The sequence below is a fragment of the Emys orbicularis genome, chromosome 17, assembly GCF_028017835.1.
Source record: "Emys orbicularis isolate rEmyOrb1 chromosome 17, rEmyOrb1.hap1, whole genome shotgun sequence".
In the NCBI taxonomy this organism is placed as follows: Eukaryota; Metazoa; Chordata; order Testudines; family Emydidae; genus Emys; species Emys orbicularis.
The window spans coordinates 2,090,226-2,159,436 of record NC_088699.1 but is presented as its reverse complement, the minus strand read 5'-3'; the positions used below and the strand labels follow the sequence as shown (position 1 = coordinate 2,159,436).

At 56.3% G+C, this 69,211-nt stretch overlaps 2 protein-coding genes across 2 annotated transcripts; one reads left to right on the top strand and one right to left on the bottom strand.

Moving 5' to 3' along the window:
* Positions 1-17,026: 17,026 nt before the first annotated feature.
* Positions 17,027-58,910, bottom strand: SUPT6H (SPT6 homolog, histone chaperone and transcription elongation factor). The gene is made up of 37 exons (XM_065418207.1): positions 58,828-58,910; positions 49,622-49,765; positions 48,355-48,513; positions 48,069-48,139; positions 47,461-47,656; positions 46,666-46,750; positions 45,534-45,807; positions 44,172-44,273; positions 43,466-43,582; positions 42,815-42,904; positions 42,118-42,260; positions 41,380-41,531; positions 40,377-40,475; positions 38,409-38,538; positions 38,167-38,317; positions 37,067-37,221; positions 35,889-36,084; positions 34,993-35,132; positions 34,791-34,908; positions 33,854-33,930; positions 32,902-33,037; positions 32,239-32,376; positions 31,744-31,911; positions 31,029-31,156; positions 29,620-29,827; positions 29,343-29,490; positions 28,889-29,031; positions 27,490-27,630; positions 26,004-26,199; positions 25,624-25,862; positions 24,319-24,432; positions 23,487-23,611; positions 22,855-22,967; positions 21,015-21,092; positions 20,735-20,901; positions 19,624-19,802; positions 17,027-18,893 (listed from the first exon to the last, which is right to left on the bottom strand). Exons 2-37 carry the CDS (start codon positions 49,725-49,727, stop codon positions 18,707-18,709), a joined length of 5,169 nt encoding a protein of 1,722 aa, XP_065274279.1. The 5' UTR covers positions 49,728-49,765; positions 58,828-58,910; the 3' UTR covers positions 17,027-18,706.
* A 161-nt stretch (positions 58,911-59,071) lies between these two features.
* Positions 59,072-62,159, top strand: SDF2 (stromal cell derived factor 2). The gene is made up of 3 exons (XM_065418317.1): positions 59,072-59,247; positions 60,427-60,623; positions 61,259-62,159. The coding sequence occupies exons 1-3, from the start codon at positions 59,082-59,084 to the stop codon at positions 61,544-61,546; spliced, it is 651 nt and encodes a 216-aa protein (XP_065274389.1). The 5' UTR covers positions 59,072-59,081; the 3' UTR covers positions 61,547-62,159.
* The last annotated feature ends 7,052 nt before the right edge of the window (positions 62,160-69,211 follow it).

Here is a 69,211-nt window from a genome sequence, read left to right as displayed (position 1 = left end):
TCCCACTCAGCATTCAAATAACACAGCAAGAACATCCCCACTTCCTCACAGACACGCTGCTGCTTGCTTGCTTTGCTGGGCTCGCGTGTGCACAGGAAGAACCTTGTCCCAAGTGTGAATTCATTCTCCAGAGTCCCCGTCCCTCGTGCACAAGGACCTTGTCGCTGCTCGCTCGGGGGCTGGGGTCATGGCAGCACAAGGCACCATCGGCCCAGGCCGGGGCGGGGGAAGCAGCAGGCATCAGGCAGGGACTTCCTGGCATGGCCTGTCTCCCCCCGTGCCCCCTGCAGGGCTGGCTCACAGGCAGGCTGGTGCCTTCACCTGGTTTCACCTGAACAAACGTGTTGAGAACCCCATTGCCCTGTGGGGAGGGCCTGGGCGTCAGCTGGGGGCACAGAGTCCAGGGTCCCTCTCCCCCGCCCTGCAGAGCGGGGCAGGGCCTGTCTGGTGGGGAGCAGGTGCCTGCACTGAGCGGCAGGGTTTGTGCAGCGAGCGGTCAGTCCCCCCAGGGACCCCCATCGAGCGGTGACCCGGGCATGGAGCCCGTCGGCCAAGACTAGAGACTGGGCAATAGAGCGGGGTCCCTTATAGCCACGCAGAGCTCGCAGGCTCGGTGCCCCCTCGATGGCCACCAGGGGGCGCAGTGGGTAAGCAGGTGGGGACGGGACCTCATGCTAAGGGGGATGCCAGCGCCCAGCTGGCACCTGGTGCCCGGGAAGCACAGCATCCTCTCTGCTGCTGCACTGGGGCTCGGGGGGATGGGCAGGGAGCACGCGGCTCCCCTGAGCTGAGACCAGGGGCTCGGACAGGCTCGAAAGCAGGTGATGTTGGAAACCAGAGGGTGATGGGGATATGAGCTATCCGCTCAGCTCCCTGGCATCGGGCTGGCTGGTTACAGGCTGCACCCAAGTCAGGCCCTGCCCTCTGCCCCCCACCATGGCATCCGGGACATCTGGCCCCACCCCAGCCTGCATCCCAGACATGGCCCTGCGGGCGCAGCCCTGCCCCAGCAGCATGGAGGAAATGGCAAACGCTGGCGAAGCAGCGTGGCACCATCCCTGTGCAGCACATCTGGGACCAGCTCACCTGCTGCCAGGGGAGAGCCCGGCCGTGTCCATGCCGCTCCTCTGGCTGGCAAGCAGCCATTTGCCGCCCTGCCAGGGCACAGAGCCAGAGACCCGAGCGGATGTACAAAGTCAGGACACTCGCTAGCTGGATGGAAGCGACTGCCCCCGTCCCCACCCACCCAGTGCTGGGCCCCGGCCTGACCCTGCACCCCCAGCAGCAGCTGGGTGGGGGCCACCAGATACCGACACATGCGGGGACCCCTGTGCTCCTGGGTGGGGGGGTTCGTAACGTGAAAACAGGCTGAGAAGGTAAAACCCAGCTGGCACCAGGTTGTGCGTGCCAGGGCGACGTGACCCCGGGGGTGGCTGAACAAACGTGTGCTCGGCCGTGTGCGGACGTTCCCATCGCTTCACGCTGCCCCCCGGACGCGCTCAGCAGCAGAGTGCCCAGCCTGGGCTCCTCTTGGCCAGCCGGCGGGATTGCCAAGGGGGCTCACACATGGCTCATGAGACGAGTGGCCGGCGATGATAGAAATGGGAGGAAGAGGGGGCTCAGGGCCCCAAACTCATTGCACTGGTCACTGAACCTGCATTCATACCTATGTCCCTAGCGATAAAGGCTAGTGCCCCCCCACGACCCTCCCCTCTGGGTCTCGGCCCCACCTGCCCCCCACGACCCTCCCCTCTGGGTCTCGGCCCCACCTGCCCCCCCACAACCCTCCCCTCTGGGTCTCGGCCCGTCCTGCCCCCCACGACCCTCTCCACTGGGTCTCGGCCCCCCCGTCCCCCACGACCCTCTCCACTGGGTCTCAGCCCCCGCGTCCCCCATGACCTTCCCCACTGGGTCTTGGCCCCACCTGCCCCAGCCTCTCCCGGGGACGCCGCTGGGGCCTGGCGCTAGCTGTGTCTGGGGCCTGGATGAAGGACGGCGCACGGCTGCATTGTGCTGGGGAATGGCCAAGGTGTTTCTGGCCAGCTGGTGGCTGAGACCTTTGTCCGCGCTGTTGGCTCCCAGGGTCCCTGCACATTCCACAGGGGCTTTGGCTGGGGCCAGGAGAGGTGGTGATGCCGCGGTGCCAGGAGGAGCCTGGGCCGGAAGCCGATTGGCCGAGCCGCCCTCAGACCAGCCAGGGCTCACGTGTAGCTGGCTGCACTCCCGTGGGCTGGCCCAGTGGGCCCGGGGAGGTCAGTGGCCATGCCCTGGGGGTCAGGCTGGCTGGTTGCCAGAGTGCCCCACAGAGGCCAGTGTGGACACTGCAGTGTCTGTCATGAGTCCATGAGGCTGGGGTATGGGCCCTTGTCCTCCCAGCCCCCCACCTGTTTGCAGCCCCATGGCCTAGGGCAGCGTCGGGAAGGGCTGAGGTCAGAGAAGCTCCCTAATACCTGCTGGTCCCGGAGCCATGGAGCAGCAGGCTGGGGGTGGGCAGGGCTGGAGTCCCACGGGGACGCCTCTTCACTCCCGGGTAGGAAAAGCGTCATTCCCCCCCCTTCCAACCAGCCTCCCCTCCCCTTCGGCCCATGCCCTACCCCACAATGCACCAGCCCAGCCCACCCCACAGAACCTGGCCAGAGCGCAGGGAACTCAGAACATTCTCTTTTAATAGCTCCCCTCTGAACCCGCGTCCCTCGGCACCCACCGGGCACGTGGCGCTAGGAAGGGGGGCCAAGTGCCAGGGCCTCGGCAGGGCCCCTGGCAAAGCAGGGATCCCCAGGAGCTGCTCTGGGGCCTGCGTCTGACTCACAATCCTCATCAGGGTGCTCGACGATGGGCTCATGGGGTGGGACCTGGCAAGGGAAGAGTTAAAGGAATGTAACCACTAATGGAGCAGGCGCAGAGCACAAAATAATGCGAGGGAGCACACAGCTCGGGCACTGCCCCCACGCACTGCAGGACCCCCCCATGCCAGGGAGCACACGGCATAGCTCCCACGCACTGCAGGACCCCCCCATGCCAGGGAGCACACGGCATAGCTCCCACGCACTGCAGGACCCCCCCATGCCAGGGAGCACACGGCATAGCCCCCACGCACTGCAGGACCCCTCTCCCCCAGCCATGGGCGAACCCCCAGGGAACTCTAGAAGAGTCCAGCACAAGTACACCCCACTGTGCACTGCAAGGCCCCCCCAGTGCTAAGAAGCATGAGCTGCAGCGTCTGCCCCCACCCCACTGGACCTGCAGCCTGGGCACACCTTGTCCTCCATGGAGGAGAGCCATGGAGGCAAGGACTGAGCAAGGGCCTGGTGGCAGATTTCTCCTTCCACTTCCTCCCTGTGACAGAAGAGGCCTGGTCTCCCTGCCTGCGCCTTGGATGGCATCACCCCTGTGCAGAGCAAGGGCCAAGCAGGTGTGAACGCCACCCCATGGGCGTGGCAGAGAGTTCTGATTGGGTGGCCCTTCCCCTCCCCTGGCCCGCACAGGTGTGAGCGTGTGGCACATGTTCCGCCCTGGGGTGCGGCCCGTCACTCCCAATAGGGTGGGGGGACTGCAGGGTTTCCCCTGATTTACAGAGCAGTGGGGGACGGGTCTCGCCAGCCCATGCCCCCAGCTGGGCCAGACGCCTGCTGTTTGCTGTCACTGCTGCCTGCTGTCCTGCCCAGCCTGTCGTGAAGCGGAGTCAGAGCCGGCCCAGCCCCGAGTGCCAGGTTCCCCACAGACGAGTATCAGGAGCCTGAGGGAGAACAGCCCCTGGGTGACTTACCAGTGAGGATCTCCTCCTTGGCCGGGAGGGACAGTCCCTGATCAGCCGCAGCTGCTGCTCCCGGCTGTGCAGCTGGAAGCTGCTTGAACATCTCAGCTTCTGGCACACTGTGCTCCCCATAAGCCCCACAGTCTCCAGTACCTTGTGCATGGATTGTGCCTGGAGAGCCAGTGCCAGGGGAAGTGGCTCCCAGCTGCCCAGATCCTCGTCCAGCCAGCAACTCCAGAGAGCACCCGTCCCCGGAGCCGGGCTGAGACGCCAGCACAGGGGCCAAGTGCTTCAGAAGGGACTGGCCCTGGCCCAGGTGCGCTGGAATGAGCAGGAACCGGGGTTCCATCCCACCAGGTCATAGAGCCGCCCAGAATGGCCAGGGAGCACCGTGGAAATGTCCGAGTCACCAGCGTGCTTGGGGCAGGGGGCCGCAGGGAGCCGCAGGGAGCGTCGCCCGTCGCTGTTCTCAGGCAGACACTACTGCCAGGCCCACGAGGGAGGTCAGGCCCCGGCCAGGCTCTCGCAGCGCCCCCCCCCCCCCGCAGCCCCTTGGCTCAGGGATTACCCCCCCCCCCAACAGGCACACGCTCAGCCCCTCCTCTAGCTCAGGCATGGGGCCCCTCTCCCAGTCCCTGCCTCTGGCTCCAGAGCCGTGTGCTGTTCCCCCTGCCAGGGGTGGTGCTGCTGGGTCTCCAGGGGGCTGCCCTGCATCTGGAAGGTGCAGGGTGCACGTCGCTCCAGGGCCAGCACGGTGCCCCCACATTGTGGGGGGGGAATGGTCCCAGTGCCGGTAACCAGTGCCCAGCTGCCATCTCCTCCCCACAGCCACGGCAGCCAGGAGGTGCCGTCTGCCAACTTACCTCCCATGCCAGGGGAAGGGGCTGGAGCAGGGGGAGGATGCTCAGTCCGTAAGGACCTGCAGTACCAGGCAGAGCGGGGTACATATGGCGACAGACAGACAGACGAGTGGAAGGCTGGCTGGAGGGGTGGGAAGGGAGAGACAGACAGACGAGTGGAAGGCTGGGAAGGGACAGACAGACAGACGAGTGGAAGGCTGGCTGGAGGGGCTGGGAAGGGACAGACAGACAGACGAGTGGAAGGCTGGCTAGAGGGGGTGGGAAGGGACAGACAGACAGACGAGTGGAAGGCTGGCTGGAGGGGGTGGGAAGGGACAGACAGACAGACGAGTGGAAGGCTGGCTGCAGGGGGTAGGAAGGGACAGACAGACAGACAAGTGGAAGGCTGGCTGGAGGGGTGGGAAGGAACAGACAGACAGACGAGTGGAAGGCTGGCTGGAGGGGCTGGGAAGGGACAGACAGACGAGTGGAAGGCTGGCTAGAGGGGGTGGGAAGGGACAGACAGACAGACGAATGGAAGGCTGGCTGGAGGGGTGGGAAGGAACAGACAGACAGACGAGTGGAAGGCTGGCTGGAGGGGCTGGGAAGGGACAGACAGACGAGTGGAAGGCTGGCTAGAGGGGGTGGGAAGGGACAGACAGACAGACGAATGGAAGGCTGGCTGGAGGGGTGGGAAGGGAGAGACAGACAGACGAGTGGAAGGCTGGGAAGGGACAGACAGACAGACGAGTGGAAGGCTGGCTGGAGGAGGTGGGAAGGGACAGACAGACGAGTGGAAGGCTGGCTGGAGGAGGTGGGAAGGGACAGACAGACAGACGAGTGGAAGGCTGGCTGGAGGGGGTGGGAAGGGACAGACAGACAGACGAGTGGAAGGCTGGCTGGAGGGGTGGGAAGGGACAGACAGACAGACGAGTGGAAGGCTGGGAAGGGACAGACAGACAGACGAGTGGAAGGCTGGCTGGAGGAGGTGGGAAGGGACAGACAGACGAATGGAAGGCTGGCTGCAGGGGCTGGGAAGGGACAGACAGACAGACGAGTGGAAGGCTGGCTGGAGGGGGTGGGAAGGGACAGACAGACAGACGAGTGGAAGGCTGGCTGGAGGGGTGGGAAGGGACAGACAGACAGACGAGTGGAAGGCTGGGAAGGGACAGACAGACAGACGAGTGGAAGGCTGGCTGGAGGAGGTGGGAAGGGACAGACAGACGAATGGAAGGCTGGCTGCAGGGGCTGGGAAGGGACAGACAGACAGACGAGTGGAAGGCTGGCTGGAGGGGGTGGGAAGGGACAGACAGACAGACGAGTGGAAGGCTGGCTGGAGGGGCTGGGAAGGGACAGACAGACAGACGAATGGAAGGCTGGCTGCAGGGGCTGGGAAGGGACAGACAGACAGACGAGTGGAAGGCTGGCTGGAGGGGGTGGGAAGGGACAGACAGACAGACGAGTGGAAGGCTGGCTGGAGGGGTGGGAAGGGACAGACAGACAGACGCCCCTGCATCTTTCCGCAGGTCTCCTGGGCACTTTACATTCTGAGGCCCAGCTCTAGCGGCCTCTGCCTTGGCCCAGCGACACAATGCGCCACTTTGAGCCGGGCTATGACTGTGAATTGTCAATGGGCTCCTTGAAAGGGGTTGTGTGAAACCAGTGAAGAAGGGTAACGAGCCCTGGCAACCGCTCCCAGGAGCTGTCAGCCTCCAGGGGCCCGGCCGCCAAGTCTGGCACTCAGCGAACCAGAGTAACCCTGGAAGATGAGCTGTTAAAGGGACTGGGCCCACCTCGGAGCCAGGCTCCCAGGGAGACCTGCGCAGGCCAGTTCCCATCAAAATGCAGCCGGAGCGGGCCCGAGGGCTGCTGGTTGTTGGCCATGGAGGCGACCCAGCTGCCCCCCATCCTGCTGGTGCCCAGGCTTCCCAGCCAGAGGCAGTGTCAGGCCTGGAATCCCTGCCTCCCTCCAGGCCGGTGTGAAGGAGCTGCCCAGAGGTTACAGATGCTGTCTGCCCGGCAGGGTTCATGAATGGGGTACACAGGGGCAGTGTCAGGCTGCAGTTCTTGGGCAGAGATTTGAGAGATGCACCCGCAGCTCACCTGCCCATTCCCCAGTACCGCCCAGAGGCCAGGGGCTGCCAGCTGGCCAGCGGCAGGGCAGCGCCGGGCACTTCCTGAAAGCCCGAGGCCTGATGCTCAAGGGCCAAAGCCAGAACCGAATCTCCCCCCCCCGAGTACGCTAGGCCCCGCTGGGCTGCTCATGCAGGAGCCAGGCTGCTTAGCGCAAGGCCAAGCGCTGCGTGCTGGAGCCTGTGGCCTCTGCCAGCTGCATCCCTGTAGTGGGAGGTAGCCCTGAGCCGCGCCATCCAACCCTGGGTACCTTGGGCCCCCAGTGGCTGCAGCCCAGAGCGGGGAGGGCGGGTGCAGAGTCTGCCTGTGTGAGAGCAGGGCGCGTTGCCTTGGCAGGTGCAGGCGGCAGCCCAGCCAGCGGGAGCCCACAGCACAGGGGCTGCCAGCCCCATGTTAAAGGCCCCAGTCGATCGTGCGGCTTTTCCATAATCCAGCCCAAGTCTCTAGGCTCCTTAATGCAACTTTTATTAATATGCTCAAGAGGCGTTCTTGGCATGAATTCCCGTGGAGACGCCCCCTGCTCCGGCCTGGCCGCTGCCTCACAAAGGGCCCTGTCCCGGCACAGGGACAGGAACATGAAAGAGCCGATGGCGTGTTCGGGTGGAGGCGAAATCTGAAAGGAACCTGAGTCCTATGGGCCCTGCAACATCACCCCATTGCAGGCTGCCAGGCAACCGGCTCAGCCCGCCCCTTGGAAGCCCTTCACGAACTCAGGCGAGGGGGGCTTGGGGGTAACTCTCGGTCAGAGGCCTGGGAAGGGAAGAAGGCGGATTAAGCACTAACCCTTTCCTTGCCAGGCTGAGGCCTGCGAATGCAGCTGAACAGAGCCTGGCCTGAGAAGGGCCGAGCCGCCCACTGACAGGGTGCCTGGGTCTCCTGCTTCAGATGAACCCACGCGGAGGGTGTTGGGGCGGGTAGGCTGAGACCAGGAAGGGCCGGTCCGGGTCCCAGGGCCCATGGATCCATTCCTGGCTGTGCAGAGAGCAGGGCCAGCTGCCCCCAGGGCTGACAGGAGCGATTCACCCACCCATGTGGGATCCTGGTCCCAGACAGGCTGGTTCTGCCCCGACTCCCACCTCACTGCATTTATTCTCTACAGTCTCACAGCTGGCGGGGGCCTCTGTGTTCCCCAGCGCTCCCGTCAAAGGCCAGCAACGAGAGGCACACAGCTCCCGGAAGACGCTCTTCAGGCATCAGCCAGGGAGGGTCTGCTCCCTCTCCCCTCACCCAGCAGCCCTGGTAGCCCCTTGCAGAGCCCTGGTAGCCCCCGCGGGGCAGGAGAAGCTCATTGTTCTAGTGGCACAACCCGGCTCCTGAGTGAACAGACCCATCAGCACCAGGGCAGAGCCCAGAATGAGGCGCCGTGCTGGCCTGCCACAGAGCAGTGGCTTGGGGATCTGAGCCCCAGGGCTGACAGCCCCTTTCACCCCCTGGCAGGGTTGTCCCAACCCTTCAGACCCATCAGATACATCCAGCATCGTGCACGTTCCTCGTGAGCATTGCTCTGCTGGTACCAAGAACTCAAGGGGCTTTTCCTGATGCCCTTGGCCAAACCTCTCCTTCCCCACAGAGTGTGCTGGGTGGTGGCTCCCATCGTCACCCCAGAGGTGGCTGCACCGTTGGTTCAATATTCAGCTAGTTTGGAGCGGGGAGGGGGCTGCAGATACATGTGGAAGAGTCATGGCTGTCCTTACAGTTAGGTGCCAGAGGGAGGCCCAGCCTGCCCTGCCTTACAACACTGGGTCTGGGCGAGGGGAGTGCAGGGGGGGGGGGGGTGACGAAGTGGGACTCCTCTTAATGTTTCCTCTGAATACTGTAGGGGTGCCTCAGTTTCCCCTATGCATTTCTTAAGTCGCTAGGTGGTGGATAAGGGGGTGTGATTGTTGCAGAGCAAAGGGCCAGTGCACATAAATGGCTGACACTCTGTCTCCTGGCAAGGTGATAGCTAAAGGTGTTGGAGAACAAAGAGATCAGGTGACCTCCTGGCCCGGGAAAGAGACAAAGCCCAGAGGAGGAGGGGCTGGAGGGGGTTTCAGTTTGGGGCTGGCTGGGGACGGGGAAGTGAGGGCAGACGGGGGTGTCTGGCTCATGGGACCCCAGAATGGACCCAGCTGAGGGATCCCGTTCTCTGGACCTACAAGCTCTGTTTTAGACGGTGTTCCTGTCATCTAATAAACCTCTGTTTTACTGGCTGGCTGAGAGTCACGTCTGACTGTGAAGTGGGGGTGTGTGCAGGACCCTCTGGCTTCCCCAGGACCCCGCCTGGGCGGACTCGCTGTGGGAAGCGCACGGAGGGGCATATGCTGAATGTTCCAAGGAGAGACCCAGGAGGTGAAGCCGTGTGAGCTTCTTGCCCTGAAGATAGTCTGCTCCGAGGGAGAGGAGGCTCCCCAAAGTCCTGACTGGCTTTGTGGGGAGCAGTTCCAGAGCATCGCCCGGGGACTCCGTGACAGGGGGTCCCGGGGAAGGGGGTGGTGAGGAGAGGGGACAGGAGGCAGGAGCGCCGCCAGCTTTTTTGACGCCCTAGGCGGCGGAAGGTCCCGCCCCCGAAATACTGACAACGACCGGGGCGGCTGAAGATCCCGCCGCCACGGTCGCTGCCCCCCAAATGTTAGCGCCCTAGGCGACCATCTAGGTCGCCTAATGGGTTGCGCCGGCCCTGACAGGAGGGAGGTAGTGGGGGGTGAAGGGGCAGTCCCGGGCAAGGGGTCGGGGAGCACGTCGGGGGGGGGAAGGGGGCAGGGAGAGGTGAGGGGGAGAGGGGACAGGAGGGGGGTGGGGGGACGGGGTAGTGGGAGGCGAAGGGGTGGTCCTGGGGGGAGTGTGGGAGGGGGGTCCTGGGGAAGGGGCGGGGGGGGAGAGGGGGCAGGAGGGGGCAGTAGGGGCGGTCCCGGGGGAGTGCGGGAGGGGGGTCCCAGGGAAGGGGCGGGAGAGGCGGGGGAGGAGAGGGGGCAGGAGGGGGTAGTGGGGGGCGGTCCCGGGGGGAGTGCGGGAGGGGGGGTCCCAGGGAAGGGGCGGGAGAGGCGGGGGCGCGGCCCCGCCCGGCCGGTTGATAAGGCGGCGGCGGGCGCTGTCTGGCCCCGCGGTGCTGAAGGCGGCCGGGCCATGCGGGCCGTGGCGCTGCGGCTCCTGTGCCTGCTGGCGGCGGCTCGGGGGTCCGAGAGCCCCGGGCAGCCCGGCCCCGCCGGCGCCCCCGTCCGCTCCCCGGACTCGGGCGGGCGGCAGCCGCTGGGCGCCACGTGGGCGCCGGGCCGGGGGCGGCCGGAGCCGGCGGGAGGCGCAGCTCGCAGACGGGCCAAGCGGGGCTTCACCTACCCGGGCACCCTCTGGTGCGGGGCCGGCAACAACGCCGACAGCTACGGGCAGCTGGGTGAGGGCCGGCCCGGGGACCCCCCCCCCCGCACCGCCCGGGGCGCTGGAGCCGGGACCCCCCCCGCCGGGACCCCCCCCCCGCACCTCCCGGGGCGCTGGAGCCGGGACCCCCCCCCCGCACCTCCCGGGGCGCTGGAGCCGGGACCCCCCCCCCGCCGGGACACCCCCCCCCCGCACCTCCCGGGGCGCTGGAGCCGGGACCCCCCCCGCCGGGACCCCCCTTCGAGACCCCCCCCGCACCGTCCGGGGAGCTGGAGCCGGGACCCCCCCCCCCCGCCGGGACCCCCCCTCCGAGACTCCCCCCGCACCGCCCGGGGAGCTGGAGCCGGGACCCCCCCGCTCCGAGACTCCCCCCGCACCTCCCGGGGCGCTGGAGCCGGGACCCCCCCCCGCCGGCACCCCCCCCCCGCACCGCCCGGGGCGCTGGAGCCGGGACCCCCCCCCCCGCCGGGACCCCCCCTCCGAGACCCCCCCCCGCACCGTCCGGGGCGCTGGAGCCGGGACCCCCCGCCGGGACCCCCCTCCGAGACCCCCCCCCGCACCGTCCGGGGCGCTGGAGCCGGGACCCCCCCCCCCCCCGCCGGGACCCCCCCTCCGAGACTCCCCCCGCACCGCCCGGGGAGCTGGAGCCGGCCCCCCCCCCCCCCGCCGGGACTTCCCCTCCGAGACCCCCCCCGCACCGTCCGGGGCGCTGGAGCCGGGACCCCCCCCCCCCCCGCCGGGACCCCCCCTCCGAGACTCCCCCCGCACCGCCCGGGGAGCTGGAGCCGGGACCCCCCCGCCGGGACCCCCCTTCGAGACCCCCCCCCCGCACCGTCCGGGGCGCTGGAGCCGGGACCCCCCCCCCCGCCGGGCCCCCCCTCCGAGACTCCCCCCGCACCGCCCGGGGAGCTGGAGCCGGCCCCCCCCCCCCCCCGCCGGGACTCCCCCCCGCACCTCCCGTGGCGCTGGAGCCGGCCGGGACTCCCCCAGCAGATCTATCCGGGGAGCCGCAAACAGCAGCCCCCTCCCCCCGCCAGTCCGAGTGTGGATGGGGGCGGGAGACTCGGCGGGGGGGGGGGGGAGTGCTCAGGGGCTGATAACTCAATACACCCCGCGGGGGGCGGGGCCGGTGAAAACCAGTGGGTGGGTGTTTGGGTGTGAGTGGGGGGTAGTTGGGGTGCGTGTGGAGGCAGTGTTGGGGTGTGCATGGGTTTTTTTTGGGGGGGTGTGGGGAGGTTTTGGGGCTGTCCGTGTGGGGGGGTTGTGTGTGGGGGGGGGTTGAGGGTGTGCATGGGGGAGTTGTTGAGGGTGTGGGGGGGTTGGGTGTGTGTGGGGGGGTTGTTGGGTCTTTGGGGGTGTGGGTTTTTTGGGGAGTCTGTCCGTGTGTGTGTGGGGGTTGTGTGTGTGCATGGGGGAGTTGTTGGGGGTTGTTGGGTGTGGGGGGGTTGGGGTGTGTGGGAGGGGGAGGGGTCTTTGGGGGTGGGGGGGGTTTGGGTGTGTGTGTGTGGGTTGTTAGGGGTTGTTGGGTGGGGGGGTTGGGGTGTGTGGGAGGGGGAGGGGTCTTTGGGGGTGGGGGGGTTTGGGGGTGTCCGAGGGAGGTGTGGGGGTTGGGGTGCATGAGGGGCTTGGGGGTGTTGGCGGCATGTGTGGGTGTTTGGGGGTGTGCACAGGCTGAGGTGCAGGGTGCTTGAGGGGAGCGAGGATAAGAGGGAGGGGCAGGGCCGTCAGTGAGTTTGGAAGGCGGTTGGTGCCATGCCCCCTGCCCCAGAACTGGTGCCCCCCAGCAGGGGCAGAGCAGCCAGCGTTGGCAGACTAGCAGCAGCAGGGAGGTGGGCCCTACATGTGCCGAGAGCCCAGGTGCCTGGTGCCTCAGCCGTGCCAGCCCCAGAGCTGGCAGCCCGCGGGCGTTGAAGCTGGGGCCAGCTCCTGCATGCTGCTCTTGTGCGGCGCTGGGGGCTGAGGCGTTCTCTCCCTCGTCCACTCAGGAGAACATCGAGAGACGGACGAGTGCTGCCGGGAACACGACCACTGTCAGCACGTCATCCACCCCTTCACGGCCAAGTACGGCTACCGGAACCTCCGCTGGCACACCATCAGCCACTGCACCTGCGACCTGCGGTACGGGACCCGGCCGGGGAAGCCAGTCTGTGCAGCTCCAGGCGCCCATAGCCGATGGCAACGGGAAGCCGGCGGGGGGGGGGGGGGAGATACGCTGCCCTGTTGAACACAAAGTAGTGACAGAGCTTGGGCAGCAGCAAGGGGTTGGAATTTCCCTAACCTCCCACCTGTCTGGAGCAGGGAGCCGAGCCGGCGCTGGAGAACAGGCGCTACAGAGCGGGTTGGAGCTATTGGCTTTCTTTGTAACCTCGGCCAAGACCCAGCCACTGGGTGTGTCCACACAGCTGTGCTGCGGTAGCGCCGCAGGGTAGATGCTTCCGACACTGCGGAAGGGTTTTTTCCAATCGACGTAGTGAAGCCATCTCTCCAAGAGGCGGGCGCTAGAAGAAGTCGCCTGTCCACCTCACTGCATCTGCCCTGGGGGTTTGGTTGACCCAATCACAGCACCCAGGGCACAACATTTGTAGGTCAATCTAATTGTTAAGTGTAGCCCAGGCCTTAGCCTGTCCCCTCTGTGGCATAGGAACAGCTTATCCGCTGGTGGAAGGCACCAGAGAAGGGTAAGGATAGTTAACTGATGCTGTGTACAATGCTACCCACGTCAAAGACCTGCTAAAAGCGCTCGACTCCTGTCTGTGCTGTGCTGGCAGCAGCTCCAGGCCCCGTCACCGAGTGCGTTGGCTGTTTCCTGTTTGGAAACCTGCCCGCCAGTTCTCCCAAACAAGTTCCGCTGCTCAGGCCCCAAGGCCTTGTGCTGGAGACACCGGACAGCTCTCCCCATAACAGCAGCAAGGCCACCACGCAATAGCTTGCTTAGAGAGACAGGCTGCGGCAGGGTGTGAGGAACAAGAGCGGGTGAAGTCCCTGTGACAGCTCCTCCCTCTGCTGCCCCAGCTCAGCCCGGCAGGAGAGGCCCCATGCCCCTTCCTTACCCTGCCTGATGCTCTGCGTTGCCCTTGCAGGTTGAAAGGCTGCCTGAGGCAGGTGAATGACACTGCCTCCCGCGTGGTGGGCCAGGCCTTCTTCAACGTGATCCAGGTGCCCTGCTTTGAGTTCACCTACAAAGAGCAGTGTGTGGAGCCCTATCTGTACATCTGGTAAGTCCTGACCAGGGAGCCTGGGGTGCTCCCCTGCCCCCCACCAAAGCTGCACCCCCCTCACTCTGCTTCTCGTCCCACTTCTCTCAAGGTGCAAGAAGTACAACACCGTGGCCATTGCGGTGCCCCGGAAGCCGGTGCTCTATGAGTTTGGTGGGGAACTGATAGACGAAGTGGCAGCCGGCTCAGACAGGGCTCCTTCCAGCCCAGCGCCCCAGCCTGGCACCCCCCCGCCTAGAGAGAGCACGGGCAGATGGGCACTTCCTCCCACAAAGCACCCACCCCCAGGCCAGGTTGTCACAGGGGCTATGGACAGCTTCCAGAAGTCTGTGCCCACTGGGCCCAAGCGAGAGAGCCCCGCCAAGAACCAGCAGAAGGGGAAAGGGAAGAAGAGAGGGAGGAAAACTAAGAAAGGAAAAGGGCTGAAAAAGAAGAAAGTCCATTCCAAAGCTGAGGTGCTGGGGCTGCCCACCCCCACTGCAGATGCTGCCTCCCTCCTCCCTAAGCACCTGGTGCTGGACTTTTGGGGGAAGGAGGATGTGTTCAACGCTATCCTGAATGATGCCCCCGTCGGGGAGGAGAGCCTGACTCCACGCAGGGCAGCGCAGGCTGAAAGCAGTGACCGGGGGCAGTTGAAGGCAAGGCCTTTGCCTACTCTCCAGCCCACGTGCCCAGCTGCCATCAAGAGGAAGAGGAGGAGGGAAAGAAATGGAAGGAAGCGCCCGAGAAAGGAAGCGGAAAGTCTGCCCAGGCCTGTATGAGACTCCCTGCAGCCAAGGCTGACCTTCCCCCGGTCCCCAAGAGGGCGGGTTATCACTAATAAATTAGCTCGATGCAGCCGATGGCATCATGCTAGCGTTCTATCCCTAACCCTGCTGCTGTAGCCGCGTCTGCAGCGGGCCGATGAGATGGAGCTCCTGCTGCAGGGAGTCCTCTGTGACTTGGCTGCTGAGTCCCAGCGCTGTTGAAATGTTTGCCCAGGAGAGAGGTGACAATGCAATTTAGTACCTTTGCAAAGAGGGCCAAGGAACAGGAAAGACACGTGCCCCCCAGATCTAATCCAGCAGCGCGCTTAGCACAGCCGAATGGGGGAGAACGCTGCCTGCTGCAGGGGGATGGGGCCTGGGCCAGAAGCCCCTGCTAGTGCCTGTTCCACCGTCGCTCTCCCAGCAGACGGGCAGTCACCGCGGTAGCACCAGCTCTGGCCATGCAGCTAACGGCACAGTCCCTGCCCTGAAGGGTCTAGGCAAGACGACAGCCCCTGGGGAGGGGTAGAAACGGACGAGGGAGAGCATGTGTGTGATCGCTGCACTAATGTGCAGAGCTAGCGGCTGTCTCTTTCCTGCTCCCACCTAAGCTCCTGTATTTCCCCCGCCCCCCGAAATGGGTCATTGCACCAGGGGTTCCCAGGAGATACTTTGGCCCTGGTCCTTTTTGCTTTACTGACATGTTAGGGGACATGCTAACTGCCCCCTAGGAAAACACCCATCCAGCCCCTGCTGGCACAGCATGTACTCCCTTTGCTTGGCTGCCTTTTAAAGTGAGACTCCCAGGGGGTTGCCAGCTCCAGGGCCCTGAGGATAGTGATGGGGGCTGCCGTTCCTGCACACCCACAGAGAAATAACCTTGGTTGTGTCCCAGTGGTTGGAGGGGAAACAGCAGCACAATGGGACACTGAGAGAACAGCGGCGAGAGCTGTGCAGAGCAGCAGGGGAGAATTCTTCAGGCTAATCCTCACGTCCTGGGACTGGTGAGCCAGGGCCCCTGGTTAGCTCGGTGAGGCCAGCCCAGCACCTGACCCTCCCAGAGCAGCACTTAGAGTCTTTTGTTTCTGTGAACCGGGTGATTGTTTGGCCTAGGCCAGGCAGGCAGCACCTCAGGCTTTCAGAAAGGATCCCGCTGGGTACGAGTGTCGGGCGCTGTGAGAGGAGCGCAGGTTATTAAAGAACTAGTCTGAGTTACTCCTCACCCTTCATGCGGTTTCATTTCACATTGCTCAGCTTAGGCACGGAGTCATTTTTCCTGCAAGCTGGCAGGGCAGGAATGGCAGAGGGAGGATGGGCATGCAGATTTGCTGCACTGAGTTAAGGGCAGGGCATGCGTTCCCCTGCCCTTACCCCACTTTAGCTCACATGGCTCGTCAGTACCTTGATTTGGGGCATTCGTTCGCTAATTGCAGCTTTTCGTTCATCTGTTTCTTCTGGAATTGGGTTGCTGCTGGAGCAGTTCTCAAGCCCCTTACAGAGCTTGGGAGTTTATAATAATAATTCTCTGCCCTGCTCCAGTGCTGAGTTTCACACACTAACCCTCTGGCCAGCAGGGAGGTACTAACTCCATTTGACCGAAAGGGTCAGTGCCTTGCATACAGCTACATGCCAAATCAGCGTGTAGGGGCCAGAGCCCAGCCTGCGCTATAGACACAGGTGGCGGCTCCTGGAGGGGCACTTGTGAACATTACCGTCATGCCCACCTACCCGGCAATGATACGGTGTTCTGGAGGCAGGGCGCCCCTGGCTGCTTAGCCTGTAGCTGTAATAGTAAAGGTCTCTCATTATGTGGACTTCAGCTGCGTTGCCGCAGCCACTGGGCGATCAAGCGAGTGGAGGGTGTGCCCTAAGGATCCCCAATCGGCTCAAGGTCTTGCCGGCACTAGCCGAGCACTTGGATGAAATGTGTATGAATCGCTAAGAAGGCATAAGGCAGAGGTTTGCCCCTAGTTACACAGATCAGGAAAGCACTGCTCCCCCTCTCCTTCTGCACTGAGAGATGCAAAGATCATGCTGGAAAACAGACCCACCAATGCATGGGAGGTGTTTTCTCAGTGAGCTCCACCCTGGAGCCAGGCAAGCCATTCTAACAAGGTCTCCCAGGAGCCTAAAAAAGCCTTCATTTAAAACCAGGGTTTGGCCAGATGATCTTTATCTCAATTTCAGACACAGAAGCCCGTGTACGAGGTGCTGGGGGTACCTGCCCATGCAATGAGGCCTCTCACAGCGTTACTCAGCCACCCAGAGCATGCAGTGCTAAAGCAAAAAGCACAGGAGCATTTGCAGTTTCAGACTTTTGGGGAGATCCTGATTTAAACCTGGCACTGCCTCCTGCAGGACTCTTCAAATACTGTAAGAGAACAGCCCCTGCTCACGAGAGAATGGGCCGTTGCCCTGCCCTTAGACAAAGGATCATGAGAACCCAGTCACTCGGGCACAGCAGTGCAGCTCAGAGTGAGCAAGTGTTTTGTAGACAGCCTGACCCTGGAAACGTCCTTTCCAAAGCTCTCCAGCCCTACCAAGCGGCCACAGGCAAGAGCGGTAGCAGAAGAGAGACCTTTAAAACCACGGTGCAATGCCTCCGAGCTCAGACAAACGCTGCTAGGCAGAGTCTTTCCAGAGATGCCCTGGGTGCAAATGGGAGCGATGTAGTGCTGCAGCCATCTTGGCACTAACTCTTCCTCTGGTGAAGGATGCAGGGTGTTGGAGGGGATCTCGACTTGCAGAGGGAGGGCCTGGGATACAAGATGGGAAACCCAGGCTCCCGTTTGCTACTAGCAGCAGCTCGTGCACCTCTTCCCAGTCATCTCTCTGGAGATCAGACCAAACCCATCCCGCCAGAGCAGAGAGATGGTGGGGCAGCTACACCTGGCATCCCCAGAGCAGGGCAGGAGGTGGCTTACGGAGAGGAGAGCGTTAGTGCAGTAGGCAGGGAGAACACTGGGTACAGTCAACATCCCAAAAGTAGAATTTTATTGATGGAAAGGGAAAAAACTAAAACCAAAGACAGCCATAAGGAGCAGCCAGACAAAGCGCAATGACTCTCTGGCAGGTTCCCTCACAGAGAGCTACTCCATAGTCAATTTCCTGTCATACAGAACTGAACAAAATAAACAAACAGCGTAAGATTAGTATGCTTGTTAATCTACCCCCAAGTAGAGCCCACCTGCGTGGTAAGGAGAGGGATGCAGCCAGGCCAGCCCCCTGGGGAGCTGTAGGGAAGCCAGGCCCTGCACTCCTCAGGAGAACAGCTTCACCTTCGTGTCTCCTGCATCTCTTGGATGCAACAGGACCTTTGTTTCCTGAGCTGTCTGCTCCTTTCCCAGCTGAGGGAGAGCCCTCTGGGACTTCAAGCAGTGGGTTGTGATGTTAGAGCCAAACAGGAGCAGATCAAGCAACAAAAATCCTGCTTCCAGGCAAACTCCTCCTGGAGAAGGCAGGTGGAGAAATACAGGGAAGTGTATGAAACAGAGAGCCCTCAGGGCTGCTTCTGACCCAGGACAGACAGTGCCTGCGTTCAGCCAACCTCCTCCCTGGCTCCTGCTTGGACACAGGGGAGGGCAGCGCCAAGTAGGTTGCCCTGATACGCTGGGCTGAGAACCCCACACAACACATTCAACCCAAACTATTCTTCAGCATCAACCCACCAGCACCCAGCAGGCAACTCGGGCAACACAAGAGGGGCATTTCCTGGTTCACTGCTGTACTCTACTCGGTGGTGGAGAGGAGCGGGCAGGCAATACAGGATGAGAAGAGAACACCCCCAGACTAGTGTTCAGTAGAAACACTATTTATTCACCCTTTTCGGTTACATGTGGACAGAGCTAAGCGGTATGACAGAGGACATGCACTTCAGGCTGATTTGCATTCTCCTCACCACAGGAGTGGCTGCCCTTAGGTCCTGCTAACTCCTGGGAAAGCTGCTGTTACCCAGGGTTTTGCTTTGCAGTCTGAGTTAAAAACCAACTGAATAAATATTGTCCCAAATGAAGCCAGGAGAGGATGAGCTTGTGGAACAGCTGTTTCTCTCTCTGGCAAGAGCCCTAGCCCAGAGCTGCTCTGCTAGCACACCCTTGCAAATACAGCTGGGGCAGCTGGTGGAGTTTTTGCAGAGCCCACTATACAAGGAGCCACCAAGCATACAGTAGCAGAAACGTCAGCAGATCTGGGTTGAGTTGTCCGAGCCCCCACATGATTTCGTTCCGTGGGTCGGAACGGGGACGGGCGACGGTCAGAATACAAGACGATCAAAATAAAACTTCGCTCTAGGCCAAGAGCTTGCATTTCCTGCTAGGTTTGCTTTCTAGTCTTTGGCTGTGAAAGCAGGTCGCTGTTCATTTCTAAAGGGTCTCGTTCGACCTTTATAACTGTTCTGCTGAGCTTCCCACACGGTGAACCAAGGTTTAGTGCGCAGAGGCATCTGCAGCATCCCTTCCTATGATCTATGTGTGTGTATAATTATACCAGCCCTGCCAAGTAGATCAGCTCATGTGGGTGGACACACCAAGTGTCGTTTCACATCGTTTTATGAAGTATAAAATAGGAGTTGTGTGGAGAAGGGAAGGGAACTCGTTCTCAGCTGTTCTCCCTCCCCTTCCCCTCCCCAGAGAAAGAACAGAGGTTAAGGGTCAGGTCCAGCAAGGCCTATCGATCCATTTCATCCAGAAGCGGTGTGGCGTCCCCAGCAATGGACATGGGTGTGCTCTCAATCATGGGGCTGGGAGACGGACGAGGGGTCAGCCTCTGCTTCTGTTTCCTCCGCTCAGCCTCCTTCTCCTGTAGCCACTGCTCGGCCATTTTCCCCCAATCGATTGCAGCATGGCTGTTGGACCTAGTCAGGCAGAAGCAGGAAGTGAAACATACGAATAGCAGGAGCCCAACAGGGTCAGTTTCCTTCCCCTCCCTCCCCAGGCGCTGCCTTCGCAGAAGGATGACGCTACTGAATGCCCCGAAGTCTCTCTCTTCTATTCAAAGGCAGCCCATGCAGACTTCCTCCCCCAGCACGGTTACTGCATGCCGGGACCCACAGGCTCTGCAGCCTGAGGCAGCGGCTCTAGGATGCCCGCAGAACGCTGTGGGCCATGTTCAGTTATGTCTGAGGTAGCAGATTCCTCGCAGCTGCAGAGTGGCTGTTAGTCAATGGGACCCATTGTGGCCAATTTCCTTAGCAGACTCAGTTCCGCCCTCACGCCTGGCCAAGGAACGGGGCCACACTGTCAGAGGGGGCCAGCCCTCAGCCCCTTGGACTGGCTTCTTTACCCCCCATCAGCACCACGGCCTGAATCGCATTTCCTCAGAGCCGATGGGCCGTGACTACGCTCTTCGCCCTTGCTCAGCCACAGTTCTCGCCAGACACCTCTTCCCCTGCCCTTGAGCACCACAGCCAGGCAGCTCCTTCAGGCGCACACGCTGAATGTTCACCCTCGCCCCCTACTGGCAGCAGGCAGAGTTACGGCAGAACCCGTATCCTGCCGCCAGGGAAGTGCTGGTGTGGCAGGGCAAGAGCGGCTCAAAGACAGCAGAGAGCTGCACACATCCAGCACCATGAACGAGCTACTCACTTCGGCTGCTGCCTCTGCCTGGAACTGGATGACGGCTGCGACTGGGTGGACTGGGGTGTAGTGCTGGCCTGGAGCTGATGATACTGCGGTGTTGTAATTGGCTGGCTGGGGGTCGTGTAGGAGTAGCTGGGGGTCATCAGAGGGGTGGCCACTGGCTGCTGGGCTGGAGTTGTAAAGACCTGCAAGAGGACAGACGCTCTTAGGCTAGTGCAAGGGGCAGGGCACCACTGGGGCAAGGCTTGACACAGATGCCCAGAGCACAGCACGTTACCTCACCTCTTACCCAGAGAGCAGGAGGCAGGGTCAGGCCCTCCCTACACGTCACCAAGCCGCCACGCCTTCCTCAGGGAGCGGCTTAGCACCACGGGAGGGTTTGGTGGGGACTCCCATAGGGAGCGATAGGCCCCAGATGTCACCCCCAGAGTGCCTACTCCAAGGAGGAGTGTTTTAGCTGAGAGCTTCCCAAGGGGGGGGGGCATCTGCTGCACTGAACCCAGCCTAGCCCTTCCTGCAGCTGTGCCGAGTGGGCGGGCGCAGACTCACCCGGGGAACTGCTCAGTGGTGGGTTGGGAGCAGAGTGGGGCCATCTTCGGGCACTGGGCAGAGCTGGAGCACTCGCCTGCCTGTGCACCTCCCAGCTGAAAAGCCCTGCAAGCTCGGCACATATTTTCATAGCTAATCCCTTTCACATGCAGCTCCATGCTGTGGATACTGAAGCAGGTCATGTGGTTTCGTGTCCCTCTCCCTCACCACTGGGTCCCGACCAACCCCAGGCATGTTCCTTGGGAGCCAGACAAACCTTCCTCGCAGCCAGCATTGCATTTCCAATGTTCCTGGCCCTGGGGGCAGGGAACAAGGCCCAGGAATCGGCACAGCAGGGCCGAATGCTGTAGCTAGGCCGGTGGCTGACCACTGCAGGTCTGTACTGCCCTTCGGTATCAGGGTAGGCCACTGGTCCATACAGCCCATTGTGCTGTCTCCTGCACAGCCAATCTCTAATGCCGCCGAGGAAGGCAGCACTTCCATGAGAGAGACCCTGCTGAGCTGCTCTGATGAGAGCACCTCCCTTTGAGTCCCGCCACTCTGGCTTAGGTACTCAAGATACACCTACATGATATGCACTGCTGCCCCCTCCGCTGCCTCCATAGCCATACTGGCTGGATGCCCACTGTGCAGGCGTGGCATTGGGGTTCTGCCCTTGGCCTGTCACCGCTGCGATGGCACTGAACATCTGCGAGGTCATGTTCTGAGGCAGCGCGTTCACGGCGCGGGTCAGATCTAGAAGAGAAAACACCAAGTGAAGACACAGGAAGAGAATCGGACTCTGGTCCGGGGACTAGCTTCGGAGTCAGCCTCCATAGATCCGAGCAAGGAGAGAGGGCGGTACTCACCCGCTAGGTTAATGTTAGCAGGAGTAGCATTGATGGAGGCTGGGGTCCGGGTCCTGCTGCTGCTGCTCGGGGTGATACCTTGGGAAACAAAAGAGGTATGTGTGACACCCTGGCACCCCAATAGTCACCACTGTCAGGTAATTAGGATGTTTTAGACTGATACCTCACAAGGCAAAAGTCTTGAGCTGCTAGACAGGAATCTCTCGCTGGATTGTATGTGCTATCGTCGTCTGTGAAGTTATGAAGTTTGGCTATGTGTGTGTTACTGAAACATGTTGTGAGGTTGAAAACATTCACAAGCAGCCGTTCAGGTACAACAGTAAAAAGGCCAATGTTAATGGCTTATTGAGGAAATGCACACAAGTACAAGCATTACGCCAGGAACCGGGTACAATAGAAACCTCTCCGAGACAGCACTACACAATGGGAACTGTTTGACCCAGGTGACAGCAAAAGAGCTTTCCAGCAAGTGGGGAGAAGATATAAAAGGGGGACAATGACATCATGAGGGTACCTTAGTCTCCCTACAGCAACAAACCTGGAAACACCTGAGGAACAAGGACTGAACTGTGGGAAGTGATGGTCCCAGGCTAGAGGGATTGTTAGCCTGTGTATGAAAACCTGGGAAAGCCGAGGCAGCTTGTGCCTTAAGAATCTGCCAGCCTGTTTACCACTCAGGGTGAGAATTCGCTAATTCATATCCCACCTATCTAGTGTGTTAAGCTCAGTTAGCAGTTTTGTTGATTTACTAAGGTAATCGGCTTTGATATGTTTGCTATCGCTTAAAAATCCATCTTTTGGAGTTAATAAACTTGTTTTGTTTGGTCTAAAACCAGTTTGTGGAATTTATGGGGGGGGGGGGGGCAGGGGAGCGCATAAAGCTGTTGCGTATCTTCCTACACTGTACAGCTCTCTGTGCAACGCAAGACGATAGAATTTGGGGTTTACCCTCCAGAAGGGGTGTGCACGCCTGGGAAGCCAGTACGTGCCCTAGGTGTGCAGCCTTCCCATGCAGGGGCTGGCCAGAACCGCACTGCTTGCACGGCAGAGATTCCTTCTAAGCAGCATTCTTTTATGCAGATGAAAAGCAAAGCTAAGCACTTGAATCTTGTTTTCTTGGGAACATTTCCCACATACAGGAAGGCTCCATTGATCTGAATTTCAACAGACAGGAGCCTGGAATGTCACCAAAATCAAACTGGGATTTTCCGACGTTCCAGTAGGTCTCCCAAGCCATCTGGATCCCCGAGTTCAATTTGTGGTTTTTGAGCTTTGTTCAGCAAGGCCAAGCGTGTTTCAAGGACAGAGCTTCACAGCCCAGCTTCTCTTACTGAGCCCTGTGGCACAGTTGCAAGGACGACGCTGACCATTTCTGGTGCAACGAATGAGTCACAAACACAGGAGAGAGACTTCTCCGCAAGACAGAGCAAGAGCTGACATACGGGCAGACAGGAGTTATATTTGTGTGTGTGCAAGTGTTCTCATCCCCAGTGCAGTCTCTCTAATGCACCAAGAGAATCCAGAATTCAATGGATCTGGGAAAGGTTCTTGATTTGTGATGAGCAGAGGTACGCCATAGGTAACCTCCTCTGTACACCCCGGGGAAGAGATGATCTGTGATTAGGGGCTCCTCTGAGTAGCTCAACTAACTAGGCTATACAAGTCCCTGTAATTGGAAGCAGCTACCAGCTCTGTAAGTGCACATCTGACTAATTGCTGACAGATGCTTGATCCCATTTCCATTTAGACTATCCAAGGAGCATGAGCCAGCCCTTAGTCTGCCCACTAGTTGATTTCCTGCAGGACAGAACCACCCTGGTGATTAGGATTTGGGGGTCACCTGGCACTGGGTCCTGATAATGATCCTTAAACCACCGGAAGAGCCCGTTGACAGTAGGGAAGATCTGTCCCCGGTATCGGAATCCCTCTGGCGTTACCGTCACATACTCTATCCTGCAAGGTCAGGAAGGGGGAGAGACGAGCACATCACACTGCGGCACAGCTTCACCGATTGCTGCAATAACCAGCTCCACCCAACACAGCGGGAGAAAGGTGCCCAGATACGAAGACGACGGGTGCGTCAGAAATGAACCCATAGTTATCTGAGGCACAGACCCTGCTGGGACCACCCGCCTTCAATCAGCTTCCAACCCAGCCCCAGTAACACTTGGCCATTACTCTGGAAATGCCAACACCTAGCAGACTGCTGAGGATACTCAAAGGGAATCCATACTCTCCCCTGCCGAGGGGTGGGATGTGAGTCACGATGGCCACCTGGTCAAAGGCATCAGCAGCCAACCTGATGAGACGACACGGGTGAGGCACCCGCAGGCCAAACCCCAGGGCTCAGGGCTGCTGCTACACACGGAACCAGAGCAGAGTCCAAGAAGAGTCAGGCGGGGACAAGCCGAGGCCCAGGCCCTGCAGTGACTGACAGCCAGCTGTACTCAACAACATACATGCACCACTGACCTTGGCTTCCCTCGAGGCTGGTATCCCAGAAGGAATTTGCCAGGTAGCTCTTTACAGGCACAGATAAAGTAAGGAATAAAGGTCGGCTTCTCCTTCTTGGTCTTTATTAGAAGTTCTTCCAGTTTCTGGTTAGAGGGGAAGAGAGACAAACGCTCCATTGAGATGCCCTGTGCAGCCTGGGATCAGCGCCAGGACTCACAGGTGCGCGCTGATGCCCTAAGAACACTGCAGTGCTGGCTTCTGCCCAGCCCAGCCCTCCCCATGGCAGTGTCCAGACACAAACAGCATCCAGTGGTTTCATCCAGGGTTCATTTCACAATACTGAGTAGGGCTGGGAGCTGTAACCACTCGGTGGAGGCAACTGGGAGGTCCAGATGGACACACTCGTGCTTACTTAGGTCAGCGCTCCAGACAATGGTGTGAGGGGAGCAGCATCCCTTTATCCCCGCTTTAGGGCACTTGGGACCCATCTGAGAGCCCTTCCCCTAGAGTGAGGCAGCGGCAGAGATGCCTATCTGCCCTTGCCTTTGTGATGTGCCAGCACTGTCAGGCTGGTGCAAAGGCAGGGCCCGCCCTTTCCTGGCGTAGACAGTGACACGGCCCAGTAAGCCAGGCCAAGCTCTCTGCTGGTTCTACCACTCCAAGCTAGCTCCCCCCAGACCCAAAGCTGGGAAGTGACCAACACCAGCACTGTGTGATAGAAGAGGTTCCTGTGTTCTGACCTATCTTAACACTGACTTGAACTCAATGGTTAGTGTTCGCAGAGGCCAGGAGACTGATCTGGGGCAGCCAGCTGCACCCAGCTCTGCAGCAGCCCCTCTGGGAGGCTCACCTTCCTGTCTCCGCCACTGCAGTCTTGGTAGTATTTGTGACTTAGCAGGTCTCGAGCAAAAGACGCCATTGGCTGGACATAGCGAGCGACGATTTCATCCAGGTCCTCGAATTCCTTGGAACGAACATAGAAAGAGCCACTTTATCCTGAGTCTGACTCCTGATCTTCCAGACGCAAAACCAAACCCGCTGCGCTGAGCGATGCCCAGGCCTTGGAAGCTCAGATCCTCTTAACCCTGAACTGCTACAGGGGAAGTGCCCATCTGCAGTGGAGTGCAGGGCAAGGGTCCCGTCTCCCTGGAGAGGCCCGATCCCTCAGACACATGCAAGCCCTGTAGCATTAACGTACACCACCTGCACCAATGCAAGTGGTGGGCAGCTCGGTTCCTGTCAGTCTCAGGGATAAACAGCGACCCCAACTCTATTTGACAAGCTCGGGGGGGAAGCACTTTGTTCCTCAGACTAAGGGAGCAGCTGGGAAAATGGAGCACAGCAAACTGTCTTGCAGTGGTTGGACTAGATCAGGATCTCTCAACTGGTGGGTTGAAGCCGACCCGGGGCGAGGGCATGAAAGGCAATCGGGAGTCACGAGGCATTGGACATATAATCGAAAGCAAAGAAAAATCTCACTCCTGACTCCTCAAGGTCAAGTATTCTTGGTCAGCCTCCTGAAACGCACAACAAATAAGTTGCCCAGGCATTGATTGCACTGTCATGGATCCATTTCCCCTCACATTTACTTTAGAAATAAATGTAATGGGGCTGCATTGTTTTGTTTTGTTACCCTTCAGATAAGGGGTCACAGCGACCTGAAAAGGTTGAGAATCACTGAACTGGATTATCTAATGGGCTCTTCTAACACTAATCTCTAGGATTCTTTTACCCACAGCCACCAGTTACTCTGGCTGGCTGCCGAGTATCCGCTCAGGAACGGGAAGGGACTGACATTGGAAGCTGTTCCCAAACAGTCCGGGAGCACCTGGGAGAAGAGGAAAGCCTCAGGATCCTGCTCACCGGCTGTCCATGGCAGTTTCCAGATTTCTGCACCACCTTGTTTCTAACCCAGTTTTATGAAGTCAGGAAAGGTTTTGGTTTGAGGGCCTATTTGTACGTAACGTATGCTGCAAGCCAGGAGTGGCAGCACCCCAGCTTCTGCTACCACCTCTGGGTTCTAAACTCCAAACCATTCAATCCTTTAGCAGTTGCTCTGGGGTGACTGTGCCCTCCCCCATGCCGAGTCAGCATTTCATCTCCCATTTCACTCCGCCAGGTTCACGTCCCCAGTCACGTTCCACCTGGCTCTTACCTCTGTGTTAATCCAAAGGGTGGAGCCCAAACTGAAGGCGTTCTCCTTGCCCTCCTCTCGGACATCCACATGTTGGTAAATCCCATCGTTCACCTTCCAGGTGACAGTCAGGTGGTTCTCCCCCTTGCTGCTTGGCCGGATGATCACGTCCCCTTGGTCCATGGTCTCCATCATCTTCTCGGCTTGCTTGAAGCTGATGTTATGGAATGACGGGTGAGCGATCACCCTCTTGATGTATGCTGTCGGACACAAGTGGGCGGTTAGCATTCCCACAGCAGTGGTTTTATTGCAAGAAACATCCAATCACATTTCTTTTCCCTGGAGCAGACTGCGAATGTCCATGCCCCCGGTTCTCAGGGACCTAGAGAAGGAATACTCACTTGTGCGCTGCTGCTTCCTCTTGTAGTCTTCTTCCTGTTTGTGATCTGCTGCCTCAGCATCAAAGTCATAGTAAGTGTCTTTGGGCAGCTTCCATTCATTGTTCTTATCCATCAGGTCTGACGTCCTGCAGGTCAGGTCTGCACTGAACTTCTCAATGTCTATCTTCATGATCCTACAGTGAACAGTCATTCCCACCTGTGGAGGAGGGGCAGATTGGATTAGTCAGCAGGTGCAACTCACGTGCTGCACCTGTCACTCGGAGCGTGTCCTATCACAGCCACACCAGGTGCGGTGGGCTTGCCTCGAGTATTGAAAGGGACACATCAACCTGAAAATAAAAATCAGATATCCCTCTGAAAGCTGTTTATCTACCACTGTTACAATGACCCTACAGAGGACTAGACCTGGAAGGGATTAGAGGAGAATCTGTCTCTTCTCCAGTGTGTTTTCTTTGGCATTTCACAGCCCTTTGCATAGTCAGCTTCCTTGTTCTGTTGCTGGTGTCCCTAGTGCCTCTGAGCTGAAAGGGGAAGTGAACAGACAGCAAGCAGCAGTCAGGTACAGGTACAGACACACAGACACACAGACACACAGACACACAGACACACAGACACACAGACACACAGACACACAGACACACAGACACACAGACACACAGACACACAGACACCCTTTTTCAAGCCTGTCCAAAAGACCCTTCTAAATGAACAGGGGAGCCGAAAAACCCATAACATTTTAAAGGTCCAGGTCATGTTGTTCAAAGGGTCTCCAGCAGAAACTGGAATGTTGTAGTCCATTTAACCGTGTTTAAGTTGACCGTGTCCCCTTAAAGGGATTGCTAGGAGACCTCAGATCTCAACAGGATAGTCCTTCATCTAAACATTCATTCCCTCAGCAAGGATCCCAAAGGAGAGCACAGAGGTCCACCCTTCTCTTGTAATGATGTGCACATCATTACATTCTATACCCATGAGATCCTACTAATAGGGCCCAGGTCCCTGTTCTGAAGGAGACCAAGTAACTCAGACAGGCCACAGAAATGGATTCAACTAGGAAAAATAACCCTGAGCGAGGGATTCAGCTATAGGAGAAACTACCATGAGTGAGGGAACAATGACCCTCCAGGAATCTAGCAGCCGCTCCTCGAGCTGTGTCAAAAGCTGGGAACAAAGGTCAGCTCCTCATGAGAATGCCTTCCTGCCTCCCAGGCTCTGGACTTCATTCCGACTGTAATAAATCCTGCCCACTCTAGTACGCTAACTGAGTCACACCGTTCCCACCAGCCGCTAAGGGAGACTCGCAGTCTGGGAGAAGGAAGCGAACAAGAACCCAAATTCACTATTGATTTAGAGCCCACAAGGGAAAGAGAGCAGTTGCTGGGATATGTGGGGAAGAGAGAGATGAGCAGGACTCTAAGCCTCTGGTACCAGCTCTTTAGAGACACCCACCAGGAGCTGGAAGAGGAGATGCACTCTGCTCTCCTACCTTCACCCTTTCTTCTGGCCGCTTAACCACCTTGTCGCTGAGAAACTTGGTTGGTATAAAGCCAGTGACCCCGTTGTCCAGCCGTGTCTTCACCCCAATAGCCTGGCCAGGGCAGGAGCCACTGTCAAAGTGATTCCAAACCTTAAGGAAGCAAAGGAATAAGACACTCAGCATAGAAAACAATTTCCAAAGGCAGCACAAGTACAATACAGTTAGACACAGGAGACACATTCAAGCAGGGGCCTGGGTGTGCCAGAGCAAGACGGGGCTAAGTTCTGTAACACTCTGGCTGTAGCAGCAAACTGGAGAACCTGCAGCAGCTTCAGAGAAATTAAAAGACAGAGGTTTGAGTGACAAACTGATCCACGCAGCATTCCTATGCCAGTTACCCTCGGCTCATGGCAGACAGGTTTGCTTTGCAACAAGGAAGGCTAGAATGCTTAGGCTCCATCTACACTTATGGCAGCGTGCAGAGTACAGGCATGACACATGTAGCCACACGCTGCAGTCAAAGGGAGGCTGCGTTCGCAGCTGGCACTGCAGCCTGTAGCCGTATGCCAGTGAAAGGCTTCAGCAGTGGGGAGGCAGCGGGACACTGCGCTGCTAAAGGTTGCAGTGTAGCTGTGGGAGGCACTGCTTGGGCGTATAGAAAGGCCGTGTAGGTTCTGGACCCTTGGGGTTCAGGCACATAGGATGCTCTTGTACGTCCCTCACTGTCTATGCTGCTGTTCAGACCCGTCATGGCTGCACCCTGCACGCTGCTGCAAGAGTCGACGTCCCTTTCAATTCGGAATCACAACTCCACAGCGAGGGATGGGTTCTACTGAAGTCCCATGGCTGCCATGGGAACTGCTGATTACCCAGGGTCCTGACTATCAGGGCTGGAATTTGCCACTCTTAAGGCAGGACCCAAAAATGCCACCCCATCTAAGAGCAGGACGTCTGTGCTGGTTCTTAAATTGAGAAAATGGAGGTGAAATCAGCTTATTTTCTCCACCCCATGGGCGGCTTCTCTGCATAAAACAGAAGAGTCCAGACTCTGAATGTCTGTGGGGAAAAGGTGACCGACTGGCTCTCATCCCATGTCACACCTAGTCAGATATACTGGGCAACCCTCGCACAGCAACTAAGTGGTGCTGGCAGACCTAGAAAGAGGCAATTCCAGAAGCACTAGTAAGGATTCACATTAGGGTCACAGCCAAAGGCTCCAGTAGGGGTTGGGGGCCCATTGTGCTGGGTGCTGTCTGAACACGGGAGGCACAATCTCTGCCCTGAAGCATCTCCTCTCTCACAAGGCCCCTCCGGTACTGCATGCCCTACAGGATGCTCCGGGGCAGCGTCACATCTGAGCAGCCTGACGACGAAGACGGCGCCTGTGGGAGCAGCCCAGTCCCTTTACCTCACTGAGCTCCGGGAAGTTATCCTGTTGACAGAAGGGACATTGCCAGAGGCCAGTCTCGTCATTCCGTATGGCCTGATCGTAGCTTTCGCCTTGGGGCCTCCTATGGGCTATCCCAGTCACGTTGCAGGTGATCATTTTGCCTGGGGAGAGGAAACAGAAGTATATCAGGCACATGCAAGGGTTGGACAGTGCCCCGAATGGGATGCCACGCAGGCCTCCCAGAGGCTACTTGGATTACTTAGTACTCCCGTACCTACGGGTGGCCTTCCATAAAAGCCATCAAGTGCGACACAAACGGTCTGGTTCTGCAGCACTCCAACGAGCTGCAGACCTTGCACCGGTCCCAGTAAGTGTTCACGGAGCTGCCATTCTCACAGACCTCCGCTGCCTGGCGCAGCTTGTGACGGCAGCTCCATAACTGATGGAGCCCTCCCAGGAGATGGGCACGTACCTATGTAGAAAGTCTCTGGTGTTTCTTTGGTCAGCATATTGAAGACCTCCTCTGTGTTAGGAGAACGGTACGGGGTTCTCAGATCCTTGTATCTGCAGCTCAGCTCAGCTCGGATGTCGTACAGAGTGATGTGTTTGTCACCGTAACCCTGTTTGTACAATGGCATGGTTTAATGTTTGTAGGATAGCGGTCATGCTAGAAAAGCCCTGCGCAACCAAACCTCAAGAGTTCAGGGTGGGAAGGCAGCTCCACCCCCTCTCCCTTCCCCTTCACAGACCTGTCTCTCCAGCTCTTCAGCAAAGGCGTCAAGATCTAGGTCTTTCAGACGCTCTGGGTTTTCCAGGATCTCCTCTAGAGCTCCAGCTGGATTGGCATCCTCTGCTGATTCGTCGTACTCCAGGGCATCCACTGCCATTTTTCTTGCCCATTCATAGGTTTCAGGGTGGACTCTGGACCCATCTAGGACCTCAATGTAGGAATCCGTGCTAAACGAATTCAAAACACACGCATCAAATTGGAAACTCTGCAGGAGGCCAGAGGTGCATTCAAAGGCCAGAGGATGCAAAACCACTAAAGAGCACGTGCTGCTGCTGCTATTCACTTTCACAGGTCACCGCAAAATTTAGCTGCTTTAAAAGAACAAGAATTCTCTCAAATGAACATGAAATAGAGAAGGGCAGAGTGCAGCCTGCAGCCACCCACATCATCTGGGCATAGCCTGGTTGCTACAGTGCACTTTGGCCAGTCTGGTCAAAAGAGAGTATTGCACGTCAGGGCTTGCGCCCTGTAGCAGGAAGCTGTGGCTAGAATTTGCTCTCTCATACTAATTAGGTGTGGTTAGTTGACAATGCAACCCTCTGCCCCAAACTGCTTCAGAGGTACCGAAACTTTGCCTCAGTCCAAGAGACCCTGCATTCACGTTCCTGGGGTCTGTGTCCTGTACATGCCCAGGCCCTGGCACTTGGAAGGGCCAGAACTCCCAGGGAGGGGAGGAAGGCTGAACAGTTCACCTGGCTGCCCTCTTTGTCCCCAGAGACTCTTCCAAGCCCTGGGGAGATAAAGTAAGAAGCAGCCCAGAGAGCACAGCACTGAACACAGCATGTTCCCGGCCCAGAGACCATCCAGAGATTAGAGACTGGTTTCAAACTGTCCTCACACTTTCTAGTTAACACTAGGTTTGGTTAATAACATTATTTTTAAGCTCTATACAATTCTCCGCACAAACTCCCACAATCTTCCTTCCAGTTTACGAGCCAGTTAAATTCTTGTGCTGTGCTACTGCCCCAGGTTTGGGACTGTTAAAAAAAGCGTTAAAAATAAATCAAGGAGCGAGACCAGAACTAAACAAAAGGGTCGAGGGGTCAGTGTGGTGAAAGGTACAAAGACGCTAACTAGGGAAGAACTGATTCTAACTTTGGTTTCTCTTCACCACAAAGGACCCCCCAGAATCACAGCAGAGAATTCGTGCTGTACTGCACTGCTCACACAAATGTTTAGGCTGAGTTGGCCTAGGGAGAGTCAGATTAATAACCAGTAATAAACTCACTTGGCTGGACATGAAAGGCTGCTGTACAGACATTCCTAGGAATACTGCCCCTGCAGAATGGACTCCCTTTCAGCCAGTCATTCAAGTACTAAGCCCATGCAGCTCGCACGTCACTGCACGCAGCACCATCCAATACCAACCTGTCACCCAGCGACGCTGTGTCGATTTTGATGAAACCAGCACAATTGATGAAGACCTTGGGTCCCATGTGACACATGGTGACTAGCTGCGTCCGGTTCTCCAGCCTTGTGTTGTTTTGTTTCAGGATCTAAGGGAGGAGATTTTAGCATTAGCTTTGCAATGCAGCACACGGAGGGAACAGATATCCCAGCCCCGGTGGAAGACAGGCAAGGAAAAAGAGGCCTCAGACTGAATAGTGAGGGGTGCAAAGAGTATCTGGTACAGCCCCCCTGCTCCTGTCGCATTAGCCCTTGCCTTGCCGTACAGGAAGCATCTCAAAGCCACCCGAAGGGAAGATGTAAAAGCAGCACCACACCACAGGCAGGACTGCCGCACTTCTCAGGGTGAGGAGAGGTACTTGGCCTTTCACTTTGTGCCTCCTAAAGCAGCCGAGTGTCCTGATACCACAGCACCGTCTGGCTGACGCTACCGCCATCTCAGGAACTTGCTGGGATTGACGGATCGGCTGAGGATTCCTAGCCACACCCAGCTCCAAGTTCACTCGCAGTACAATAACCACACTCTCTTGGCCCCGTGGGGACAGTGCTGGCAGACACAACACGAGCGCAGGCCCTGACACTGTGCCTCCCAGCGCTGCAGCCATGATGCGGACTTGCACATAGTAGCTTTAAGGCAACATCAGCTATGGGGTAGCTGAGACAGCTCCATTCTTACCTTGAGCAGGTGAGTCCCTTTGCGTGGCCCCAGGCCACAAACATACTGCAGCAGGGCCTGGCTGTAAGGGTGAGCAATTGCCCGATTGACGTCCACGCCCACCTCATTCACACGGTTTATGAACTCGCAGTAGAGGGCATTCAGCAGCTCCTCCTTCACCACGTGTTCCTGCCAAGGGAGAAGGGGGTCACTCATGGGGCAGGTCTACACAATGCTGTTCAAAAGCAAATCTGGGCTGACTCTGGTCCTCAGAGGCGTAGCCCCTCCCTTAGGCTCAAGGTGAGTGGAGATTTATCTTGGAGAAGGCGGCTACTCTAAGGCCGTGAGGCAGATGAGCACTGCGCTCTAGAGAAAGGGAGCAGGGAGGAGTCACGCTAGTTGGACATATCCTAGAACAGGTGGACACCACGTTGGCTCAGCTTAGGGCCTGTTCCTGCTGTTGAAAATTCCCAGGCTCGTTTCTTTCTGACCGAGACCCCCGTAAGGAACAGTTACCTGCAGAGGGTGAAGCTTCAGACACAGGATATCCTCATCAGAGCTGCAGACCTGAGAAAACTCTATCAGGGGGTCCTGAATGCGGCGAGCCAGGGAGACGGCTTGGCGCAGCACAGGGGGGTAATCCCGGAACTCGTTCTGCAGAGGATCAGAGACGTGGAGTGAGGCGCTCACTGCTGCCAGTGCCCACACCGCTGCTAGCACTAGCACCAGCAACAAGTCACACCAACGCAAAAAAGCACCTTTCAGTGCTCAGGGCAGGTTGGGGGATGGGTTCAAAGGCTCCCAGGGCTCTTCTACAATTCGAAAGAAGGCTCCAGCAGAAAGGAGGAGAGGATAGTTCTAGCTCCGTTTTGCCCAGTTCCTCCCCATATTAGCTAGGTTGCAGCAACTCCCTTCTGCTCAAGTGGGCAAGGCTCCGTCCAGACCTTGCCAATACATACCCACCGAGTCTCCTGGTGCATGTCTCTTCAGTCAGCCCCAGCAGGATCCCTTCACAAGCCCCTCCAACCCCAAACCCTGACGCACCTCGGCCACGGCTTGATCACCATGCCGCAGCAGAGACCTGCAGCCTGCCTGAGGTGGTGGGATTTCAGTGAGACGGGCTATCCTCCCAGTGACCAGGGAAAGTCAGGCCACTGGGAAGGAGCACAGGTGCTTTACCTCTGACTTCCTGCTGTTCATGTAGAGAATGGCCAGCTCATTGTCCACTAGCTCCACCCCAATGGAAGACAGCTGCTGCCCTTGATCCAGTTCATGCACAATCCGCTTGACGTCCTCCATCAACATCTGGGCATCCCTGGGGAGACATGGCCAAGGGGGATTGGGAGGAAGACAAAGAAAGCGGGACACTCAAATCACACTGATCTCCAAGGCAGCTCCTGCAGTGGGCACGTCACACCCCCAGCTCCCAGCCCCTCCGAACTGACCATCGGCTGTAGGTGCTAACAGCAAGAGGCTCCGTCAGTCAAAAGCACCAAATCAGAAGCCAGCCAGTGAACTGAACGATGCACAGCAGATCTCTCAGGGCGTCTTTAGCCCAGTTTGCGGCTTAGACCGCTCTTACTGGTGAAAGGCGCTGGACTGGCAGCCCTGGAAGCCTTCGCTATACAACCACCGACCATGGACACTTGGGCAGTGCGAGCTCCCCCCTTCTGCCTGGTCTGAAGGAGAAGGATGCTCACTCGCCATGGTCTCTTCATTCTGCTGCAGGGGCCAACTGACCACTAGCAATGGGACTGAAGCCACCCACTGCCACAGGCCCACGCGAGAGGCGTGGCCTACCCTGCTCCAGGGCAGCAGGACGATCCCAGGCTAGCTGATCTGTGTGATGCTGGAGACAGCTGGGTTCTGGGACGAGCATTTTCACTTGGGGAGGGTGATAGGAGCAACTGACAGATACCGCCTCTGCGGGGCTAGGCGCGCCATTAGCACTGCAGAGCGGCGAGCCAACTCCTCACCCTGTAGGATCTGCTGTAGGAGCAGCAGCAGAGTCCCACCCCGCTGAAGGCGCAACATGGACAGGTGGCAAGGGGCGGGGAGGGGGAGAGGGAAGAAAAACGAATGGCCAGGGAGGGACGGCGTCGCGGGAAGTGGACGCCAGAGCTCATTGTACCTGTTCTCTCCTGCAATTGTCACCACATGAGGCTTCTTGTTCAGAAGGAATTTTTTCAGAGTTTCGATATCCTGGGCCTGGAGCACAGAAAAGGAAGCAAGAGGCTCCATGGAAACAGGCCGGTTACTAGAGCTTCCCAGTACCACGCGCTGAGCACATGTCCCAGGCCGCAGAGCTCCATTTCACAGGGCAAATCCTCAAACCTACCTATGGCACTGACCTGCCACGACACTCTGCCAGACAGAACACAGAGCGGGGCTAAGCGCTGGCTCCTGGCCCTTCCCAGACAGCCCCGGGAAGGGCCAAGCTGGTTAGAGGTGACCTGCTCACAGAGTTACAGGGATAGAAGCCAGGAGCCCTTCCCGAGTTCCACTGAGCCATGCTGCCTATTGCTATCTGGTGGGGCAGAGGAGAAGGACCCTGAAATGGCAGCTTGAATACTGCAGCACACGCAGGAGCTGTGACGCAGGCTCCAAAAGGGGCAGAAGGGCCAATTCAGACCATCTGTAACGAATGGGCAGCAAGGCCTGTTTCTGGCCTTTCCGTAAGCCGGATGGGCCTTTTCCAAAGGATCCCGGTGCAGCGAGCAGGGTCCCCCAGCAATCCCCTGCCCTTTATGCAGCGCTGGCCTTACGGCCCATACTGATCTGGTCTGCAGCAGAGATCGCTTTCCGAAGTGCTTGCTTACGACCCTCTCACCCAGCCAGAACATGCCCCCTCCTCGCCACTCACTGATCCTAGGGCTTAGTGCAGAACTCTTCCATTCACAAGCACATAGGTTTGCTCCCAATTCTGATCCACTGGCAGGATGCAGCCAGATACGTCTCAGACTCAGCTCTGACCAACATGCTTGGGATCGCTTGCTGCTGACTGCAGTCCACGTGCACTGTCCCACTTCAGTAATAAGCTAGGGAATACAGCCCCCACCCCAGCTCACCTTCTTGTCCCGCTCCTCCTCCCGCCAGGCGTTCCGTCTCTTGGTGAAGTGTGGCAGCCGGAGGAAGTCTGTAACCTCGCCTTCACCATTAACCAGGGCACAGAACACGGGGTGGTCTCTGCAAAAGAAACAGGGTCCCCCTGAAGTGACAGGAACAGGCTAGTACGGGAGGTAAACTCAGGAGCAAACCTTTCCCTCGTACCTGGCAGAGGAGAATGCAATGCCCAGCACCCGAATTCCCTTCCCCTGATTTTCATCCATGAAATCATCGTCTTCCTCCACCTGCTGGTCTGGCCGGTAGGGAGACACCTTTAGCCAGTTGTACAGCTTCCGGCTGCAAGCCTGAAGGACAGGAAGAGGGAGGCGTGTGAGGGAGAAAGCCAGCCTCCCTCCCTTCACATCCCATCAGGCACATGGGCCTCCATTGGGCAAGGTGCAGACAGCGCCCTGCCCTGAGCAAGACGCTGGGGTGAGACACAGAACCCCAACAGAGCTAGAGATGCTGCTCCTTCCAGCCGGGACAGCCTGCTACTGGGAGTTCCTTTGGGGCCAGAGCTCACTGCTAGGATCTATACAACCTCACAGGCCAGCAGCTCCCAGCACAGCACTTTGAGCGATAAATCTTGTCCCCAGGGAATCTGATTCTAGAGCCAAGGAATTACCTTGCTCACTGCTGTGGCAGTCAGGATCCCGAAGCACCAAGAGATTCCTGTTTCTTCAACACAGAGCCGGGCATCCTCCAGAGACCTACTGTCCATGGTGCTCTAGCACATACCGGACCCAGGGACTGAAGGACTAGAGCCCTGATTTGCAAGGTCTGACGGGTAGAGTACCCTAGTGCAGGTGACCCCTGAATGGGCCAGTCAGAGTTGTATTTAATGTTCCTCTTTCCTTCCTAGCCAGGGAACGGAACGAGACTGACTCACGGACGTTCCCATGGGTCCGTCACCGACCTCCTCCTGCCTTTTCACTATCCTCATGTACCCCCATCAAAGGGCTCTCCCCGGACTGCCTCCTACACTTGTAACCTGTGAGTGTGACTCCAGCCCTGCCCAGAATGCAGGCCACGAGTCAGCATGGGCCCCGAACACCTCTCACCTTAATGACGTACTCTTTGGCCTCCACCATCAGCTTGTTCTTCAGTTCTTTAGCCATCTGCACATAGAGGAACTGGTTGAGGGAACGCTCGATGGCCATCGTGCGCTGACGATTCCACTCCTGCACCTGGTGGCTGAACTCGTCGCGGTAATAGAACTGCTTGATTTCCTCAAAATACGTCTGGTCACTCCCATAACTGAGAGAGGGAGAGAGACGGAGGGGCTGTCACGCCAGCTCCTGCTGAGCGGCCTGGGCCTCAGGAAACGGGGTGCCTCACAGCCTTCCACGTCTGCATCCCCAAAGCGGATGTGGAAGTGCTGCAGGTCCCCAGAGGCCAGTGCCCAGCTTCAGCCCCAGCAGAGCCTGTTCTGCCCTGCTGCTGAGGACTATGCCCCAGGAAAGGGTGGCTGTTAGGCTGTCACCCCGTAGACCCTCCCACGGCTGAACTGCTTTGGTCAGGCTGGGGTCTCTTGACTTGTGGCCTGCTCCTGCATGTACTCCTAGTTAAACTATCGCTGGCAGAGACCTGTGCTGCGGTGAGGTGGTGGCTCCTAAGAGCCGGGGAGCTCCCTATTGGTCAGCCTCAGGGAGGAGCTTGCTCTCCCCATGTTCCCTTAGCCAGCCTGCCAGACAAAGGGCTGGTTTTACTCATCTGAGGGCTGTGCTAGCAACTTGCCTGGAAGCCCAAAGCCCCCCCAAGTCCACATAATGAGGGGCAGTCTGCAGAGACCAGCAGGCCCCAGCGTGCAGCCATCCCTCTAGGTAGGAGCAGACTGGTGGCTGTAACAGCTGGAGTACTGCACTGGGGAGTTCCCATATTCATGGGCCAGCTCTCTGTGGAAGTGGAGGATGGCTCCACAGGCTGCACTTTAGGTGCCTCTGTTGGGATAAGCCTCGTCCGTCACCCTGCTAGGACTACTGTCCTGATACCAGGATCAATATGTAAGGCCCTGTCTCATTCCACGGCATTATCTCAACTGCTCCTGTGTCAGTGAACCCGTGAACCTGGCTGCCAATGAGAGAGGAACAGGGCTCCACTGCATGATGGAGCACCAGAGGGATGAGAGCTGGGACCAGGGAAGTTGGCAGGACTAGCTTGGCAGTGGGGCGCTGTCAAAGGGGCTCCGAGGCTACGGGGACGCAAGGGGGGGAGAATGCTTGGGCAGAGCTGGCCTCACCCCTCAACGCCTTTCATGTCAATACTGATGTCGATGCTCAGCAGCCCCTCCTCCTCAGCCAGGCAGATTTTCAGAAACTGGTCATCTCGCAGCTCCTTCACGGGCTTGTTCTTCAGGTACTTACAAGAATACGCATAGTGGGCTTCATCAACATCCTGCCCCCGGAGAGAGGAGACAAGACACTAGTGAGTCAGCACCCTGGGGCCTTGGGTAACGAGTGCATGGAACAAGACCAAACACGCCCCCCCCCCCCCAACACACACACACCCACCCCACGCACACTAGCAGCCAGCCTGGCCATGTCTACACTATGCGGACTAGAGCGGTGGTGCTGTAGCTATGCTGGCATAACCCAACAGCCTAGGTGCAGCCTACACCGACGGGAGGGGGTTCCCCAGCGATGCAGGAACACCGCCCCCCGAGGCGATGGTAGGTAGGTTGATGGAACCATTCTTCCACCCACCTAGCCGCGTCTACACTCGGGGTAAGTTGATATAATGACGTCACTCGGGTGGGGATCTGTCAAACCTCGGAGGGACTTAGCTATGTTGACCTAACATTCAAGCAAAGACCAGGTCTTAAGGTCAAGAAAGGTTCTTTGAGATCCCCTGATTTCAATGCCTGCCAAGTTGCATTGCCCTTCCCCAGAGTCTGAACAGGACTCCACAGACTGTCCCTAGCCCTCCCAGAGAATAAATGCTGGTGTCAATGTCTTGGCAGCAAAGGCTCAAGCCCATGAAATGGTGGGAGTTAATGACGAACTCCTGAGGTAAACCCCACGCTGGCCTCTCACACCCCCAAAGTGTTCATGCCCCATCATGACCAGGTAGGAGCAGGAGCGGACCCCAACTATACACCACCAGAGAGGTCTCGGAGCTGCCATGGTGGGCTTCATCCAGCACTCCCCAAGCCGGGCTCCAGCACACAGCAGATGCTGAACGCTAAGCACTGACCCGAGAATGCAGGCAGGCAAGGCTGGACTCAGCACTTTCCTTCGAGGCAGAAGGAGCACGCACATTATTGAACCATGCAAGAGTGATCGGCTGGCCTAAGCCCAGCCCCCAGCAGACACCCCTGGGAACAGTGCTCCACTCCCTCACCTTTTTACCCTTCTTGGTTGGTGCAATGTTGAGTTTGGCTCTCTCTTGGAAAGTCTGTCTCAAGACCTGCCTGACGAGCGGCTCTCGGGCTATCTGCAAGGCCACCATGTAGCGGGCTCCTTCCAGCACAGCCTCAGGGGTTGGGAATTGACTGAAAGGAGACACAGGATGTGAGAGCGCCTGATGTCATCTCTCCCCACACATCCCAGAGAGACCATCCAGGGCAGCACCTGCACACTGACCTACACACGTAATCCTTGGCCAGCTCCAGCGGCTCTGCTGGGAACTGCTCCGTCTCATGACGCTGGTAACTGTCCCGAAGATTCTCTCCAAACTGCTCAGGCGTCAGACCAAACTTCTTAGCCAGGCCGTCTAGGGCAGAGAATGCACAAGTACGCAAGGAAGTGCATCTTCGCACATGCTGATCAAAACCACCCACCCACATCCAGTAGACAGGACCCTGGCTTCTCTGAGTAAGGGCAGCTGCTACGCCGGAGTGTGTTAATACCTGCCTCCACTCCGCAGCCAATGAGTTCATTTTATCCTTGTGCGTTGTTGTTGTGGGGAACTCATGCTATGTCCCATGGAATCGCTGTGTGATGACAGACAAGTAGGATAGGATGATAGGCATATCAGACTGACAAGTATTCAGGAGTGATGAGTATGTACAGTAACTCCTCACTTAACGTCCTCCCGCTTAATGTTGTTTCAAAGTTACATTGCTGCTCAATTAGGGAACATGCTCGTTTAAGGTTGTGCAATGCTCCCTTATAACGTCGTTTGGCTGCCTGCTTTGTCCACTGCTTGTAAGATTCTGTGGAAGAGCAGCGACTTTACAAGGGAGCATTGCACAAGTTCCTCTTTTCTGCCTCCTCTTCAAACAGCTGTTTGGCAGCGCTTAGGACTTGGGGGGGGGGGGGGGAAAGAGGGGAGGATGCGGCTGCTCCGGAGAGGAGGTGGAGTGGGGGTGGGAAGAGGTGGGCCTGAGTGAAGCGGGGACAGGAAGAGGCGGGCCTAGAGCATCCCCTGGCAAAGTCGGTGCCTGTTCTTTTCCAGGGAAGCTGCTGCTGCGAAGGTGCTTCCTAGCGTCTTTGCCTGCAGCGGGCTGTGCCTGTGTGGGTAAGCCAGGGGCACCTCCCAGCACAGTACTGGTCAGTATATAATAATGCCTTTTGTCTTCCCCCAAAAAATTTCCTTGGAACCTAACCCCCTGCATTTACATTAAATCTTATGGGAAAACTGGATTAGTTTAACGTTTCACTTAAAGTTACATTTTTCAGGAACATAACTACAACGTTAAGGGAGGAGTTACTGTATTAGGTATATAAGTAAAGCAAGGCCTACAGGCTAAGGCCTGTAAGATTTCAGCTTAGTCACCATAGGCCTCAGGCATAAGGAGACTTGACACGAGTGACTGACCTAAGATTGACCCTATGCCAATAAGCCCACAAGATTACTGTGAAGGATGTGCCAATAGGGGATGTTATGGAAAATATGTACCCATCCAGAGCACAAGACACCTGATTGGAACATCATGGAAAATTCTGTCCTGACTGCAAGTTACCCTGGAAAGGGGTTGATGTAAGTGTTAAGCCGCTATAAGAAAAAGGGGAACTAAGAACAGGCTGTGAAAAGCAGGGCACCCCCAAATTTTGGGGGTATGGAAGTACAGATAAGGAAAAGGGGGGTTAGAACCTCCTGCACATGCATAAGGCATGGTCAGAACAAGATAAAAGAGGTTCCCTGGTGGGGCTAAAGTGGGAAGCCCCTGAGGGGAGACCCCCGCAAGAATCACCCCTCTATTGATGCCCACCTGTTGAGAGATCCACCAGACTGCACAGTACCTTTGGCACGTGAGTACGACTACAGCCTCGGCTGTTGCTTGGGCCCTCTCAGCTTGTGTGGATGGGTATGTGCATGTCACTTACAAAAGAAACATTTTTTTAAACTTATAGCTGTGTGGTCACTGGATTAGTTCTTCATGCGCTCCGAAGAGTCACCCATGCCAAGAGAACCCTGAAGGGTAACCTTCACCCTACTGAGCTGAGCACCGCAGGAGCCACGCTCACTCCTAGGGATGTTAGAGTTTAACATGGAACTACCAAGTCAATTTTTAAACAGAGGCTACGACTCCCAGGCCTGATGATGCACTGCCTAGCAAGGCATGCCTGCAGCCAGCGCATCATGATTCACCAGGCAGAAGCCCTTACCCAGCCCAGCGGTTTGACAGATGGTGTACATATCCCTGCGGGATGCCTGCTTCAGCTCGGGCCCCTTCTGCTCTTCATCTTCGGCATCCTCTCCTTCACCTGCAGAGGAACAGTGTATTCAGCGCGGTGTCTATAGGGACACTCGTTAGACCCCTGCGGTGCTCGCTGGCAGAGCAAGAGTCCTGTGTACTCTGCTGCAAGCTGGAACTGCCCCTGCCCCAGGGTCCCTGGATTCTGGGGCACTCCAAACTGGAGAATCTGCTGCAGCTTCAGATAGCTGACCAATGGACGAGTGCACTGAACAGTCAACGAGTAACAATCAATACCGTACCAGCGGGCTACGGAACCTGACAGTAAGTTCAATTGTACTCTGCTTCTACAACTTTAATTGTCAGCGTGCTGCAGAACTTTGTACTGAAAACCCGTAATTGCCTTATGTTCCAGGAGAAGCTGGCCGTCTTGGCAGCTAGTCGAGCGGCATGTGGGCTTTCTGGTACCTGAGAAGATGTAGGATGTCGTTGGGGAGCATATTGGCTATGAATGGATTGGACTGATGGAGGGACACCTGAACAATGGTTGGTTTACAGAATTCCACAATATGGCTGACTCAGAGCCACCCTCATCTTCAAATACTGGAGGTGGGGCCTGCTGGAATGCAACGCCAAGCATTCAGTGCTCTAGTTTGATCTGCAGGGAGGGTGAAATCTATAGCTTCCACAGGCTGCACATGCAGACTGAAGATGAGGGTGGCTGCAACTTGTTCCAGTGTAGATTAATGAGCGGCAGAGCTCAGTCTCCCGGACAGATCAAGAGCTAATTTCAGATGGAAGGGAGCAGGGGGTGGGGCGAGGTGGATCATGTGCGCACATACCCGTGTAGGCACGTGCTCGGTTGAGGAAGGAGCAAGCGTGCTGCCTCTAAATGTCGCACAATTGTTTTAAAGCAGCAGCTCCAGCTGCCCCAGGATCACAAGAGCGAAAAGCCTAACTCATTTGGGACAAACCTTCCGCCTCTTCACCATCCTCCCGGATTCGCTTGTGCTTCTTTCGGCTGGCTTTGGCAGCATTCTGCATCTTGGGGATGTCTCGCCCGTAGTACAGCAAGAAATGGTTATACACGTCCTTCAGCTCATCCATGGACTGCACGTCCTTCAGCCTACGGTGTGCAAAGGCAGCATGTCATTCCCACGTGGCCCTGAGCTGGGACCCGTGCACGAGCAGCCAGCTCTGTGACTGATTAGTCCGGCAGAGGCAGAACTCCGGTTATTGCCCTCTGAACACTTACAGACAAGGAAGCTTCAGTCTGTTTCCCGTCTCTCTGGCTTCACAGGGAAACTCACACAGAGAGACTGCAACAGTCAGGCATTCTGCTGCTATGTGATAATTTCATACTGAAAAGGTGCTTGGTGCTGGGATCCGATGGCTATAAAGTAAAGCGAGGGACACGCTCGCACCAGAGTTCTCGTTGGCCTTTTCAGGAATTAGAAAGTGCTCATTTCTGTTGTTTGGGAGACTCCAGCAACTTCATCCCTATAGTTTGCAGTGCTTGATGCCTCCCAAACACCACATAAAAGCTGCCCTGAACTCACTTGTCGTTTCAGTGGGTCATGTTCACCCCAGAGATGGCTGCATTTCAGGGCAGGGGGGAAGCGATTCCATTTTGGACAGCACGCCTATCAGTCTGTAAGCCACTTGGGGATGAAAGGTGCTGTATAAGAACACAAAAGGTTATAGGATCATACCTCTCCATGTCAGTGGTATCAAGCGCCCTTATCCCATCAGCCAAAGGTTTGTCCGGATCAGCAGAGATTTGCTCGTACTGATAGGCCTGCATCTTCTCAAACAGACGGGTCAGGTTCTGCTTGCGGATCTTTAGCTGGGTCCACTGTAACATGGTAGCAGAAATAAGTGTGTGCTAACCCCTCTCTGTCTGGAACCCACTGTTTGTGGCCCTGTCTCACTGCTACTTCTTCCCCTCCAATCTCGCTGGCCAAGGCAGGTCCCTAACCACCCATGCTGCTGGTACTAGAACAACATTCGTCAGCAAGGAAACATCTCAGCCCACGTCTGATAAGCACGGCAGGTCTCAAAGCAGAGCAGGCTTTGGGCAGAGGGCACCAGGAGGTCCTGGCTCACTGCTGCTGGAAGAGTCACTAGACCACAGACAAGTTTAGGAGAGAGAACAGGGCAATCCCTCCCTTCCCAGCTAGGTATTCCCCATTGCCAAATGGGGGCAGAACCCCAAGAAAAGGGACAGCCTGGTCTCCAGTGTCAGGAAAACGGGCTGCAGCGTACCTGTGTGGGGCTGGATATACTTAGCAGCCCTGGGGGTCGGGGACATGGCCTAGCTGCTGATGAACTAACAGTGGGTGGGAAACGCAGTGCGTCTGCTGAAGTCTCAGACAAGCACCATTCTAGAGCAAACCCCTTGCCCCTCACCTTCTCATCCCACTGCCAGACCCTCCAGAGGTCATTGATGTGCAGCTCCGGCTCAACGTACTCCTTTCGGTAGAAGGCGATGAATGGGACCTAGGTGGGAAACGAGACCCATCAGTGCCTCCTACTGGCAGTCAGGAGTAAGGAGAAACGCAGTTACCCCAGGTGGTGGGGAGGAAAAGCTGCCAGGACTGCACACAAGGGCTGTGGGGAGCTGTCCTCTCCTGCCTTGCTATGGCAGCGGATTTAGCCCAACCCCCATGCGTGGGACTCTGGCAGCCCCAGGTGTTCGGCAGCGTGGCGTTGCCCTCCATGTCCACTCCCACAAGAGTAAATCAAAGGGGCTCTCGGTCTCTAGGTAGCGGTGCAGGTGACAGGTTGGGCTGAGGTGAGTGTGGATTACAGATTACAGCCTCAGGAGTTCTGAGTCACAATTTACCCCTCGTCCCGCCTTCCCCTGCAGCTGCTCTGGCTCCGGCAAGGCCAGGGGCGCTCGAAGCAGGTCCCCCCTGTGCTGGCCCTGCCCGTGCTGGCCCCTGTGAACTCTTTCCATTGGCCCCAGTACATTGACAGACGCAGCATTAATCCTTCACATTCCCAGGTAAAACTAGCTTTGACCCTTGCTCCCAACCCTTCTGCAGAATTGCGAGCTACCTCGAAGTGCTGATTCCTCATGAAGTTCAGGGCTTCTTTAATCTTCTGTATGGTGCTGGGCCCCTTGCGGCTGAAGCTGCTACTGGCCTGGCCCCGGTCCAAGTAATCAGAACTTTCCTGAAAGAGGGAATATCATGTCTAACGCTTCCCACAGCCCCCTCCCCAGGACACTGGGCAGGCCGGCCTTGTCAATGGGGAGACAGGCCCAGCCCAAGGGAACGTGATGTCCCCAATTAACAGAGACTGGTTTGAGAGCCCAAGCATCAGCCCTTTGTGACTCAAAGTGCAGTTTGGATGAAGCATCTGATGGAGGTGACTGAGGGGTAGCAGTGAGCTGATGATTAACAACACTCACTACCCCCACAGCACTGCTCCAAGAGCTTTATGAACTACAATGCCTCGGGGGCCGCCTGAGCGAGGCATCACCACCTTCAATTCACAGAGGGAAACTGAGCCAGATGCAAAAGCGACCTGCCCAATGCCAGAGAGAATCAGTGGCAGAGCAAAAACAATTCAGGTGTCCTATCCCCCATCCTCTTCATGTTTCACCACTAGATGGGTAAGGAACCCAGGCATCAACTGTCCCAGTAAATTAGGTACCACCTCACTCCAAGAAGAGTCCAGGAAGAATTTCCCCAAGCAAAGCATGCTGGAAAGTTAGAACTGTAGCCACCTCAGACCCAGGGTCCAAGGAGAAGGCTGTTACCTGCAGGGAGATGGTAGGTGTGGCAAAGGCATTCCTGTAGATCCAGTCAGCTTCTTCCTCCAACTCATCATCTTCAGCACTCTTCACGGGGATGGAGCGCAGCTGTAGGTGAAGGGAGGGCCATGTATCACTTGTGGCTTGCATTACACATCAGTTCTGAGGGGCCCACAACCGTTCCTTTCATTCTGCACATGCCTGGGAGGTCTCAAAAATGCCTGCACCCTAGGGGCTCCATTGACAGCAGCTTTTCAAAGCATGCATCTTTGGACTCCGGGACCTACCTGTGCCCAGCTTCATGCTAGGTCACCATCAGCTCGTTCTTTTGGGAATCACTGGCAGAAAATTCGGCAAGGGGTGCACAAGTGACACTGCCAGTCAAACCAGAGGCTCCCAAACCACTTGTGCCATGGCCTCTTCTACGCCAATCGCTCTGCACCCCTTGGGTCTAGCCCTGCCACATCAGCGCTATCCCTGCAGGAGCCACACGGAGCGTCAGTGACTGTGCCATCAGAGGCTTGTCTCTCTCAGCATTTCATCTCCCCCACCTCGTCTATCCCTGGGCTTGCTCCACCTGTCACGTGACAGTGTAGCAGGGCACGACAAGTCTGGCTAGGCCCCACGGCTCTTCCCCCAAGAAGATCGTGGCACTCCCACGTGCATGGACCATTGATTAGAAGAAAAAAAACAACCAATTCAAATTCAATATTTAAAAGAAAAAGGTCCAGAGCTGCTTCACGCATTTCATTCCCAGGAGGGTGGGTTCAAATGTCTGCCAAGGGTTCAGGGGCTGGGGGAGGGCAGGGAACTTTGAAGGTTCCAAGGGGGTCAGGGCTATGGGCAACGGGATGAAATTAAAAGAGGGAAAATTGAGTCTGAATCTCAGGAAAAATCTCAAGTGCGAAATATGTCAGGCTGGGGAACACTCACGGCAGGACGTAGCGAAAGCGCCAATCGCTAGGGGTCATTGAAGAGGAAGTTATATCAAGCACTAGAAAACGTCCTGCATTAGTTAGGCTGGGGTACAGACAAGGCTGGAAAGTCCTAGCAAGCTCTCTCTCCCCTTTTTAATCTCCATTCTCATGGTGAAGAGCTGTAATGGATGGGATCCAGCACCAGGGACAGCTGGGCAAAGCTGGCTGGCAGCTGGGGAACTGTACTTCACACCCACGTTGGCAACACAGACATCCAGTGGCCAAGGGGAAACCCACTGCAGTTCCCGTCCTGCCTTTTCAGCACCAGCACATGGGGAGAAGGGAACCAGGATCCTAGCCCAGTCAGGCCACACCCCCAAAGAGCTGTACTACCGACCATCAGCTCTCGCTGGCGGCCAGGAGGCCCTCTCAGCAGCACGGACCCCCTCACCTGGAACCTCTCTGGCATGTCGGTCACCCGGATCTCATTGTCCTGGTCTGTCAGGTGACTGCTCTCCAGCTCACTGGGCTCGTACATCTCAAAGATGCTTCGCCGACTGACGCGCTTCTTGGCAGTCTTTTTGGGTCGGACGCGGATCTCCCCTTCGGCCTCCTCATCCTCGTACTCATATTCCTCTTCCAGCTCCTCATCATACTCATTGTACTTCTCAAATTCATCATAGTCAAAGTCCACTCCGAAGATCTCCTGAGCCTCTTGCAAAGCACTGGAGGAGAGACAAAGCTTCATTAACCCCCAAGTTCCCTGAAAACCCTTCTTGCTGGGTGTGCGTACCCTGGCACCTGTGTTCACGGTTCACAGCTTCAAGTCGAGCATGGCAGGGAATGGGTTGGATGTTTACATAGCTCATGAAGCTTCACTCACAGCACGTGCTGCTTTGTGCAGAAAGAAGAGGTAGCTAATCAATTTCCAATTAACTTGCTCCCAAGACCTTGTCCCCTCCCAGGAAAAGCATGGGCACTACAGAACTGTTCTGTGATGGCCAGGGCCCGATGGCAGGGCCTTCTCATTTACCAGAGGAGTTTCCCCCAATGCCCTTTTCAGGAAGCAGGGAAATAACAAGTCTGCCCAGAGCAGAGGAAGCTAACACTTTCTCCAGACCAGCTAAACAACTGGTACTCTCAGCAGCACTATCCCGAGAGCAGAGCCTTCAGGCCCAGAATGACACCTGTGCTCTCAGCGGGAACTGGGAAAGTGACAGGGAGAGGGAGTGCCTCGCCCCAGCACTGGGTGAAGTGAATAGGAACAGCACTCCCGAGGTACCAGTTTGGACAGGAGGATGCAGATAAAGTATGGGCCTGGCTCAGAGAGGCATGGGGATGCCCCTGCTAAAGGACTGGTCGGTGTCCTTGCAAGAAAGGGGCAATCTTCTACAAGGGAGGGGAGATTTGGCACTTCAGAAAGTCACAAGCTATGGACTTGGACTCCTGGATTTCATCTTAGCTTGGTTTCCCTAGGAGGGTCCCAATGTGACAACAAGGGGATAGGGAGGAATTGGCCAGACTGCCATTGTGAGGGCTGAGGAAACTGAGTAGCCTCCCCACAAACCTCTGCTTCTACTTACGCATCTGTGTAGCCAGGGAGCTTCTTCCGCCACTTTGGCTTCTTCAGAGGTTGCCCATCATCATCCACAATGAAGTCGTCAATGTCTGGACACAGAACGGGGTTTAGGTTATTCAGAGCTCTGCTAGCGCGTACCCAGGCAGCCACATAGACAAGCCTCTGCTACAGGTTTCAGCTATTGCTGGGTGCTAACCTAGCCAAGCCACCCATACCATCCAGGTGCCTGCCAGGAAGTTCTAACCCCTAGGGCTCCAGGGATCAGCCAGTGCTAAGCTCACACTCCCAAAGATTAAGAGAGCTTTGTAAGGCAAAGCCACCACAACCACAAAAAGCCTCACTGGGGGGCTATCAGTCACTGGGTTAAATGGAAGGAATACTTGCAGTCCATCCCCTCCCGCTGGCCAGTGATGTTGGGCTGCTGCTGCCTGAGGGAGGACTTCCGGCAGCAGCAGGGCCTAATGGCTCAGAAGTTGTGCTGTCAAATGCCCAGAGACAGGTACTCTGCTCCCTTCATTTGAAGCTGTCACTACCACCATTCTGGGGGCAAGTGAGGCCAGAAGAACAGCAACGCTAAGCAATTCTCTTCCCTAGCCACAGCCTGGCCACATCTGTACCCCATGGCTGTACACTTGGTTTGGGAGGTGGGTGCAGAGCATGAACAGCAGCACGTTCACTCCCACCCTGGGAGCAATCAGTTCCGCCACCCAAACACTGGGCACAGACAAAGCCTTCATATGCACAAGGCCCGAAGTGCAGGGAGTGAAAGCACTTGAAGCAATAGGCCACTGATGCCTACCAGATTCATCTTCCTCGTCCTCTTCCTCCTCTTCTGGAGGAGCTATGGGAGCATCGACAGCCTCGCCCCCCTCTTCCCCTTCCCCATCCTGGAAGATTTCTTCAGCAATGGCTTCCTTCTCGTGTTCCTCCTTCCCATAATCCTCCTCTTCATCATCCTCATCATCTGACATTTTTCGCACACGCCTGAATTTTTGCTACAAGAGTAAAGTAATCATAAGGTCCTTGTCATCACAGACACCACATAAATGCAGCATGTTCTCTACCAGAGCCCTTCCGAACACTCCCTACCCCACGGCAATGTATCCCAACCACGGGGAGCACCAGTGCAGTCCATCAGGTGTGCAGGGCCAAGCCCTGCCTATCATTCTGAGGGCCACAACTCTACCTTCCCAACACCCCAGCTCTCACCCTCGGGCTGGGAGAACTGAAGGCCTGGCCTCCACGGCTGTCCTTGACTTCCATGCTACAGAAGTGCTCATACAGCAATGCACATAACACACCCATGCTGGGCTCAACTTTCCATCCCCACCTTCCCCCCCTCACTTACTAACCCAAGCCCAGGTCCCAGCTCACCATGCAAAATACTGGCATGAAAAAAGAACTCACTCTTTTGACTTTGACACCCAAGTTCTCTTCAATGAGGTCAAAATCGTCATCCTCCAGACGGTCATCGAAAGCTGGCAGGAGAGAGCCGGGACAGGTTACACTCCCCCATACTGGTCAATGCACAGCACAGAGATTGAGCTAGCCCCATTACTGCTCAGGCATCAGACCCTGGGAGGGCCAGGAGAAGCCCCTGTTCCCCACTCTACAGCTCCAGCAGCTCAAACAGGGCAGGTGTGTGTGTACTGCACCACACTGCCTGCCGCAGAGCCCAGCTTACACAACTTACTGCGTTTTCTCTTTTTGTGGCCGACATCGTCCTCCGAATCGCCAGAGTCGCTTGCCTCTTCCTCCTCCTCCTCTTCCTCATCATCATCATCATTAATGAATCCCTTTAGGTTCCCCTGCTCATCTTGATCATCAAGATTCTCCTCCTCCTCCTCTTCATCTGAGATGGGCAGTAATACAAGTTTCAGAGAGGCTCAGGACACTTCACCCAGACTATTCTAGGTTATTTGCAATGAGCTCCTCTCTCAGCTTATCGGTTGGGGGCGACACAGAATTCAAACTTTCAACCCGCACTCAAAGCAGACTCCTGCCCAAGTCAAAAGCCCAGCATTTCAGCAGCCTTACCGGGCTCCGTCTGCATTGAGAACAGCATTACAAGGAGGTCTCATTGCTGAAACAATTTTGTGGCGTTGAAGTTAATATTCATCTCCAGCGAGCAGCTGGGTTACCCTAGCTCTGTCTGTCTGAACAGTGGAGGCAGGCTGCAATGAGCAGAAGGCCAGAGACTCTGGAACGCCCCACTCTTCCCCTGAAACAAAGCCCAAGTTCATAGACCCCCCGCAGCTGGCTCCAAAGCCTGCTCACTGGAGCTGTCTCTGCAGAGGGAATGGGGGGCTGCGTGTGTGAATTCCTTTGCTTTACTGGGTAGCATCAGGTGGTTCTAGATGTTGACGGCAGGTGATTTGGTACTTGGGAATAGAAAATACACCTCCAAGTGCTTTGAGGAAGAAAAACACTAAAACATTCTATGGGACTGCCTAGAGCCTGCCCTCTCCTCTGCTCATTATGCCATGGATTTGTCATGTGTTCCCCACAGATACAGGATGCTAAACTGAATAACTAGGGATCAAATCCTTTTCACAAAAATGCACTAAGGGCTTATCTACCCTGGGAAGTTTACCGACAGAACTATACCGGCATAACGCCGTGTGTGGCCACGCTTACTACAGACTGAGCACGTCCCTGTGGGGAGGTATGCCGGGATAAGTACAGTGGTGTGTTTATACCAGTCGAGTTCTACTGGCAGTTTTCTCCATGGAGACAAGCTTTCCCAGTCAGCAGGGGACGCACTTGCGTGTCTGTTTCTCAGGACAGTGCTGCCTTATATGGCCTGGTGGCAGGTTACAGTTCACCACCAAACCCTCCGCCCCGCAGTGATGAGAAGGAACCGTTGCTAATCACTGAAAGATGGAAGAGCCGCCATGACTGTTCAGGGCATGCTGAGAGCGCTGAAGCAGATGGGCCTGATGACAGACGAGCAAACTCACCATCTTCCTCTTCTACAAACTTCTTGTTTGCTCTCGGAACAACCTCCCCATCATCGTTGTATTCCTCCTCCGACTCCTCAGCCTCGCTCTCCACAAAATCAGACATGGCTCCGGCTTCTCACACCCCGCTCCACAGAGAACTACCTGGCAAACATGAAATCCCACTTACAACCAGCCAAGGAAGCAAAAACCAATGTACTCTGAAGAGTCGCAAATACAGGGAGAGAGTTAAGGCAACAGGATTTCAAACCATTTATGAAGCCCTCTGAATTACCCATAATCCATCCTGCATGAACACACCAGTTGCAAAGGATTATGCAAATCAGACAGCAGCCAAGAGCTTCTAGAGGCTTTTAACCTGGTCTGAGGGTACGTCTATACTTACCCACTGGTTCGGCGGCAAGCAATCGATCTTCTGGGATCGATTTATCGCGTCTTGTCTAGACGCAATAAATCGATCCCGGAAGTGCTCGCCGTCGACGCCGGTAATCCTGCTCCGCGAGAGGAGTAGGCGGAGTCGACGGGGGAGCCTGCCTGCCGCGTGTGGACCCGCGGTAAGTACCTTTAAGTTCGAACTAAGATACTTCGACTTCAGCTACGTTATTCACGTAGCTGAAGTTGCGTATCTTAGTTCGAACTGGGGGCTTAGTGTGGACCAGCCCTTAGTGAGCAGCCAAATCACAGGAGCAACCATCATTACAGAGTATCAGAGAGGTAGCCGTGTTAGTCTGGATCTGTAAAAAGCGACAAAGAGTCCTGTGGCACCTTATAGACTAACAGACGTATTGAAGCATAAGCTTTCGTGGGTGAATACTCACTTCGTCATACTTCGTATTCACCCACGAAAGCTCATGCTCCAATATGTCTGTTAGTCTATAAGGTGCCACAGGACTCTTTGTCATCATTACAGAGCTGAGCTCCTGTCTCATCCAGAAAAGCAGCACCACTTGATCGCTGCCCAGAAACCTATGAGATATACAACCTCAATTAAGGTTTTAACATGATTAAATGTCACACTTGGCTAATGAAATAAAAGCTAAAGAAGCCTGATAGGGTATATTGCTGACTGGCTGCTTACCAGCCTAGACAAACAAGGCAGCACATTGTTCACAGAGCTCCAGGAGCCAAAGATGGCAAACTTACTACAGGAGAGGGCCTCAGAGGACAGAATGCTCCAGGAGCCTGGATGTGACAAAGCGTGACAGTTACACAGCATCACAATAACCCTGCTCTGGATTAGAATGTTTACGGATTACCAAAGAACAGTAAGAGACTCACTGGTAGGATCGAAATGAAGGCACTAGACGAGGACTTTTAAGGTTTGTTTCCAGGATCCAGACCCTTTGACTGCATGAGAATGTGGCTTCTGGAAGCAACCGGAGAGTCAAGGTCAGCACAGGGGCAAACTACATGTCCATGGTGGTGGTTTGGATTTACTATTTTCGTTTCCTTTGAACTTGTGGCTTTACAACTCACCATCATTCCCAATTGACTCTGCTTCCAAAAGTAACCCTGAGACAACAGAGCCATTTGACAATTCTTCCAGCTAGCACCCTGGCGTGGAAGCAGACCAGACACTGCCTCTGGAGATGGATCGAGAAGGGTTAGAGCAGGGGTGGCCAACCTTGGCCTGAGAAGGAGCCAGAATTTAGCAATGTACATTGCCAAAGAGCCACAGTAATACGTCAGCAGCCCCCCCATCAGCTCTGCCCCCGCTCCCAGCCCCTCCAACCCACCGGCAGCCCCACTGATCAGCGCCTCCCTCTCCCTCCCCATACCTCCCGATCAGCTGTTTCGTGGGGTGCAAGAGGTTTGGCGGGGGAGGAGCGAGGGATGGCAGGCTCGGGGGGGCGGGGGCGGGAAGGTGTGGAGTGGGGGCAGGGCCTGTGGCAGAGCCTGTGGCAGAGCCAGGGGGTGAGCAGCACATTGGAAAGTTGGCGCCTGTAGCTCCAGCCCCGGAGTCGGTGCCTATACAAGGAGCCGCATATTAACTTCTGAAGAGCCGCGTGTGGCTCCGGAGCCCCAGGTTGGCCACCCCAGGTTAGATGAAGAGGCAGATCTAAAGCACTAATCTCCAAACCCAGCGTTGAAATAGATATGATGCATACATGTAAAAAACGATGAGAAGCAGAATTCCATGGCCCCCTAGGGAACAACACCTGGACAAACAAATTCCAGAACGCTCACACAGCCAGTGGAAGGCAATCACACACAAAACAATCTGACTTTGTTGCCTTGGGATATGAGCAAGCCACATCCCCATCTAGCTCCCGGGGCTGCCCCCAGGTCTAGACATTCAGATTGCACAAACATGGCTGCTTACAGCAAATCTTGGGCCTTCGCCTCGATAAAAACATGACCTAGGCCAGGAGTGGCCAACCTGGGGCTCCGGAGCCACGTGCAGCTCTTCAGAAGTTAATATGCGGCTCCTTGTATAGGCTTCGACTCCGGGGCTGGAGCTACAGGCACCAACTTTCCAATGTGCTGGGGGGGGGGGGGGGGGTGCTCACTGCTCAGCCCCTGGCTCTGCCCCCATTCCACTCTTTCCCCTGAACCTGCTATGCCCTTGCTCCTCCCCCACCCCCTCCGAGCCTCCTGCATGCCACAAAACAGCTGATCGGGAGGTGTGGGGATGGCTGGGGAGGCGCTGATTGGCGGGGCTGCCGGTGGGTGGGAGGTGCTGGGAGCAGGGGAGGAGGAGCTGATGGGGGCTGCTGACGTATTCCTGTGGCTCTTTGGCAATGTACATTGGTAAATTCTGGCTCCTTCTCAGGCTCAGGTTGGCCACCCCTGACCTAGGCTATCCCTGGCGGTCCTACCCAAACCTTCATGCATATTAAAAGCTGCAAGGAAATGCATCAGCTGCTGTCTCACACAAGGAAATCTCACAACCGAGATATGGTAAAGAAACAACAGGACATTAAAGAGATGAGCAGCTCACAGCTCAGATTCCCCAGTCCCAAAGCTATCTGGGGACTCCTGGGCTCTAGCCAGCACTCCCTCTACAACATACTAGAGACATGGACAAATAGTAACAGCCCTGGGCTAGAATGACATCACTCCACCTCCTGGCCAGTCATCAGCCTGTCACCCATATACCAATACCTGTACAGAATATCTCCTCCCCAGCATCTGCACGTCTAGCAACGACACACACAATCCCTACCATATCTGCTTGAGCCGCTCTCCCAGATGGTAAGGCCACAAACATCTAAATATGCTTTTGTACATGGCTATTGCACCAACTACCTCAGACGAACTGTGTAACACTGTAGTACAGCCATATCATGTATCATTACATTACTGACATCCCTACTTCTGCATGTAGGTGTGTATCAACCAACCACAAACAGTTCTCCTGTGTATCTGCTCATAAGTGCCTCTTGAAATACAATTATAAAAACAACCAACAGCAGGCTGAACGGCTTTTACACATTTGAGTTTCTAAGTAGAACAGCCTCACCCCCTCTGCCCATAATTCATCCTTCTAAGACAGCTGCAAAGATGGCAGAATTGCCCCCCTCAACTCCCCAGCATGCCACAACCTTCTGTCTGTTCTAACTTTTCATTCTGAGCCCAAGTTCTCCTCACTGCACGTTCCAGCAGCTTCCAGACACATCATCCCCTTGGGCACGTTTCCATTCCAGCTTGTCTAGTGAGCAGAAACACAACTGAGAAGTAGCAGCTCATTTACTGGATGCACTCGTCCAAAACAGCCACTCATTTCAAGACATTTGGCCATTTCCAGCTCCAGCATCATCCACTCTAAAAACAGTGTGAATGGCAGCAAGCAGAGATTAATTAGCATGGGAACAAGAACTGAGCATGGCTATTGCCATGGAGATGTGGAATCAGATATATACTAACAGTACATCCTGCACTCTGCGTTGAGTATAGAAATTCATTCGAACTCTAGCGCTGAAATCCCATTGGATGCCATGTCAAATGGCAAGCGGGAGTCTCAGAGAATGACTGTGCTGGAGACTGGGTGGCACAGAGTTGCCTGTTGTTGGGGAATGTTGAAATACTAGAGAACCCTGGGAAAATGTGCGAAACTGCATCTAACCCGACACAGGGACAGGCCTCTCAGCCCCACAATTACATCTGTGGACACTCCTGAGGCTAACTGTATTTACTGCAGGCCTCCCTTGCCGCAAAAAGCGCTCACAGCACCTGAAACCAATGACATCGTACACTTGGTAAAGAGTTATGTGAACTGGCTAAAGGTAACAGGAATGCAGCAAGGTAACCGAGTACAGAAATACGTGGCTAGTGTTTGTGGAGGTGTGAGACTAAACCTGATCATTTATTTAAAGTCTCTGTTTGTGGTGTACCAGTAATCTGCTGGGTGCATGAGTCTTGAGATTGAAGTTACTTTTATGCCTGTGATACCGTAGTGAGACGTCAATATGACTTTCCTTAGCACTGAATATAGGTTAATTCTTCCTGTCTTTTATTTCAGCAAACGCATTTGGTTACTTTAACACCCTGCCTAGCAGGGCTTTGGAGTGGAGCCCAGAACTGGAGCGTGGAGCAGCTCCGGAGCAGTAGGTTTTTGCCTGGAGCTGGAGCGGAGCCGGAGCACAGCTCCAAAGCCCTGCTGCCCTAGGCAGTTTGTGAATATCAGTTAGGTCACTTCTTACTGAGGGTTTGAAACAGCACTTTGCAGCACTGTGACGTTAGACAGCTGGTGATGGAAAATGCCAGTCCCCTGCCTTGAGACACGCACACGGAACCCGCCCTTCTCTCATCATAAAGCAATACAAGGCTGGGCCAGGGGCATTCATACTCTGCTCAGACCAAGGCCATCCTGACAACTTTCCAGAACCCACAAGTTGCCCTTAACTGGAATAAAACAAAGCAGATAGCAGCTACCCTTGCCTTCAATGCAGAGATTACAGGTCTCGCTAACTATAATCAGGCCACTCAGCTCAAGCCAGATTATCACATGCTGTGGGTTACATCTCCGTTTAGGCGAAGGAAGCCAGGAGCTGCATTCGGCCTGGCTGAGTCGCTTTGGCATTGCTGCTTTCAGCGCTGAAACACCTGTACAAGACCAGCCACTAATGCAATCAACCCAGCAGTCTACTAGTTGCTTAACAAAACACACATGAACATGAGTGCTGTGGCAGACACAGCTCTGCAAATACTGTACATAAATGTTTTTGCAGAAGTTAACCCATGGACAAAAAATATACCAATATTGTGATTAGTGAGTCGCTGCAGAAAGTCAGAATGTTACAGGCACAGATATCGGCACACTGGCATTTTCTCTCCCTTCCCAGGGCCTTGTTCTGGGTGAGCAAAGCAGCAGAGGCAAGAGGTCCCAGGGAACATCTCAGCTACACCTCCTCTGCCTGGAGGATGGGGGCTGTGACGTGGGGGACAGGAGATAAGGGGGGGGGGAGCATAACCTTCGGTATTTGCCTAGCGAAGATGATGCCTCCTTCCCCAAAACGACAACACTCCTCTTGGCCAGAAGCCACTCCATTACAGAAACTGCTTCAGAATATAAATATTGCTGGAGAAGAGAGAAAAAGCCAATCTAGGCTTCAGGAAAGAAAAATAATGCCAGAGTACATAGTGGGGCATAACTCACCACTCAGACTCACAAGGAAGAGAGATGCCCTAGTCACTGGATTTAAACAGCTACCAGAAAATCCACCCAAACTCCTGCTTGGATCGTTTAAGGGCATGTGTGTACATGCAGCTCCACAAGATGGCACTAAAGGGAGTCCCTTTAAAAGATTGAGAAATCCTGGACTAGCAGCTGGTCACAATGGTCACTTCTGGCCTTAAACCCTATGAAAGACATCACACTGAAGCACCATGATGCATCCAGACCAGCACCTTGGACAAAAATACCTTTCAAGAGCAATTAACTGCAGGGGGATGCTCAAAATCAAACAAGATTTATTTAAATTTATTTAAATGCATCTGAAGAAGTGAGCTGCAGCCCACGAAAGCTTATGCTGAAATAAATTTGTTAGTCTCTAAGGTGCCACAAGTACTCCTGTTCTTTTTAAATTGGAATGTGGATCTCTATCTGTTAATCCCATCCTGTGTCTATTGTGACTGGAAGCAGCTCAGTGCCGGGATCACATCTCAGTGGGTGTGTATAGTGCCTACCACTATGGGGCCTTCAGTCTCTACCCAAACACCAGTACAAATTTCTAGTTTAGATTTTGCAATTCTTTGTCTTTATTACAAAATTGAAATGACCCTGCCACCACTCCACCCTCCATACACTGCAATGCCAGGAAATCCAAGAGTGAAATCACAAATAGCACTCTGCCACTCAGGCTGGCTCTAGCCTCTGGAAACAAACACCACAATATTATTCCAACAAAATCTAGCGACAGCAGAAATTTGCCTGATAGTCAACTGGCAATTGCCTATAACCCACTACAGGCAATTGCCAGGCCAAACTCCATCTAGGTGTCTCCTGTTTCAAATCACCTCATCAGGTTAAAAAAATAAAAGGCACTTCTCCTAAAGCAGCTTATGATTTTCAGAGAGTCAGTCAGTAGTTTAAAGAGATATTTTGTCATCAACATACCTGAACTGAAAACATATAATTATTTAAATTATACAGATCCCTATTAACACTGACCTAGTAAATTCACATTGCCACACAAGTATGATAAATCTTATTCAGAACTCCCAGCTCACATTCAAATTCCACTTTATTTAAATGCAAAGACTCAAGGGGGCGGGGGGCCTCAGACCTGTACCCATCAACAACACGAATACCATTTTAGACGTTTAGACCATAGTCCACAGCACATATTATCCAAATATGAACAGTGACTCTGACTTCCAGTGTGAGGTGGTCCAGAAATGTCCCCTTTTTCTGTTATTTTTCTTTCTATGAATCATGTATAGCATACCCAGCTGCTGTATGTGTCCCTTGTATGGGTCCCCTGGCTCTCCTCCACTTCTGCCTATTTCCTGGTATTGATTACCTTCAAAAGACTCATTTGTTTGACCAAACTCATAGTGTTATCTGGATATTTATGTTGTTCAGACTCCATAAACAGTAACCATACACTGTAAAATTTGCTTGATCCTAATACAAGGCTGTCATTTCCTCATTGCAATACTGTATTCCTTGTTTCTCTAAGACACTAATGTTGGGGGATTGGTCCTTCTCCAAAAACAAGCTATCACACATCTGGCTGGTAGTAGTACCTGTATTATCAATGGGTCCTTCCAAGTGACTGACAACCTTTGGACTATTACCTAATTGTACCATTGTGGGTTCTGAGGGTAGTCAAACTTTAGTTACACCTCTACCTCGATACAACGCTGTCCTCGGGAACCAAAAAATCTTACCGCGTTATAGGTGAAACCGCGTTATATTGAACTTGCTTTGATCCGCTGGAGTGCGCAGCCCCGCCCCCCCCGGAGCACTGCTTTACCGCGTTATAGCCGAATTCGTGTTATATCGGGCTAGAGGTGTATTTGTTATAATCAGTGGAATTTTTAATGTCTTTTGAAAACTAGCTATTTGTAACTACAAATATCCAAGCAACAGAATAGGAAGGAGATCCTCAGTAGTGCTCAGCAACTCAGGGTATTATTTGGGGATCCATTCACCCCAATGGTGGTACCCTACAGCGCAGTGCTGAAGTGCCATGGGATCCTTTGGGATGAAAGGTGTACAGAGAGGTGCATGAAGCTCCTGCAGGGAATAGTGCAAAGGTTTAAGCAGCAGGTTTTAAAACACCTAGTCTCTCTGGAACCAAAGGTTCAAATCAGAACAAGGGCAACTCAACTCTGTATCCTTCCAAAGATAAGGTCAGTAACACAGGGTTACTCTGTGGATCCCTTAGGGTAATCCTGGAAAACAGTGGCTCTCAACCTTTCCAGACTACTGCATCCCTTTCAGGAGTCTGATTTGTCTTGTGTATCCCCAAGTTTCACCTCACTTAAAAACTACTTGCTTACAAAATCAGACAAAAAACACGAAAGTGTCACAGCCACACTATTACTGAAAAATGGCTCTCTCATTTTTACCATATCATTATAAAATAAATCAATTGGAATATAACGATTGTAGTTACATTTCAGTGTATAGTGTATATAGAGCAGTATAAACAAGTTGTTGTCTGTAGGACATTTTAGTTTGTACTGAGTTTGCTAGTGCATTCTATGTAACCTGTTGTAAAACTCGGCAAATATCTAGATGACTGGATGTACCCCCTGGAAGACCTCTGCGTACCCCTGGTTGAGAACCACTGCCTTAAAAGACAGATCCTCTGTGCTAATGTTAAAGACCACAAGGCCCTTTTTGTAAGGGGAGGGGTTTGGCCCCGAGGTGTTGTTTCCCGTTCTCTTTTGGGCGGAGTGACACCCATCCACAGCAATGTTGGTACCCTACTGCGCAGTGATGAAGTGCCCTGGGATCCTTTGGAATAAAAAGGTGGACAGAGAGGTCGCATGAAGCTGATGCAGAAGCCCTCATTGCTTGCTTACAGCTATGACTCAGATTTTGTTGCCCAGTGCTTGGAAAACAGGTTCTCTCAGCTCCATGTGCAGCAGGCTGTAAAGCACGCAGGCCTCTAACCCAGGGAAAGGCGAGTCACCATTGCAGCTCCGGGGGCCTTTTCATTTCCCCTAACAACCAAACACCCCAATACACCCGAGCGGTTCCCCCCAGGGGCGAGGAGCTGCTGCAGTGCCACCTTCGCAGCATTCACCCCGCACAAGGCTGCACGGGCTCGGGCTGAGGCTGGGTTACCAGTTTGTGGGGCATTCGTACAAAGAGCGACCAATGCTGCCGGCCACACGCGCTGGCGGTGGGAACGGGGCGCCCCGGGAGTGGGACTGGGCGCACGGGGCTCGCGGAGGAGTGCGCTGAGGTGTGGGGGGAGGGGCAGCAGAGATTGGAAGGGGAAGGACGGGACGGGGGGAGAAGGGTGGGGGGGAGAAGGGCCCGCAGGGTGTGATGGGGGCGGCGGGGGCCATGGGGGGGTACGGAGGGGCAGCGGCGACGGGGGGATGGGGGGCGGCGGGGGGATGGGGCAGTGGGGGTCTGAGGGGCGGCGGGGGGATGGGGCAAGGGCGGCGGCCCAGGAGGACCCTCCCCACCGCTGCCCGGGCGCGGAGAGACGCCCGCGGGCGATGGGGGCCCGGCCCCCAGGCCAGAGACCCCAGCCAGCACCCCCACTCCCAGCCTCGGGAGGGCCCGCGCCCGGACTTACCCGCTAGGCTCCGAGACTCTCGCCGCCTCCGCTCAGGGCCGAAGGGAAAATGGAGGCCTCCGCTGCGGCGGAGATAGGTGGGAGCAGAAGAGCCGCGACCTCCGGGCGTCAGACCGTCACTCAGAAAGTTTCCGCTTCCGGCTCACGGGCGCACTTCCTGCCTCTCTAGGCGCAGAGAGGGTAGTGGAACGATAGGCTCCGAGGGCACTGCTCCATGGTTCCGGTTGGGTGGGTTTCCGGTTCCGGTAGCGAGGATGCGGCGCTGGCGAGTCCCGGGGCCCCGGCTCCTAATACTGGTGGTGGGCCTGGGCGCGGCGGCGGGCTCCGAGCCCGGCCCGGTCACCTGCGGCTCCGTAGTGAAGCTGCTCAACGTCCGCCACAACGTCCGGCTCCACTCGCACGACGTGCGCTACGGATCCGGTAACGGGGCGGGCCTGGCCCCCACCCGGGCTCCCCGGCCCCCTGGCCCGGCCCCCACCCGCGATCCCCTCTCCCCGGCCTGGCCCCCACCCGCGATCCCCTCTCCCCGGCCCGGCCCCAACCCGCGATCCCCAGTCCCCTGGGCCGGCCCCCACCCGCGATCCCCGGTCCCCTGGCCCGGCCCCCACCCGCGATCCCCGCCCCCCGGTCCCCTGGCCCGGCCCCCACCCGCGATCCCCGCCCCCCGGTCCCCTGGCCCGGCCTCCACCCGCGATCCCCGCCCCCCGGTCCCCTGGCCCGGCCTCCACCCGCGATCCCCGCCCCCCGGTCCCCTGGCCCGGCCTCCACCCGCGATCCCCGCCCCCCGGTCCCCTGGCCCGGCCCCCATCCGCGATCCCCGGTCCCCTCGCCTGGCCTGGCTCCCGCACCCGGGACCCCCGCCCCCGGTCCCGTCGCCTGGCTCTGATACCTGTTATCCCCCACAGCTACCCTCCCCACACAGGACTCTTTCCTGGGTCCCATCTCCAGGTCTGCAGCCCAGCTACGCCACCCCATCCCTTCCCAGGTCCTTCTCTGAAACCTTTCTCCTGGACCATTCATGCTGGACTGGGACCTGTCTCCATGGACTGAAGCACTTTCTCTTCTCATCCCTTCCCCATTGCTACATATTGTCCCGAGCTTGGTCTGGAACTGAGTCCCCTGCCTGGTCTCCCATCCCAGAAATCTATAGTTTTGGTACAGAACCTGTTCTCCCCCGTCCACCCTATGAGAACATCTGCATCTGTTGCAGGTTTCTGGGGAGCCTTGTTACCCCCAAAGTTCTTTTGAAGGCTGGGTATGTTGCCTCCTTCTCTGGCGGAGCCTGGGGTCCCTGCCCCCCTTGTACTGTGGCTGCACTTGGGCAGTTTGTGTGGCTCTTAAAAGCCTTTGGAAGGAACGTAGTCCTGTTCCTGGTTTGTGCGCTGCTCTACAGCATGCTGCCGATTGCATTTTATGTTGGAAACTCTATAAGGGGCCCAGCAGGTCAAAATATTTTGTTGAACTAAAACTGCCTGACGGGCAAATTCCTGCTCTTGGTGAAGTCTGTCCGCAGCCTTCCCAAGTGTTTCTTGCCTTCTGCAGTATTTAAGAATTTGTGGGCAGGTTGCACGCTCTCTGACTTCTTTTCTGTTCTCGCAGGTAGTGGGCAGCAGTCAGTGACGGGAGTCTCTGCTGTGGACGACAGTAACAGTTACTGGAGGGTTCGGGGAAAGACATCCACGGTCTGTGAGAGGGGGACTCCTGTGAAATGTGGGCAGTCCATCCGGCTGACCCACATCAACACAGGGCGAAACCTGCACAGCCATCACTTCACGTCGCCTCTCTCAGGGAACCAGGTAATCCCTGGAGTTAGAGTTGTGTGGAGACCTCTGCGGGCATGGCTCCCACTTATTTCCCTGGCGTTGCCTGACGAGGGTCTCTGCGGGGAGGTCTATGGTATAGCATTGGCCTTGGCACCCTTCTCTGCTCACTGAGTGGTCAGTACTTAGTTGAGGGGGTTGGACAGGACAAATCTTGACCTGTCTGCTTGAGAGCTGGGCTGGTGCTTGCCTGAGACAGTGACACTGGCTACCTTGTCCTGTGTGCCTGAGGGAGGAGAAAGGCGTTGTGTGTATGACTGCAGCAGGGAGAGACTTGTCTATAAGTCACTGCCATGAAAAGGCAAGTCCTTGCAGGTCCCTGCCCCCTTTTCCAGTGGGAATGCTGTTCTCTGTGTGAGTCCTGCAAATCTGACACAATGTGATTCCTCAGGATGAGGGGGACATGGAGGTATGCTCCTTAATTCTGATCCAAAGGCCCAAATCCCTGCTCAGTGCTCAAGATTGGAGGTTTCTTCTTCAAGCTAATATATAACCTGAACCAAGAATGTAATCACTCCACGTTCTAGCTCTTCTCTGTGTGGCTCACTCTGTCTCGCAGGGAAGTTTTCAGAGGCCCATTGAAATGGTGTTTCCTTCTGCTGTTCTTGCAGGAAGTCAGTGCGTTTGGGGAGGATGGCGAGGGAGACTACCTGGATGACTGGACTGTTCTGTGCAGTGGGACCTACTGGGTGCGGGATGGCGAGGTACGGTTCAAGCACTCATCTACTGACATGCTCCTGTCTGTGACCGGGGAGCAGTATGGGCGACCTATCCATGGCCAAAAGGAAGTCCATGGCATGTCCTACTCCAACCAGAACAACAACTGGAAGGTGATGGAGGGGATCTTCATGAAACCCAGTGAGCTGTTGAAGACTGACTCCTATCATGCTGAGCTATGATGGATTGCGCTGGGGCTCCTCGGTACCTCTACCACACAGTGTTCGGCTCCTGAAGGAACCAGTCTGTCTCTAAATGCTTCTGGAGAGAGACTAGTCCTGCACTGGTTGGCACAGGCCAAGGAGCAGAGCCCTGGGTCTCCTGGTTAGTCCTTGTGGGTCTAATTCTCTGTATTATTTAGGGCTCTGTCTCTTGCAGGGTCCTACTGCAGTTGGTTTTCTCCCTGCAGAGGGGCTAAGAGAAACTCTCCCTCCACAGGAAAAGCAGGAAGAAGGGACTTTTAATGACTTGTGTTTATCATCTTGTACTGAGTCTGTTCTCATTGTAACTACCCTGAGTGTCTACCGTGTTGACATCCTGCTGCCCCTGTAAACTCCAGATTGCTGACATTCATGCACAGATGTGCCCTGGGGGGAGAGAGCTGCTGACTTGGACTGGGCTCATAAAAGAATTCAATTGTCAAAGAGTGGGTGATGCTTTATCTTGCTCCCATTCATATTTACTTACCGACGGAATTACTCCATGGCATGGAAATCAGCAGCAACTCCCAGGGGGCGGGCAAGTGTCACAACGCATCCACTGATGAATGGCACCGATTAAAAAATAATAGGCCAGCAAGCAAACTAATAGCACTTAGGAAATAAAAAAGCCCCAGACCACTTGTGTCATGTCATCTGAGCACCAGCAGAGGTGTGGCCAGCTGCTGCTGGCAAGAGACAGGGCACGAGATGAAGAGAATGATAGTTAGTTGGGTTTAAACCAGTAAATAGCCCTTGTCGGTTCTGCCTGCTCATCCAAAATGGAATGAAATTGTTCTGTTGATAATCCCAGGTAGGAGAGAGTGTAACTGTCTTGTGCAGGTGTGGCCAAGGCTCCTGTGTCTGAGCTCAGGGACGGAGGGTGTCAGGGGCTGCTTGTTTCTGAAGGCTTAAGAGCGGAGACTCCCGACAGCTTCTGGGATTCCAAAGTCTGACCATGTCTTCCTCAGGGCTTTCCAGCCTGTACAGGTCAGGGGCAGTTCAGCACCAGCTGGGGAGGGACTGGTCTTCACAGACTAAAGCTGTTGTGTGGCTCAGGCAGAGCCCAAGCTGCCACCAATGCCCGAGCCCCCGCATGGCAAGCCATTGGTTAGATGAACTAGGCCTAGATGATCCCAGCAGGTGATCCACAGTCCATGCTGCAGAGGAAGGTGAAAACCGCTGTCAATCTGACCTGGGGGAAAATTCCTTCCCCACCTCAAATTAATTCCCTCGTCTCTAAAGAATTCATGCTTCTGGTGAACGGGTGGGTGGGCTTGTCCCAGCTGGAGCTATGGGTGAGCCAGAGTGTGGGTTTGTGCTGAAGTCTTGCCACTGCCAAAGGCTCTGATGTGTGGGGAAAGAATTCTCTGTGTCCTGCACTAGCCTTTCCACTTTCCCTGTGCGATGGACACTTGAGTTGCTGCAGGCTTGTGTGGGGCTTGGTTTCTGCTTTTTCAAGCAGGTTCCCTCTGGCCTCTGCCTGTGCATGAGTAGAGAGGGAGGGCCCAGGGAACAGCAGAGATGTATGAAAATAAAAGAACTGCTTTGACCATGACCCTGTAACTCCCCACAGCATCACCCACCCTTTCAGGCGGGAGCTGGGGGACTCAGGTACCCCAGGGAAGTGTGCCTCAAATGGACAGGCACATTCTTAATTAAAACAGTCCAGCTCTATTGCTGTAAATCACCTTTTGAGGTGAGTTTGGATAAACAACTCCTGGGTTGCTGGTTCAGATGCTGCCTGGAGCAGTAGAAACTGAAAGGCATTCCCTTTGGATGGTGATTTCTTGGCTTGTGGGTAGGTCTCAGAGCAGTTCCTAATGCATGGGTGTCCACAGAATAAATCCACCTCCACCAGTTCTAATTGACTTCTCAGGGGCAATCCCTGCAGAGGCCCAGAGGTGAGTGAGCCATGGACACTGACCAACCCTCCTACCCCACTAATGCTTCCTCCAGCAAAGGGCCGAGGCCCATGGGATGGTGGCAGGGCATGGAAGGGGAATTGCCCTGCTGTTCCCTGGCCTGTTCTTATAGAAATGAATGGAAGCCGCCTGCCTGCAGGGCTGTTGATCCCTCAGCTTTCACCAGCCACTCAATTCACGAAGCCATGCCCCAACCCTGGCTGTGGGGCTGGAGTTCTAGGGTGGGAGAAGTGCAGGCTGCTGCAACCTGCTGTATTATTCTTTGTACTTTCTAGCCCAGGCCCTCCTGTCAGTTCTCCAAGCAGCATTAGCTTGTGTTGGCTCCCCGCACCCGCCTCCATTAACAGCCAGCTGTGATTTCCTCAGGGAAAGGAGAGCTGGGAAGGGTGGAGGCAGGATGCTGCTCTAACCCCTCTTGCTTCAGTTACACAGAGTGCTGCAGACCACTTCCCTGGAGCTTTTCAAGCTGCTTCCATGGTGTGGAAAGCACTGATTGTGAACAGCTCTTCGCTGAGTCCTTGAAGGCAGCTGTTGATATTCCTAGGGCATTACCACTGTCCCATCCTGTTATCTGGGTGTCGCTTACTTGGTCTTGTCTGCTCTGTGAACTCAGTTGGCATTCTGAATATTCTGATGCAGAACTCGACTAGACACCAGAGAGGGAATGGAGTGATCCTCTACGCCAGTTCTCTCCCCGCTCTCCCTGTTCCAAGTAAAGGCAGTTATATAACAGAGTGCGTCTCCAACTGAATAGAAACGGTGGGGATGTTGGGGGACCAGACCTGCCCCATTCTGTAGCTCAGCTTCAGCTGAGACATGCTGGCATCAAAAATGCGGAATTGTTTGATGGACGTTTAATGAAATGGGGTTGGGGCAGAGTTCTCAGCCCAGTTCTCAATGGGCAGGTGCCAGTGTCATCAAAATCACACTTGGAATTGGCATTTATTGGTACCTGGTTGGCAGCCTCAGCAGAGGCCAGGGACTACGAATAGGGTCTGAATTTCCTTCTTCCCTGAAAGATGGTTCCTCCAGGTCAGGGAGAGAAGCAAGCTTGCCCTGTTCCCCAGCCTGGGTCTATTCTGTGAATAAGCAGGATTCCAGTTTTCAGCCCCAAATTCACATGAATTGGAGAGAGAATACATGCTCCAACTATGGGTTAGTGCACAGTTGGCCAGACACAAAATGCAGACTTTTTAAAGGGGTAGGGTCCCATCAGATTAAACCTTGAGTTTGGGTACAAGAGGTGCCTGTATCTCATGGCAGTGGGTGCTTGGTCCTGGACAGATGCTCTATGCTCAGACCCCATGGTGACTTGGATGCCATGGTGATGGGCACTCAGATGTCACAGTGACAGATGCCTGGACATCATGATGAGTGCTAAGATCCTGTGGGGACAGGTGCTCAGACACCATGGCAATAGCTGTTCATATCCCATGACGATGGATGTTCAGGTATGATAGGCACTAGGACACCATGATGATAGTTGCTTGGGTGCCATGGTGATGGGTGTGGTATTGGACCTGTGCAGAACAAAGTTGGGATCCACGCACCCTTGTTCCTGGTGCTGTGAATGCCCGGGCTGGACGGGACAGCAAGAGGGTGGCCACAGGATGGTCTTTCCCTCCTGGGACACTGGGTTCGGGGGGGTGACATGATGAGGGAGGTGGCCGAGCTGCACTGGGGCTCACACCCCAGGTGGTGCCCCAGGCACAGAGACACCCCCCCCGCCAGCCCACAGCACCCCTCACCCTGTCAGAGCAGATCCCCATAGCCCACAGTGCTCCCAACAGCGCCCCACTCGGAGCCAACCCCTCAGTACCCCCCTCGGAGCCGATCCCCCTAGCACCCCCTTGGAGCTGATCCCCCCAGTACCCCCCTTGGAGCCGATCCCCCCAGTACCTCCTCGGAGCCGATCCCCCCGGTACCTCCCTTGGAGCTGATCCCCCCAGTACCTCCCTTGGAGCCGATCCCCCCAGTACCCCCCTCGGAGCCGATTCCCCCAGCACCCCCTCGGAGCCGATTCCCCCAGCACCCCCTCGGAGCTGATCCCCCCAGTACCCCCCTCGGAGCCGATTCCCCCAGCACCCCCTCGGAGCCGATCCCCCCAGTACCTCCCTTGGAGCTGATCCCCCCAGTACCTCCCTTGGAGCCGATCCCCCCAGTACCCCCCTCGGAGCCGATTCCCCCAGCACCCCCTCGGAGCTGATCCCCCCAGTACCCCCCTCGGAGCCGATCCCCCCAGTACCCCCCTTGGAGCCGATCCCCCCAGCACCCCCCTCGGAGCCGATCCCCCCAGCACCTCCCTCGGAGCCGATCCCCCCAGCACCCCCCTTGGAGCCGATCCCCCCTCGGAGCCGATCCCCCCAGCGGCCCCCTCGGAGCCGATCGGGCCCGTCACTCCGGGAAGGCCCCTGTCGGCCCTGCCGCTCCGCCTTGCCGGCGCCGCCCTCCGGGTTCGCGGCAGGTCGGCCCCGCAGAGGCGGCTCCTGGCCCGGGGCGCGGACGGGGAAGGGCCGGGGCCAGGAGCCGGGGCCGCGATGCTGCCGCTGCTTGCCGCGCTGCTCGCCCTGTTGCTGGGCGCGCTGGTGCTGGGCCGGTGAGCGGGGGGCCGGTGTGTGTGTGTGTGTGGGGTGAGCGGGGGGCTGGTGAGCGGGGGGCCGGGGTATGTGGGGGGGGGTGAGCGGGGGGCCGGGGTGTGTGTGTGGGGGGGTGAGCGGGGGGCCGGGGTGTGTGTGTGGGGTGAGCAGGGGCCCGGTGCGTGGGAGTGGGTGTGGGGCAAGCACCGGGGGACAGAGGACTTGGGGAGTGAGTGGGGGGCAGTGATAGGCACCAAGGTGAGCAGGGGCTGGCGTCTGGGTACCCCAGTCTGTAGTTGCCCCACTGGAGCTGCTGTCATTTCTAGTTGCTGGGGTGGGTCCCCTGGGGGCCCCCATCACCCCAAGAACCTGGCCCTCCAGCCTTGAGGCCCTGGCACATTTCCCCAGAGGTGCATTCGGGGCCAGGACTGTGCAGCTGGGGAGTTTCCCATTGCCCCAGACATCCTGGAGTGGGCTTTATGTGGGCCCCCCCACAAGAGACCGATAGAGGCTCCCCCAAGCACCCTGACTGGCACTGCCCAGGCCATTGGGTGCCTGGCTCTGGGCACGGGCTTCGTGGCCCCCTGCTTCCCCCTCTGGCTGGCACTGCCCAGGCCGTGGTGTGTTCAAAGGCAGACTCTGCCACTCCCGCATTGGCGCACAGTATTTGCTCGTTATATGGTGGCAGGGCCCCACTCAGGATTAGGCCCTGTGGCAGTGGGTGCTGCACAGACTCCGTGATCCAGTCCCTGCCCACGGCCTGTTCCATGGGGCTGTGACTAATCCAGCTGCTGCTGGACCTGCAGTGAATTTGAGTTGTTTCCTGAGCTGCAGGCAGAGGGTGGGACAAGTGTTTGGCTTGGGAGTGACAGGGAGGCCCCCCCCGGCGCTCTGAGAGCTGGCATTTACCTGATCTCTCTTTGACTTGCCTGCAGGTGGCTTGTGTGCCGACTGGCCACTAACTGGTGCCGTCAGAGGCTCCGGGCAGAGCTGAAGATTGGTTCCTTCGGGTTCTTTTGGCTCCAGAATATCAGCCTTAAGTTCCAGCAAGAGCAGCAGACAGTGGTGGGTTTTACACTCCTGAGGGCATTCTGCACCAACAAATTAAAAATTCTGTGCACAATATTTTAAAATTCTGCAGGTTTTATTTGTCAATAAATCAATGCAGAGGCTCCAGCATGGCAGTGGGGAGCACAGGGCACTGGCTGCATGAAGGTGGGAGATCACCCTGCAGCCTCCCCACCCCCGGGACACGGAGTCAGCGGTGAGGCTGCACCCAACCCTGACACAGCACAAGGCCTGGGCCTGCCCCAGAAACACCCTGGGGCCCTGCCCCTCTGCACCAGGCACGCCAGGTGTGGGGCAGGCAGGCTCAGCCAGGCAGGATCCAAGTGGGGGGGCGATCCAGGTGTGGGGTGAGAGGATTCTGTGTGGGACTGTCTGGGTGCAGGGAGCTCATTGGGGGGTTTAGGTCTGAGGGGATCTGGATGCACACAGGCTTGTTGGGGGGTTTCCAGGTGCAGGGGCAATGGGACTCTGCAGGGGCTTCCAGGTGAAGGTGGTTGGGGCTCAGCAGAGGGGTCTGGGTGTGGGGGTCTCAGCAGGGAGGTCTGGGTGCTGGGGGCATGGGGCTTGGTGGGGTGGGGCTCTGAATGCAGCTAATTGGGGGTCAGTGGTGTGGGGCTCTGGGTGTGGGGGCTCAGGGTAGTGCAGGAGGGTGGGGGTTTGAGTGCAGGGAGCTCAGTGCGGGCTGGGCTGGGTGCAGGGGGCTCCAGATGCAGGGGTTGAGGTTCAATGGGGTGGGGTTTGGATATGGAGGGCTAGGGGGGCTCTGGGTGTATGGGGTGAGGCTTGACAGTGGTTTCTGAGTATGGGAGATCTGGATGCACAGGGGTTGGGAGGATGGGGGACTAGCTCCCCATACAGTGACCCCCTCCCCCGGCAGCTGAGGAGCAATGGGGCAGGAAGCAGGGGAGGATGCTGAGCTTCCTGCAGCTGGGGACGTTTCTGGGGGTGGGTCTGACACAGCCCCAGCCACTCCTTGCAGGGGAAGAGGAAGTCCTGTCCTCTTCTGTCTCCAGGCCAGCTTGGACTAGCAGTTGATCCTGGCTCAGGGTAGGAGCCACTGGCAGGGGTGTCCCCAGCCCTGCAGTGATTTACCTCTCTGCTGGCTGCTCCGGATGCCTGAAACGATGAACCTGCTCTGCTAGGGAGTGGTGCGTGACTGCTCTTGCAGCTTCCCTTTGCTTCCCCATCAGAAAGTCATTTTTCTGTGGGGAAGCAAAGAAATCTGCGGGGGACATGAATTCTGTGCGCGCCTAGTAGTGCAGAATTCCCCCAGAAGTAGTACTAGAGGCGCTCGGAGTGATGGGGATCAGCTCCTCCAAGTGCACGAGGCCTCTGCCTTCCCACCACAGTGACCCGCTGAGGTCTCAGATCCCATGGCAACTGCTCATGCAGCCACTGGAGTGAACCCCCACATGACTAGTCCCTTCCACCTAGCCCCACAGCTGGCCCTAGCCCCTTCCTCCCCCCCATACTAGAGCCCCGATGCTCCCCCATGTGGACAGTGTAATGCCAGCTAGCCCTTGTGTTGGCAAGCTGGATGGGTGCTGGGGGTGGAAGGAGAGAACACAGGATGGGTGAGCATTACAGGGTGGGGCTAGGCTTTGTAGCTCCACTGACTTTCTTGTGTGTCCTTGCAGGAGATTGACAGTGTCTGGATCTCCAGTAAACTCCTGAGTCATGAGCTGCCGTAAGTACCTGCCCTGGCTCTTTCCTCGCTCTCCTTTCTGTGCTTGGGAGCATGGCTAGACCCTGACCCTGCCCGCTTGCCAGGGTGCCCCAGCTCGGCCTGTGGAGCTCGGCCCGCTGCTTTCTGCTGTAAGGAGAGACCAGCTGTCTCTGGGCACAGGAGTGTTCTGCTCAAACTCCCCTGGCTGTGCAGACTGTGCGGGGGCAGGACACGGGGGCACCATGGGTGGCTGGGCTGATGTAGGGGAAAGACTCATGCCATCCAGGCTGTGTTGAACAGCAGTAATGCCTCCTGTCGCTGTTCCTCTGTGCAGACGCTACCTCGCGCTGTGTTTCGGCGAGGTGCGAGTCCGCATGGATCTCCAGAAGGCACCGGCAGCAGGGCCCCCATTCCC

What these genes read in the sequence shown, in the direction of transcription:
- SUPT6H (XM_065418207.1), bottom strand. Translation starts at nt 49,727, where the DNA reads ATGTCTGATTTTGTGGAGAGCGAGGCTGAGGAGTCGGAGGAGGAATAC. An exon ending in ATTGCATTCTCCTCTGCCAG is followed by an intron (nt 34,909 to 34,992) that starts GTACGAGGGAAA and finishes TTTCTTTTGCAG; the next exon opens with AGACCACCCCGTGTTCTGTG. An exon ending in GAGGAAGCAGCAGCGCACAA is followed by an intron (nt 25,863 to 26,003) that starts GTGAGTATTCCT and finishes TGTGTCCGACAG; the next exon opens with CATACATCAAGAGGGTGATC.
- SDF2 (XM_065418317.1), top strand. Translation starts at nt 59,082, where the DNA reads ATGCGGCGCTGGCGAGTCCCGGGGCCCCGGCTCCTAATACTGGTGGTG. An exon ending in CGACGTGCGCTACGGATCCG is followed by an intron (nt 59,248 to 60,426) that starts GTAACGGGGCGG and finishes CTGTTCTCGCAG; the next exon opens with GTAGTGGGCAGCAGTCAGTG. An exon ending in CGCCTCTCTCAGGGAACCAG is followed by an intron (nt 60,624 to 61,258) that starts GTAATCCCTGGA and finishes CTGTTCTTGCAG; the next exon opens with GAAGTCAGTGCGTTTGGGGA.